At 35.0% G+C, this 55,170-nt stretch overlaps 3 protein-coding genes and 1 long non-coding RNA gene across 5 annotated transcripts; 2 read left to right on the top strand and 2 right to left on the bottom strand.

Annotated features, from left to right (window-relative positions):
• Positions 1–2,100: 2,100 nt before the first annotated feature.
• On the bottom strand, positions 2,101–15,100 carry LOC149419259 (tetratricopeptide repeat protein 39C-like). The gene is made up of 10 exons (XM_089637757.1): positions 14,707–15,100; positions 14,245–14,566; positions 12,268–12,841; positions 10,184–10,390; positions 9,562–9,727; positions 8,996–9,071; positions 7,293–7,501; positions 6,340–6,517; positions 4,082–4,365; positions 2,101–2,571 (listed from the first exon to the last, which is right to left on the bottom strand). The coding sequence occupies exons 1-10, from the start codon at positions 14,851–14,853 to the stop codon at positions 2,437–2,439; spliced, it is 2,298 nt and encodes a 765-aa protein (XP_089493883.1). The 5' UTR covers positions 14,854–15,100; the 3' UTR covers positions 2,101–2,436.
• Positions 15,101–15,515: 415 nt separating this feature from the next.
• On the top strand, positions 15,516–19,673 carry PIG-Q (phosphatidylinositol glycan anchor biosynthesis class Q). The gene is made up of 7 exons (XM_089637756.1): positions 15,516–16,352; positions 16,437–16,562; positions 17,791–17,926; positions 18,499–18,643; positions 18,806–18,998; positions 19,089–19,203; positions 19,436–19,673. Exons 1-7 carry the CDS (start codon positions 15,555–15,557, stop codon positions 19,630–19,632), a joined length of 1,710 nt encoding a protein of 569 aa, XP_089493882.1. The 5' UTR covers positions 15,516–15,554; the 3' UTR covers positions 19,633–19,673.
• Positions 19,674–21,578: 1,905 nt separating this feature from the next.
• Positions 21,579–44,989, top strand: LOC149419257 (thioredoxin domain-containing protein 11). Of its 2 annotated transcripts, none has more exons than XM_089638176.1 (12): positions 21,579–21,994; positions 22,627–22,837; positions 24,744–24,867; positions 25,741–25,847; positions 28,901–29,098; positions 32,435–32,632; positions 33,430–33,911; positions 34,574–34,895; positions 35,736–36,032; positions 38,204–38,400; positions 40,062–40,191; positions 42,001–44,989. In XM_089638176.1, the coding sequence occupies exons 1-12, from the start codon at positions 21,759–21,761 to the stop codon at positions 42,319–42,321; spliced, it is 2,823 nt and encodes a 940-aa protein (XP_089494302.1). In that variant the 5' UTR covers positions 21,579–21,758; the 3' UTR covers positions 42,322–44,989. The 2 variants fall into 2 exon arrangements, with proteins under 2 accessions (XP_089494302.1, XP_089494301.1); XM_089638175.1 differs by having other exon boundaries at positions 22,618–22,837.
• Positions 44,990–50,121: 5,132 nt separating this feature from the next.
• On the bottom strand, positions 50,122–53,137 carry LOC149419256 (uncharacterized). Its single transcript, XR_016302871.1, has 3 exons — positions 52,734–53,137; positions 52,018–52,246; positions 50,122–50,734 (listed from the first exon to the last, which is right to left on the bottom strand). It is a non-coding gene; the product is annotated as an uncharacterized LOC149419256 (long non-coding RNA).
• Positions 53,138–55,170: the final 2,033 nt, after the last annotated feature.

The following is a 55,170-nucleotide window of genomic DNA, read 5'->3' as shown; positions in this document are numbered from 1 at the left end:
GCGCCCGTATATACGCAATATGAATATGAATCAATAGTTTTGTTCGTTTAAAGACTTAATTCTTTCGAGAAAGGTACACAAATACAATATTCTACCGATGATTCAATCCAATATTGTATTTGTATGCCTTTCTCGATAGAATTGAGTTTTTATATGGACAAAACTATTTATTCATATTCATATTGCGTATATGAGGGCGCAAACAAATAATTTGTCTTAATACTGTAAAGCAATACCTTGCAAAAGCGTATTTAAACAAAATTAATTAATTAACGCCATCTGTGAACACGTAGAATACAACGAGCGTTGCGTTTAACCTTAATTAAAAATCATGAAGTTTATGACGTATACAAACGTAGTTATTTGTTTTTCATAATTTTGATGTAAAATAATACGAATCTATGTATATCAGTTTTGAGGGTTCAATAATTTCTTTTAAGGTTTTCTTGAAATAATAAAATTGAATGCATAAATTTAATTTTTAGCACTTATTAAAAATGCCTTATTCTGCAAAAATTACTTTACCATGTTGTAGTTTTAAGAGTATTCTATATGAATCCACTGAAAAGTAACATTTCCAAAAATGTGGCTTGAAGGGTTTTGAAAACACAGTCGATAGTACATCAATTATTTTATAAGCAATATTTATTAGCCTGAAACACTCATCCAAATTGAAAAATCTCCTAATAAAAGATACATGACGCCAACGGGACTTGAACCCGTGTCCTTTCGATTTCCGGTCGACAGCTCTAACCACTGAGCTATGGCGGCTTATCTCTTATCCGCGAAATAATTCAATATATACTAGTGTTTCATTCAACAATTACTGCTTGTTACATTTTTTCACCTGAAACAACCAACTTTTATATGAGAAAGGCATTGTAAGTGCTAACTCTCTCACTAGATGGCGTCGAGACAAATTGTCTACATTTTTTGGTGAAAGTACTAGAACTTGTCAAATATTAATTTTTTTTTTTTTTGGTAAACTAATGTTTAAGACAAGATTTTTTATGCATAGCACAAAGGGTAACAATTTTTTTATAAGCAATAATTATTAGCCTGAAACACTCATCCACATTGAAAAATAGATAGATATATAGTCCCATTGGCGTCATGTATCTTTTATCAGGAGATTTTTCAATGTGGATGAGTGTTTCAGGCTAATAATTATTGCTTATAAAATAATTGTTACCCTTTGTGCTATGCATAAAAAATCTTGTCACATTAGTTTACCAAAAAAACAATAGATAGTACATCAATTTTTATATACATTTACAATAAAAACATTGTATAAATAATGTAAGTTATGAGTATTTATATAATTATGTAAAAACTATAATATGTTATTCTATAAAGGCTAAAATTCAAAGAAAAAATATTGCTTTATCTTTTTTAAATGCTGGCATAAAATATCTAAAGCCAATACCTGAGGAAATTGTCTAGAAAATAAATCACAGATCAATAGATCCATAATAAGTTAAATTAATCTATCATCCCTTCTAAAGGGTGACCTTGGACCTGTACATAAGGCGATCTTCATTTCTCAATAAGTTGTCTTAGGCTGGGTTGTTTTGCAAAAATTCAAATGTAGATAGCATTATCATCAAATGGCTCCCCGTTAAACAACGATTCTAGGACTGTTTCATTCTTTTATTAATTACAATTTTTTATTAACAGAAAAGCACAACTGTCATGTAATGCTTGTCAGCTGACGCACTGAATTGCCATTGATGACAATGTTATACTTGATTTTCTGCAATGCACCCAAACTATGTGTACAATTCTTGTATATTTTTACTCTTCTATAAATATACCAGTTCTAAGCTCGAAAGAATTACGGCATACATTTTTAACTAAAAACATTTGCTAATGGGCAGAAGTATTACTGATTAATATATCATTTTTAATGTTACACATTACAAGAGCGTCCCTGTCTGTACTGTATAAAGTCAAGAGAACTATATCGTCACCCGGTTGGGCAGTGTTGTGATGGGCTGAAGGAAGGGATTTATTAATATGGTATATCTTGAGGAGGCCCGGATTACATGAAGGGAGAAAAACAGTTTCCGGTAACTTGTTCCACAAAAAACGAGTTGGAGAAACAACCCATTCTCATGAAGCTAACATCAACTGTGAACGGATGTTCTACTCACGTCTGTAGAGTTTTGCTTACATGAACGGGAGCATGGGGAACACTGTTGCTAGCTCCTTTGAGCAGGCTCCATTGAAATACTCCTACATTGCATCTGTGCATTAAAGATGGCAATTAGTCTGCAAAGGATTATCAATCAGATGGATTGCCTGTCTTTACACAGAATCCTGTAGGTTTATCAGGTATTTTGAGGCTCTAGCCCAGAGGTGGCTACCAAATAATATGAAATTATTTAATATAAATAAATTAGTCTTTGTAATGAAGACCTTTCCTTATTGGTAAATTCATTTAATGTCCGATTCGAATTTTTCCAACTTTTTCAGTGTTGAGTTGATCCGGACATTGAGGCGATGTTCAAAGTCAAAATCTTTATATTGCGATTGAGATCTGATGAGTAGAAGCTTTCCTTCTGGTCTGGTCTGTAGAAAATATCATCACATGTCAGTACAATAAATAATTTAAGAAAATTACACATAATTATGACTACAGACAAAAACACATAAAATAGCCAACAACTCTCAAGCAGAAAAGGTCCTAAACTCTCAATAGAAAACATGATACAAAAATAAATGCTAATTTCAATAGAATTTTGTTCATTTTGGAGGTAAAACAATTTGTGGGATATTTGAAAATCTATTCATCTCTTGTGAGCATTTTAAAACATATGCATTGGCAACACTGATCCACATTAGCATTAGAACAGATGAAAATGTTCTAATGCAGGTTTTTAATTACTGGTGAATTGTTTATCAGGTGCAACCAGAGATGTATTTTTGCACTTTGGTTCAATACAATAAAATTAGTGATGAGATGCTAACATTTTACCTTGTGTTTTTCAATGTTAAAAGCGGGTAATCTTAAGAACAAAAAATGTCTTGACTCCCATACAAAATGCAGTGCCGCACACGAGGACGGCCAAAGGAAATTACGGAACCTAAAATGGATAAAGGCATTATCTTCAAGCTAATTAATTATAAATGCCTTTGAATCGTTCTCTGTAAACCAGTTCAATAGGAACTGTAAGAATTTATTTTGTGAACGTAACCCAAATAATCTGTACACTGCAAATGCATTCAAAATTGAGTTATTTTTCACGAGGCAAATATTGCTTAGCCGATTCGTTGACGGGGTAACTACGCTCATTCTATTTTAAAATCAGAAAGTTTTCAAAATGGATATTGAAGCGTCAGGTATGTGCTTTAATTTACAATTATTTTTAACGTTAGATGGATATAATATATGTTTTATGAAATCGTATTTTTGTAAAAAAAAAAAAAATTAGATATTATTTTAACTAGTTTTAAAAAAAGTTCCACGACATTTTCCTACTAGTTTGAAAACACATCTTATAATTAATATAATAATTTTAAATGTATATCTCCCCTTTTAAATGGAGCGCTTTCTTTTCAGGTAGTCTTTGCGACCCCGCTTGAAAGGAAATGAAAATTAAGAGAAAGAACCACATATTTATAATGTAAAAAAAACAGTTTTACAAGTGATCTTCATTTTACAGTTTAATCACAATTATACGCCATATTTACCCATCTCATCAATTCAAAATACAGAAATAATTTAATATGAAATATGAAAAGAAATAATTTTGGAATACTACAGTATCCAACCCCTACTAATCCTAAGTAGGTATTGTTCTGAAAGATTTTCTTAGGTCATTATCTATATTTTTAAAATGGACTGCAGTTCCTTATTGTGGAAAAAGCTATAGTTGGACCAAAACAAAAAACCATTCGCTGGGGTCGTCCGGAATGATGCAAAGTGTGGGAGGCGAATATGGCATGGCAAGACACACACTAGCGAACTATTAATAAATCACGCCCTTTCTGTGCATACCAAGAGACCTGCGTCTGCGTACCTTCTTTTGGTTGCGGTCTAGCTACATCAATTAAACAAATGTAGATTTGTTCAACTTACGTCTTCTTCTCTTAACAGCAGCAGAGCCAACTCGTATTGAGCGAAAGCAGAAATATGAACATCTTCGGTGCAAGTTGATCTAAGGTTTAGGCACGTTCTGAAGGCTTCAACCGCATTTGTAAGGAACACGGTTGAGTTTTCAGCATTAATATCCGTATCGTCCACAATGGACAACTTGTTCAGCCGATTGGCTACCACTAGAGATGCAGCCCCTTTAATCAGCCAACTGATCCCCAACATTGGTTCGTGGGCTAGAGATTCCTCACCGTTTATTGGACTGCATGCTGAAAAATATAATCCAATAATTAATCAATTATGTATTGCTGAAAAAAACAAAAATTTCTTGATACATTCCAATAATATATTATTGTGGTAAAAATGAGTAGTTATTTTTTAATGATTAACTAATGTTTATAAGACGAGATTTTTACGCATAGCACAAAGGATAACAAATTATTATAAGCATTAATTACTCGCCTGAATATCCATACAAATTGAAAATATCTCTAGAGCAGAGATGTGCAAAATGGGTACCCAAAACCATTTGAAATGCAAAATGGAAATGGGTCAAAACTTTTCCATTTGAAAATGCAAAATGGGTTTTAGAAAAGCATTTCAAATGCAAAATGCAAATTACCTATTTTCAAAATGCATTGAAAATGCAAAATGGTTTCTCAGGTCAAACAATTAAAATAATTACAGAATTTTTAAACAATTTTTAAACATTTGTCATTTAATAATGGACATAAATGTAGAACAAACATATTACATGATGGTAAATCCAAAAACACCATGACTACAGATTATGAAACCACAAAAAATTTGCGCGGGACTAATGTTGCCAACGTAAAAACATAGAAACTGCTATCTAACATTTAATATTACAGCGTCATGGCCCTATGTTCAGGACCTATTTGAATCAGTATTTTTTTATAATGGTATCACTCAATTGCCAGGGCTCCTACCAGGGAGCAACTTGACAAATGTAAATTATCTCTCATAGCGAGGTTGAGGACCGACTGATATTTGGGGCTTATGAAAAAAAGATGAGTGGAGATGGTAGGAAGAATGTTGCAAAAAAGCATTAAAAATGCAAAATGGTTTTTAGAAAAGCATTTTGCATTTCCATTTGAAATGGATTTATTTGAAATAAAGCACATCTCTGGCCTGCGATTCTGGAGTTAAACGATCAATCGTTTTCGTATGCGCCGTCTTCGAGTGAAAAACTACTAGTCGCCGCGACTAACTTTTTCGAATGTTTCAATTTTACGTATTCTTGAGCGTCGAACGGTCGAAGTTGGTAGAAGAGATGATTATATTGGCACTCCTGTGAATATTGTCTATGTTCCTGATGTTTTTGGGATTTCTATGGTGTGACTGTCAAACAGACAACAGTTATTCGTTATTCAAAACAGAAATGGCTGCGGAACATATTACAAATTGCCAAAAGCAACTCTTAATTAAGCTTGTAAGCTCCGATAAAGACTTAGTAAGTGGGAAATTTTCACCCACTTTTACATTTGCGGAATCCGCGCGGTAAAACAAAAATTGACAGATAGACTAGATTTTGACAGCCAATTCCATAGAAACGCCAACAACTTACCACTCGCTGCCCTGTTTCTACTGGTTGCACCCAGTAGATGTTGTGTGGAATGACTTTTGACGTTTGGCGTCAAAGTATGTACCTTCGACCAATTTCGGGAATAGCAACGACGACCAACGTACGTACTTTCGACGGCGATTACGAGCGCCCTCGATTCAGGAATAGAGCCTCTGCTCCCGAGTAAAGGTGAAAAAAATGTAATAAGCAGTAATTGTCGATTGAGGTACTTTTAAAAAAAAATTTAATCAGAAGGTGCGGGTTCAATTACCATCGGCGGCATTTATGTTTACTCGGGAGATATTTAAAATTTGTATGGATATTTTAGGCGAGTAATTAATGCTTATAATAAATATTATTGTTTTTGATATGGATATGGCCTGCCTTGTGCTTGTAAACAATCAGGCCATAGGCCCATTGTGCTATCCCCCTTGTTTCACCTTATTACTTTAACACTAGCCCAGTCTCTTTTATAAAGTTCAGCAGAGTTGTTGTTGAGTGTTTGGCCATATCTCCTGGTTCTATAACTTGGCTCTCCATATAATCAAAACCTTTTTCCCATTAGTACGGGACATTGACACCATAGAATTACAATGACAGTGTTGAAAAAATAAAAATATAGTAGATTTAAACACATTACGTAGTGTTGGATGGGTACCTTGGATTATGATCAGCAAATCTTCAGAATCACAGCTAGGAAAAGTATTCCATAGAAAAAGCATCTCGTAACAGTACAGCTGCCAATGTACGGCATCCTTAACCCAATCTGCATCCATATCTTCCTTCTCCGGAAGCTTTTCCATTCGACGTTTGATGTATTTTTCTATCTGAGCACCCTGAAAATCAAAAAAATCCATTTACAAAAACATTCATAATTTGATCTAAGGCTGGCTGTACTTAGGATGCATTTTTGTACAAAATTGAGTAGTTTGTATATGTATGAATGGGCATGTGTATTCCCAACCCTTGAAGTAGTATTGAAGCTGGTACACTGCGTATGATTAAGTCATGCGTGTGCACATGTATAGATGTGAAATCCGATACAATCCAGATTTGTTTAGAAAATGTTGTAGTTTCGTACAATGGATATCGAAAAATTGATTAATTAGGTACATGACCACAAATTTTTATGGGATTAAAGTGATTCTAATTATCACCTGCTCGACCATCAAATACCAAAAACCTACGGTATAATATCTTGTCATTATTTAAGTCTGCCATAACATGATAGAATTCACCAATTTCATCTCTTCTAGTGTATATTTCGTTCACCCAATTGGTTCTATAACGGCAAGGACGCCGTAGAAGCCTATGAGTCAGAAAAGATTTTTCCATATGATGCAGATTATTCATTTGACACAAACGTTATCGGAAAAATTTGAAAAGTTACTAGTTTCAATCAAAACAAATGCAATCAATATGCATGCCCGATAAGAAATTAAATCCCGAAAAGAATCGTATGAATATGTGCGATAACAATTTGTATCCAAAGTGCGGCCGGCCTATTGCTTTTCAACCACACAACAGATACCGTTGCATCACCTTGTACCTTACGACCATGGTCAAAACTTTATATATTTTCAGTAATGTAATTATTTAAGTGTGTCTTACCTTATTGTGTGATTTTTCCAGCAAGTTCCTAATATCATTTTTCCCCGTCGACACGGATTTAAGATTGCCATAAGCTCCAGCATTGATGGTAGTTAGGTAGGCATAGAAACTCCTAGACCATTTGCTTTGGTGTCTGAGCTGGAGGAAGCAATTGAACGCTTTCTGGTGATTGAGCGTCAATAAGTGACACCAACCAACTTCATGCAATCCTGGAAACAAATACATATTAGCAGGAGATTTCAAAGTTCAAATACAAGTTAATACACTTAAAAGCCAAACAAAAGTTTTGTGCCATATCTAATGTTGTGTATCCACTTGCGAGCCGAAGCTCGAGCCGAACCATGAATCATGGGAAAGGAACGAACCAACTGCAAACGGAGCAAATCACCACTTGCAGTTGGTTCGTTCGTTTGCCATGATTCGTGGTTCAGCTTGCGCTTCGGCTCGCAAGTGTGTAAATATTTATTTATTTATCTATTCACTTTTACATACAGTTTATAGGTATACATATTGACATTGGGTGCAAGTAATACAGATAGATAGATGTTCCATATATAAAACGGGGTAGTAGAATGAAATGTGATATGCAACTATATACATATACATGATTGAAGCTTAGGTAGTAATGTTCTGTGAACACCTCATTAGGAGAACCTGTGCCGAGGTGTTCGCATGGGTGTTATTCTGCCCTCATAGGTGGAAATACAATATCCTCCTTGGGAGTCTCCACCGTAGTTCCACCCATGGTGGCAGTATTTTACATTATTAGGTTAGAAGTTGTGTTGACATGTTTATCATAATATTATATAGACACAATGTAGTAATTTGAGGTAAGTTACGTATCAAAATGTTCTGTAGACACACTGTAGTACAAGAGTACAGATACATTGTACAAATGTAGAATATGATTTAAACTTCATAATATTATATATGAGTAATGAAAAGGAAAGGCACTTAATGAGCAGTTAAGCTGAGAGGAAAAAAAGCAAAACAGAAGTTATATTACGGTTAATTGTATACCTTAATAGCACTAGTTGTTTTTTCTATTTATTTATTTAAAAACATACATGTACATATATATAAAGTTAACAAGTTATTAGTACAAAAATAAATTTTTACATCACATAGATACTCTATACAGTTTAGGTAATTCTAAAAAAAGTTTTCGGAAATGGATCCACATTTAAAAAAACATATTCCGTTACTATTGTTAAGACATTAAATAACATTATCAAATTCTGACGAAGTGGTCGTAAAAGGTGCGTTTTACTGAACCGTACGTACTATCTTTATTTAATGATTGACTGCTGGCGGAAGATGGGCGATGTCCAGTTAAAACGGTTGAACTGATATCTGAGTGTTATTGGAAAGGGCGATAAGAATAGAGTCACGGTCGCTTTTATTGGGATACCCTAGTGAACCCCTTCGTATCGTATGTAAAATTTTTACCTTCAAGTATAGTGGATATGTTTGGATATATTTATGCACACCAATCACAAAATCACAAAAGTTTTTCAAACAAGTTTGGAACACACACAGCCACTGTCTCCCGTTAACCTGCAAATGCCCAAAGATACTGGGTGTGTGGCGATGTTTATCAATACTGTTTAAATTTAGACTCGCAGTTCAATTTGACAATGTTCTTTCTACGATTTACCTGTACATTAAGGTATAACCTGTACATAATATACTTAAGAACTTACCTAATAGTTTAACATCTGGCAGGGTTGCATTTGAAACTGACAGTTGATAGGCTTCTATGGCACCGGAGATGTTGGGCTGTTAATTATTATACATGCAAAATTTATATCTGAGTACAGAAATAATAATGTTTCATAAATGAAAAAAGTTCTTTATTTTAGTTAATTTCCCTCAAACCACCGTAGTACAAGTGCTACATAAATATGTTTTATTTTCAACTTAATATTATATAATTTATTTATTTATTTAGATGTACGCTTTCAGCTGAAATAAACAAATATTATTATTTGGCCTGTAGCTGATGCTCTCTCCCTCTCTTCTATGCTTTCTTTTTGTTTACCTTACAATCTTCGTCTGTACTGTAATTTAGTTTATATGTTTATTGTCCTGATGAAGGTTGAGATTAACCGAAACCGGTCGACGTGTATAAATCAAATAAAGTGGTTTTAAACAAAGAACTTTTTTCATTTGTATGTATTGCTTTCTTCGATAATAATGTTATAATTTTTTTTCTGAATATGTATTATAACTATGTAATTGATTATTGGAATTCTAGGTAGGTCCTTACCTTAATTCTTTCGACCCTTCCCTTAAAGAACAAAAATAATGCAGAATTCTGAAATTCTACTTCTTCTTCGAGAATTTTGGTGGCCGCTTCGACTCCTGATGCCACAATAACCCCGTCCAAGTTGAAAAAAGGACGAACTATTGTATGGTACCACAAAAGCGCTAACCTGAAAACAACCAAAACGTTAGTAACACAATCAAACTAACAAAGTATGCCTTTTAAATAAAGATTGCTTCATTGATGCCAAATACGTCGATATTCAAATTGATTCTGTTTGATAGCAAGACCGCCCTCCCCACCGGCATGACTATTGGTAAGTTGGTCCTGCTGGGAGACAAAACAGTTTGTGCTGTCGGTGATGGATATAATATAATAGAAATGAATGCTCTCCATGTAAGCTGAGTTTTCAAATCATTCACGAATCAGTCTGAAGTAATATGAAACGATGCGCACCTTCCTTCTGACCGCAGATAATCCATTCCGGTTCATTTAACGTGATCACACTTGGTTTTACGAGACATAGGCCTCAGGGACTTCATTTCTATAGAATTCATTCTACTTTAATCCTTTGTCTTCTATTTTCATGGCTCACTGCCACATATTATTAAATAAAATCACTTACGAAGCCAGAGGAGCCCGCATGTCGGTTCCCCTCCTGGAATAGTTCAGGCTCTCAATGGCCGAGGCCTGGTCCCCCTCGAAGCCTAGCATGTTGGCCCATCGCAGGATGCTGGGCGGGGCGAGGGAAACGCACAATTTGAACACCCCATAGCCAAAACACACGGCAGACATCAGACGGAGGACCGCGTCTGGCTCTATGTTGTTCCAGCTGGAAAGAAACAACCATTTTTAATTTGCTTTCACAAAAATATAATAGATAAACCATGATAAAACAGAACATTGAAGAAAAGGGAAAAAACATAATAAACAAACAACAAACCTAACCTAACCAAATATCATTTAAATTAACCTAACCTATTATTTTATCATGTTCTGTTTTGTTCTGTTTTATCCGGTTACCCATTGATCACATAATCATCTTTAAACGATGTACGATTTGATAATGTATAAATGTGAATGAAGCTAAGAGTCTGTGCCAAGAGCGAGTTGTTTGGCAGGATGGTTAGTTAGTTAATTACATGTATTATAAATGAACGACTAGATATAGCTGAGGACATTGACTGAAGAGAAATTTATTTATTTTTTGTTGGTAATGAGAAAAAACTAGAAATAAAAAAAGGATAGTACATAAGCATGAATAATCCATTATAAACGGCTTCATACGAGCGTGAGTTTGCATTTGAAAATCTGTTTATAGGAACGGAACCGGGTCGATGAAACGTTCGGGAGCTGCTTATGAAGGGTACTTTCACGCGCACGTGTTTCGACCAGTAAGTTTCGCAGCCCAACGGGATCACAACTAAGAGCTTAACTAGTGTGGCCCATCACAGTTAGGAAATTTTTTGCCGGTTGCAAGCGGATAAAGTAATAACAATAGGACAAGAAAATATGTTAGGAAGATAATGCCAGGTCAAAGACTGAACAAGGTATTTATGAAGTCCACGATTTAAGTCACGTCAATGTCAATAGAAAACATCACTTAGGACGGGTTGTTTCGGAGAATTTGAACAATTCATCAAATTTCAACGTTCATTTTCAGGTTCTGTGAAAGTCCTATTCAAGTTCTGTTATTATATCATTGTAGGCTAGTTGCTTGACAAAACTGAAATAAAAACAGAACTTGAAAAAATCTTTCAAAGAACTTGAAAATGAACGTTGAAATTTGATGAATTGTTCAAATTCTCCGAAACAACCCGTCCTTAGACAGGTTGTTTTACAGAAATTCATCAATTCTTCAAATTTCAACGTTAAAATTCAAGTTCTGTTATTATTTCATCATGGGCCGGGTGTTTCACAGTACTTGAATATTATCTTAAATTTGATGAAATTTTCAAATTTCAAAGTTGATTTTCAAGTTCTGTGAAGGTTCTATTCAAGTTCTGCCATTATTTCAGTTTTGTAAAAACAACGTAAGTAACGATATAATAACAGAACTTGAATAGAACCTTCACAGAACTTAAAAATAAACTCTGAAATTTGATGAATTGTTCAAATTCTGTGAAACAACCCGTCCAATCTGACAAAAATCACCAAAAAATTCAAGAACTTGACAATCCATTGACAAGGACGGGTTTTTTAGGAGAACATTAATTTTCATTATCTTATTCAAGTTCTGTTATTGTATCATTATAAGCCAGTTGCTTGACAGAACTGAAATAAATACAGAACTCTAAAAAATCTTTCATAGAACTTGAAAATGAACGTTGAAATTTGATGAATTGTTCAAATTCTCCGAAACAACACGTCCTTAGTAGAGTGGTACGAGCTCGAACTTTAAAAAATTGGAACATTGGATGTGTTGAGGAAAATATCAAATTAAAACAAAATCTTTTCAAATCCACACAAACAATTGAGTAAGTACAGTAGAATCACTTAGTACAGTAGAATCGGTACTCTGTCTATTGTGTGGGAACAAATATATTCAAAAGTGCGGTCTTCAAAATGATTTGCCTGTACCTACCTATAATATATTTTAGTGTTGCTTACTTTGCAAGTCATTTTTAAAAGTGGAACTTATGCAACTCAATTTACATCCCGTCGTTTTTCACAGGTGACAAGTATAAAATATGAAAAAAATCAACTTACTCTTCATCGTTTTCTTTTTTAAGGCCAATAAGAGATGTTGCACTCTCATAAATTGCAGAACTAAAATTGTTGATGGAAGAAAATAGAGAAACTGACTTTCTCATTGAGCTGCGGCAACTTCTACTCAGCATATCACTACTGCCGTTACGTGAAGTACGTAAAGAATTTGGACGGACACCGTTTGGTGTTTGGATGGACAAACTGTACGTTGAACAGCTCATGTTTCTCGGACGATCCATATCGCTTCCTTCATCATCATTTTCTAAATATCTTGCTTCATAACTCTCCATTTTGAATCCATCTTGTTCTTTGCAGTCCGTATTAGAAAAATCCGAAAATGTTTTACTAGAGCAAGTGTATAAGTTATGGTACAGATTCTTGTTGTCGGGTATTTTCGGTAAATTTGATGCTTTGACAAGATTGTCTGGCTTTTGATTGTTCAGTGTTTGATTGTTGACGGTCGTGTAATTGTTGTTTTGAAGAGGGGGATCGCTCTCTGATATGCTCCAAGATGAACATGAAATGGTCGTAGGAGAACTGGCAGAACTGGTTTTTACCCCATTATTAAGCGAACCTGAAAAAAAAAAATCATTACAATTCTACTAACTTTTATAGATCTGACTAAAATCCAAATTTATGACTCCCCTCCGCTCGGGTGTGATTTTTGTCCCAACTGCCCACTGGCTTTGAGACTATGGCTTCCCTAATTTCATTATCTTGTGAGGCTGAAAGGAGTGTAAATAAGGTTGGGAAGTACCGTCAGGCCCTGTGCAGGCGCAATTGGAGCAGTCCGCTCCAACTTGGCGTCAACTTGCCAAGGCACCAAGGCACTGATAATACATAACACCTAACACAGCGCTTGTGATTTTACTAGTGCAAGGCGCTGTTTGGCTCCGGGCCGGGCTTGAGCACCTGGCAACAGTTAAAAGCCATTTCAAGCAATGGTGGTTTTTCAAGAGGGTGATGCCGACAATATCCACCACTCAGGAACGTGCTGCAATATGCTATATAATTATTTTATATGAAATAAAAAACATAATTTAAATGGGTAAATTTTATTTCATTCCTGTATTTGAACCCAAGAACTTTGAACTCTAGGTCGTCAAAATAAAAGTGAAACAAATGAAAGTATGAATAATAATTTTATCTTGTGTTCAGAAGTCTACACACCTGTGCAATATACCAGTTTATCAGAATTCATACAACAATGAGAGATAAAAAGACTTCAAAGTGCATTATCCCAGTTTGACTTATGACAGTGTTGTTGTGAGTCATAAGTCATAATCCCGCAAATTTTCTGGGTCGTAAGTCATAATCACACTAATTTTCTAAGAGTCCATTTGATTGAAACCGGAGGAGGAACTAACAAAGAATTAGGGCCGGCCCTGACCCAAACGGCACCTGGCACAAGTAACAACCTCAAACGCCCTGTATTAGGTTTTAGGTATTGTCAGCAGCTTGGCAAGGCACCCGGAGCGGACTGTTCCAATTGTGCCTGCACAGGGCCGGCCCTGTGGAGAATGGTTAAAGTTGGCAATTATCCTACCTTGTTGAGTATTAAAAGGCACAAAACTTAATTAAATAATAACACAATATCAGTTCCAGGGTCAAATCTGCCAAAATTAGATTATTAAGAGTAGTGGTAGGAGTTACAAAATAGGATCAAATGAGAAGTTCGAGGAGCCGAGATGGGATTAGTATGGAACGTCGCAATTGAAGTGGCTAAGGCACTTATTAAGAAAGCCAGAAAAATTCTGGCGGCAGTTCCAAGGGGAAGACGCCCAGAGGGCCCCCCCAGGCAAAGTTGGGGAAAGTTACTACAGATGCTGTGCGAGGAGAGGCTATACCTGTAATGGATGGAGGCCGCTGAAATAGCCCTCGACAGGGACACCCGGAGGCGCCTTGTCGGCAAATTGGGTTTTCAACCTCAATAGGACAATGGAAAGAAGATGAGATAATAAGACAAAGTAAACTTACCATTATACTTCTTATTCAATGATAGCAACTGATCGTAAGTGTGTTGGTAGATCTTCCAAGCTCTTCTTAGGGTCCACCCACCTTTCATATAGGAAGTAAAATCATTTCGCAGGAACGTAAGGAAGGATTGGCAGACCAAAGAGTCAGCCAGTACTATTCTCTCTTCTAAGGATTGCTCTAAGCTCTTGTCATCAGATTGGGAGATAAACTTATTCTTTATTGACTTCATCCACCCGATCTGTGTAATGCACTGTTCCTCAATTTTTTTAATATCAGCAATAGCATCGGTTACTTTACAATCATCGAAACACATAAGGGCATTCTGAAAAAAATAAAAAACTGGTTGGTTAGTTAAAAAATGCAATTACTTAGAAAAACAATGCCTTTGTATTAATGTTGGATGAAATGATTTTTATTGAAAATGGATGAAATGATTTTTATTACACCGTATTGAAGACTTACCATAAACGTAACATAACATATCCCGGCTGTCATGTGAATATTCGGAGGACTGTTGTTGAAGAGATGTTCAGCTTCCTTGTTTTTATCATTTAGTAATAATATTATTCCACGTCTCGCTTCCATCCATTCCGGCTCATTTGAACTCATGATTATCTCAAAGGAATTTTCGTTTATAAAATATTTGTAGGAACAAGGCACGAAATACGGAATATTTTCAAAATTAACCCAAAGCAAGGAGTAGAAGACGTTTTAGCACGAAATGGAAAGCGAAGGAACACAATAATTTAACAGCGCAATACTACATGCTAAGAAAAAGTCCGTTTATTTTTCATTGTGATATTTTAATATTTTATAACCACTAATAGCGTATAAATGCATTACGGCGTGAAGCAGACCTTTTCCGTACACTTATCGATTTATATGCGGCAAACATTGCGTTAGGGGTTGAAGAGTCGGCATTTCAAAACATGTGACGTCAATCGATAATATCAGTGATATCAGACGTCATCGAGAAGGGAGTGTGAGGGGGTGAGAAATAAAAAAAAGATACGGAACACGCGTACCTACGACTACCTACGACGCACACTCAACGCTTTATTTATAAACAATAATCGATTAATCTTAATGAAATTGAAACCAGTTTAATCTACCTACATAATAATTAAATTATATTTAAAATTCTGTTTATTTGAATAGACGCCATAAATTTAAAAATATTTTTATCATTATTTGTGGGTAAGAACTCGGTTTTTGACGTTCGCCATATTTTAATATTCAACGCCCTCTTCACAAAACATAAACAAGTTAACTGTCAGTTTGACGTTTATGGTTTGACGGATGAAAGATAGATGAAAGTAAATAGTGGTACAGACAACAGAGTCGATAATAAAAAAAGACCATCTAGAAATCCTACTTATCAATTGTTATCATTTGTGCATATTCTTTTGGCCATGGTGACAAAAATGCATCCACTGGATGTTAACATTTTCATCCCAGAATTCTGGAACCTAGACAAGCATACCCGAATCAAAGGTTTTGTTTCGAAAAGTTTTGACAATATTTTGGGTTTGTATATTTACGATAAATATAACGAAAATATCAATGCAAAATTACCACGAGGTTGTTGCAGCGAATGGACGGAACTGAACCAGGGTGGTATCTTAGATGGCGATATTTGCAAGAAAAATAACCTTTCTCGTGAATCGATGAGTTCCAACTATGTCTTATTGGAGATGGAAAATGAGAAAGTCACTTTGAAGAATCTAAAATTAAATGGTCAAATTGTAGATCTACCTATGATGGTAAGGAGTAGTGTTGTCATGTTTTACGATTACGCTTCAATATTAAAATCAGAAGCGTTTTTTAATAATCAACCCGAGCAATCTACGACCATCAAGAATGAATCAACGAACAGCAACCAGTTTGCCCTGCTAAAAAATATCATCAAACATGATAACTGCATTTGTCCTGAACAGAACAAAATAAATGATAGTGACTCTCTGAATTATGTGAAGAAATTCAAAGCATTCCATATTGTTTCAAATATTTTTGAATCCTTCTGTTCTTACTCAAATTTGTGCGTTCAGTTTAGCAGTTTTACAAACTCTATCAATTGGATTTGGTACTGCATATGGAAAGAAAGAAAGGTAGCATTCTAAATTATGATTTTAATTTGTTGCCATAAAAATTATGATGAAACTTTCATAATTGTAACAACCTTTTTGTTTCAGATATCCGTTAAGACCGGAAACTTGTTGACGTCCATGCTGCTTGACCTTTTAGGAGGGCTGATTGTACTACACTGCATAAATCAATGGACTCTTAACCCTGTGAATGAGCTTTTTGATATTATAGAGGTATACATTCTATTGTAAATTATACAGGGTGTATCGGCACGTACCCGACAAACTTTAACCAGCTATTCCTTAGCATATTTGGAGTAAAAAATCTTATGTGCACTTTGCTGTCCGGTAACGTTTTTTTTTAATAAAAAATTTATTATTCATATTTTCACCACATGTCACCACTGTTTTATCCTTTGACAAAGTTTGAAAACCCATCTGGCAAATATTTTATTCGAATTCCGTTGAATAATGCACGTGTGTACCTATATTGGCGCACGTTTACAGTCACAACGAAATAGCACGGCACCATTCGTCTCATTTTTAACTATTATTATTTAGTGTGTGCGAAAGAGCGAAGACGCTTTTTGACATACTTGCTTATAACAGCTGTTGAACACGAAACGCATGCCAATGACAGTGATGTAGTGTGGAAATTTAAAAAAATTTTGTTTTTAATTGAAAAAAAAATGCTACCGGACAGCAAAGTGCCCATAACATTTTTTACTCCAAATGTGCTAAGGAATAGCTGGTTAAAGTTTGTCGGGTTAGTGCCGATACACCCTGTATAGTACATAAAAGTAATACATAATTGCAATTCCCCCCTATATACCCTTATTTCAAGAAAGACATTATTTATTAAAGCGGAGACAGTATACAGATAGTTCTCGTGAGCAATTGTGCCATCTCCCATTTCACTTCACTCCTTTCAGTATATTTCCAGGTCCAGTGAGTGTCACTTTTTTCCCTCGCATTGATCCCCTGGAGGATTCTGTAGCGGTAAAGGTATTCCCATCGGAAGTCCCCCTTTGTTTGGGTTCCCTGAAGGTCCCACGAAGGAAGAGTCCACCGAGGTGGCCTAAGCTCTCCTCTCAACTCCCATTAGCTCCCCCAAAGGCCCCTATTTTTTTTGTTTGAACTGTCGATTTTTTGGTCCCAGGAGAGAAGAATCTAGGGAAATATAAGATCCACCCCAACAGAGAGTACTGGGGTAGAGTCTAAATACGCCGAGATGCGACCCTATATCTCGGAGGCACCATTCATGACACTGTTCCCCAGTATCATTCAGCCTGGGCATAGTAGCTAACACCTTGGCTCGGCTTGCAGGCCGAGTTTCCACACGCTGAGCGATGGGTTCGCCTCGCTCCCTAAGCTTAGGAAGTCATAATATTGTTTGAATTTCTATTTTGTAGTGCAATATTGATGTTTATTTTAATAATTAGTTGCTTACTTATATTTTCAGTTGATTGTGGACAATTTACGCGCTTTGCTAAAATGGTTGATGGGCTCCCCAGCCGGTCTAAAATTGAATCATGCCTTCAATAACATGTTGGGGAAGTTCTTCTTGTATCACATTGAGCTCTGGTGGATGTTTTTAGGTAATACAACATGTTTATAAATGCACCTTTATTAAGTTTTGCTATAGAAATGAGATCCTTTAGGCGAATGTGTGGTAAAACCATGTATGACCCTATGAAAAATGTCTATATAATCAAAGAGTGCAAGGCTGATATAAGCATAAGTAAGCTGAGTAAGATTAAGAAAGGGATGCTTAGTTGCTTTAGGCATGTAGAGGGGAGGAAACGAAGAAAGGAGTGTAAGGAGAATGTACAATGCGAATGTGCAAGGTAGAAGAAGTGGCACGATCAAATCAACCAAATACTTGAGTGCGGCAATTTCTTGCTGGCAAGAGATTTTACAGTACAGCTAGAGCGTAAGTGAGGATTACCCAAATGGGAGAATATGAAAAATATTAAGAGCGCTCTTGGTTTAGATTAGGTTTAGAAGGGCAAGCACAATGCAGTTGGGAACATATCGATAGAGCTACGCAAAAACTTGCAGTCTTATTTTAGAATGTATTTTGCATCTATATAACAGTCATGTACCCATGATTTAAATTTACTATCCTAAGAAATACTTAACTATGTATCTGTATTTTATGTTTTTGCAGTAATAACGAAGAATATTGTTGAAATGGTGCTCCAGATATTTCAGTACGTAGGAATGTTGGGAATATCTTTTCAAGCGGCCATTTTAGCAGATATGCTATCATTAGCGAGTTTCCATATTTACTGTATCTACACATACGCAGCCAGGTATAATTTTAAAACTTAATAATGTGATTTTATTTTATAGAAGAGCATTTCTTTTATATTTAAGCATATTAAAGAAGTAAGTACCTAGAAAGTAGGTACTTTTTTCAGAACATTTATCCATGGTAAAAATTATTTTAAGTGATATATTTATTTTATTTTTAGGCTATATAGTATACAGATAAGTGGACTGATAGCATTGTGGAGACTGTTTCTGGGTAGGAAACACAATCCCTTACGTGGAGGGGTGGATTCTTGTCAGTATGACCATCATCAGCTGTTTATTGGAACTCTAGCCTTCACGATTTTACTGTTTCTGTTGCCTACCACGGCCCTCTATTATGTGGTTTTTACAACAGTGAGTCTACTTTAACCCCAGTGCATATTGAAATATAAACTATGTATATTTTTATAATATTGAGTTTTTATGACAATACTGTTTTTTCAGTTCAGAGTCATTTTGGTTATGATGGGAGGATTTCTTACATGGCTCCGTTACATTATACAATCATTTCCATTGTATTTAATTGTACTATGGCTGTTTAAATCTAAAAGAATAGCGGGTAAATTATATTCTTTACTTTTCACTACATATTTATAATAATGATATCAAATTACTCTCCGTTGTTTTTCTTTTATTTCTTCCCCTTCTTATAATTAAACATCCCTGGTCTAGGGTGGGACAAATTCCTACCTTTGGAGATGTAAAATGATTTTAAACAGGTCACCTTCGAAGTTTTCACACTTTTTACCATATTATACTTAATAAATAATATTATGTTGTTAATCTTTCAGGTGAAATAAAAATATCCTTAATCCCCTCAAGGGAAGCACAGAATAAGCCGACATTACTGCGGGTTCATCTTCAGACTGCTTCTATATTCCGACTTATTGGAAAATACCGCCCTCCTCCATTTTCTAAACCTGTAGCAGTTGAATGGGGAGAAATAATATCCAGCCTGATAAGAGGGAAACTGCTCTACCCAGTGTAGTTTATTTGTCTTTTATTAAATAATTTATTAATAAACAACTTTGACATGGCTATTTTTTTATCACAAAAATACCTTTTTCTATTAATAAAATAATAAATTATGGATCAGTAAGTTACTATAGGGTGTTAAGGGGCGTACTTGATTTACTTTAACCAGTGATTCCTGATATTATTTGGAGTAAAAAAAAAATAAGGAAATTTTAGTCTACTGCGACATTTTTGATTTTTTTGTTTTGTTTTTCAACAAAAAACATAGAAAATAGGGTCGATGTAAGGGTTGGGCAGTTACCTGGCTGAGTGACCAGTGACGACATTTGGAAGATTTAAAAAAAATTGTTTTTGAAAATAAAAATTGAAAAAAAAAATCACCGGAGACCAAAATTTCATTTACATTTTTTACTCCAAATAATGTCAGGAATCACTGGTTAACACCCTGTATACATTATACTATAGTGTACATGGTGTCTCAGAAGTCAACGTCTCCCTTGAAGGGCTGACAGGCCAACTCGCAGCGGATCAAAATATCATAATATGACTTTAGTAAAATGTGCTTAGTCCTTTGTCCCTTTCAAGATATTGGCACTTTTATGAATTTCGTAAAAACCACACCTTTGATCAGTTTTTTCGAGTGCCACAGTTACAAAATTCCATATTCTAAATTCCGTAATTTTTATTACGCAACCATGAATCGTCCTGTTATTTATTGAAGTCCAAAATAAAACTAACAGTGCCTATAATCTTTGGAGAAAATACATTTTATGAGTTACCTATTAACAGAGATGTGCTTTATTTCAAATAAATCCATTTCAAATGGAAATGCAAAATGGGTATTTTCCATTTTGCATGTTAAATGCTTTTCTAAAAACCATTTTGCATTTTGCATTTTAAATGCTTTTCTCAATGCATTTTCCCTTTTAAATGCTTTTTTGCAACATTCTTCCTACTATCTCCACTCATCTTTTTTTCATAAGCCCCAAATATCAGTCGGTCCTCAACCTCGCTATGAAAGATAATTTACATTTGTCAAGTTGCTCCCTGGTAGGAGCCCTGGCAATTGAGTGATACCATTACAAAAAATACTGATTCAAATACTGAACATGGGGTCATGACGCTGTAATATTAAATGTTAGATAGCAGTTTCTATGTTTTTACGTTGGCAACATTAGTCCTGCGCAAATTTTTTGTAGTTTCATAATCTGTAGTCGTGGTGTTTTTGGATTTACCATCATGTAATATGTTTGTTCTACATCGATGTCCATTATTAAATGACAAAATTGTTTAAAAACTCTATAATCATTTTGATTGTTTGACCTCAGAAACCATTTTGCATTTTCAATGCATTTTGAAAATAGGTATTTTGCATTTGAAATGCTTTTCTAAAAACCATTTTGCATTTTGCATTTTCAAATGGAAATGTTGTGACCCATTTCCATTTTGCATTTCAAATGGTTTTGGATACCCATTTTGCACATCTCTGGTTATTAATTAGTTAACTTTGACTCATACATCTAAAAACAATGTTTCATACTAATCTGGCAAGTTATTCAAAAATAAATATTAGCGTAGTTTTTGAAATGGTATAATATTTCCTAAGTTTTACTTTAGAAAAAGAAGATATTACTATTTTACTGCAAAAGAGCTCGAATTTTGCCTAGGATTGCTGCGGAAACATGGTGACCACCTTTGATTTTTATTTGTGTTTTGTTTAGTTCGAAATAAATATCTGTTACTTTAATTCAACAAGTGTTTTCATTCGAATTCTTAATTATTGAAATAATTGCTCAATAAGCTATAAAAATTTACGACCAAGCGTCGTGTGTAATAAACCAAGCAGAATCTTTTCAAAGATTTTCAAATTTCCCTCCTTTTTGGTTATAAAAAAATAATTGCATTGCGCTATCATTTCTATGGCTAGATTACGCTTTATTTTCGTCTATGTGTCTATGATAACATTTGACATGTGTCAAATCATACATTTCGGAAAATACTGTAGTGGTTGTAAAGTCCCATACTTTAATTAGATTATAGATATTCACGGCCTACCGGATTAGAGAGCTCATTAAAATTGACTTTACTTCGCTGGAATACAACAACAAAAATCAAACTTCACTAATTATGTGACGTGGGATGAATCAAGCTGAGAGTGACGATTCTGTTCGGAGTTTGTTTGATAACGAGGCACCAAATGCCAATATTTTGGACCAAAGCGATGATAAAGAGAATATACACGAGACGGAAAAACCACCCGAAGAAGCAACCACCACTCCAGCGGCAGATAAACGCTTAACTCTAAATATGGTTCTGAGAGAAGCCCTGTTTTTTCTTGCCTTGGCATTGACGACATACGATGCATTACAAAATTCGTGAGTTTTCCCTCGATTAACTTATCTCACCGGCCTGGCCGCCGATATTCTATAACTTTAATGTTAAGATCGATTAAGGTTCTGATTACTGTCTGTATAAATCAGGTACAATATTTGACCTCTTAAGTAAAAATGGATAAATTTGTTGTTATATTCAATGGATGTTTTTTTTTGCAATAGCCTAGTAAACCAACGAATTAACGCAACCAACAACATTTTGATAGTTTTATAGGTTATAATGTCATGCCCTTGTATATCAAGTTTTCTTTCAATCAAAAGGCACAATAACCCAGATTTAAACAAGTTCTAGATGTTATAGGTACTCTTATTTGTTCGAACCTTCTACCTGGCATAATTAGCAATAATTTATTCACTAAGGAAAAACAAGCTGATATTGAATTATTAATTTAATTAACAATCCTACAACATTTTTATGACTTCTTTGCTAACCTTGTGAATGCCATTTTTGCAGGTTTATATCTATATAAGTCACTTAAGTGGTGAACCACCTAACAAATTAAATCAAATTACACAATTTTGAAGACACTCTTTACCTAAAATATAAAACAAATGTTGCCATTGTTCAAGACAATATAAAAATTAACAGTATAATTCAATGGCAGTGTTTTCAGTCCCCCCAAGATCTCTCGGACCCCGACAGCGGTGCCCTTCTTTGAGAAGGGTTCCCTGGTCACCGACTGGTACAAGGGCCAAGTCTCCACTGCCCTCTCCTTCATCTCCATGTCTGAGGTTTCGTTTGTGATGTACTACGCCCCCTGGGATGCTGAGAGTCAACATGTGCGCCACGAGTTTGATCTAGCGGCTCAGACAATGTTTAAACAAGTGAGGATTATTGGAATATTAATTAGTCTACGTAAATAAACAAAAAACCTTCAATCAAACTAAATAGGTACCTGCTCTCATATCGACGGTCCCGAAAAACAATGTTGGATGTGCGAATTTGTAATTTTGCAGTAGAGCTGTTTAAAGTTTCGTTTCTGCATTATTACTGTCATCATATATTTTTCCAATTAAATAAATAGGGGTTAATACAAAATATCAACTAATGCTATCTTCGGGACCATCAATATGGTATCTTGAATTTTTTTATCATGAACAGGTACCTGTTCTTAACTTTCATCTAAAATATTAGTGATGATTCCTAAAATATTCTATTTTTTTACTAAACACTGCAGGGAATGTGGGGGAAAATGATTATTTGTAGCATTATATTTTTCCTAGCGATATTCTTACAGTTCTTACTGAGTGAATGCTGTTTTATTGATAAACTTATTAACATTGCAAAATTTCCATGACAGTCTAGTAATATAGAGTAAAACACTAAATCCAAAAGTATTATGAGATTGATTTTTATTATTGGACAATTTTATATGGCATCACTTCTTTTATCACCTTGAAAGTGCTTTACATTGTCGTAGCTATAATTATTATTTAAATTTTAAATGTGTTTTTATAATATTATTTATGCATTCAGATAAGTGATAACAAGTGTGTTTTTTTGTGAACTACATTTATTGTTTTATAGATTTCAGGTAGTGTTAGCATGTATAATAATTTATGTGGTACAAAGCTTTGCGAAGCAGAAAATTATTATTGATTAAAAATACCTGTAGCATAAAATCTGGCATATTGCTTAATCAATCATTTTCAGGTACATTCTGGATGAAGTAGTACCCCAACCTTCTTCTATTTTACTTTGGACCTCTTTGACCGTGGAGCCTATATTATAATAGATTTTAGATTATACCCAAAAATACCCCAAGTGAATTATTGTGAGCTTTTCAAAATGTCCATTTATTACCAAATTTTAAACATGTTTCTAAAAAAAATCTATAAAATGTTAATGTAAAATGTCTAAATTATTAATTAATTTTAGAAAAAAATACTTACATAAAAACATTAATTTCTTGGGATGGGTAACATAGTAAAAAATTTAAAAGAACTAAGATTAACATTTAGGACGGATTTTTTCACAGAATTTGAACAATTCATCAAATTTAAAAGTTAGAATTCAATTCTGTGAAAGTTCTGTTATTATTTCAATTGTGTGAAATAATTGGCCAACAATGATATAATCAGAGATGTGCTTTATTTCAAATAAATCCATTTCAAATGGAAATGCAAAATACAAAATGGGTATAATGGCAAGTTGCTCCCTGGTAGGAGCCCTGGCAAATGAGTAATACCATTACAAAAAATACTGATTCGCATACTGAACATGGGGTCACGACGCTGTAATATTAAATGTTAGATAGCAGTTTCTATGTTTTTACGTTGGCAACATTAGTCCCGCGCAAATTTTTTGTGGTTTCATAATCTGTAGTCGTGGTGTTTTTGGATTTACCATCATGTAATATGTTTGTTCTACATTGATGTCCATTATTAAATGACAAAATTGTTTAAAAATTCTATAATTATTTTAATTGTTTGACCTGAGAAACCATTTTGCATTTTTAATGCATTTTGAAAATAGGTATTTTGCATTTGTGTACCCATTTTGCACATCTCTGGATATAATAACATAATTTTAATAGAAAAAAGATTAACTTTTCAATTTGATGAATTGTCCAAAATCTCTGACACAACTGGCCCTTAGACTAGACTATGTTAAACTGCAACACAAACAACAGACTCTTGCCTTTGTAACTGCACGTCATGCTAGGATTTAAACATGTTCAAGAAGCTCGTTTTATGATTACCATTTATGTGTTGGTAATTTGTTTTCCAGGTTCACTTCTCTGCCATCAATTGCTGGCATCCCGGCGGAGAGTGCAGATTGCACCACAACAAGATCTCTACTTGGCCCATCATCATGGTGTACACCACTCATCTCAAAAGCATCATGTATACAGGTATTTAATCAATATTAAAATGATTAATTTTATTATAAGCAATAATTATTAGCCTGAAACACAAATATAAATTGAAAAAATCTTCCGAAAAAAAATTAATGCTGCCGACGGGATTTAAACCCGCACCTTCTGATTTTCAGGCTAATAGTAATAAAAAAATAAAATTATTATAAGCAACAGCTTATAATAATTTTTTATCCGTTGTGCTTTGAATAAAAATCTCGTCTCGTAAAAACATAATTTTACCATTAATAAAAAAAAAAAAATAATAATTTTAATTATCTCTCAACATTTATCTGTTATGCTGCATATACGTCGCGAAATGCCGCTTGCGTTTGCTTCGTTCCTTTTCCATAACTCGTGGTTCGACTAGCGCTTCTGTTCGCAAATATATATGTGGCATTATATTTTTAAAAAAGTCCTTTTCTTCCTTTTTAATTATAAAATTTTCAACAAAAATTTGTATTTTGAACAAACAGCCTGTCACAAAAATATGTATAAATGTTTGCTTTATCATAAATTTTCTTTGAATTAAAAAAAAAAGATTTTTGATATCCAATACAACTTGTAAACATATAACTTGTAAACATTTATTAAATAATAAAAAAAAAAAAAAAAAAAAATATATATATGTAATATGTCACCTTATACTTGTTATTTTGTGGCAACTTCCATTTTTACTTTTCACTACAGTAAATAACACACTCAGAATATGTAATACTCATTTGTTAATGAATATATAATAATAACATTGGGATCTTTATCAAACCACAATTATATGAAATTGCTGATAACAGATATAATTAAAACAAAGCTGATTATATGTAGATGCAATTTTCGTTTTATAAAATTATTACCTATTATTTTTTACAGGGCCTAAGGATTTTGCAAGTATGGTCAGATTTCTTCGCCAGGTGACCAAACCCATACGGAGGCTAACTAGCACTGATAATCTTATTAAATTAGCTGCTAAATGTGATGTAAGTAAAAAAAAAAATAACATGTCGAAAAATTTACTGATACCTACATATAGTCCAGTCAGTGGGGAGTTTTACCTTGCAAAAGGTTAGGTAGTAGCGATTTTGATATATGTTGTTAAGATTGGGACTCTAAAGAAAAAAAAAAGTTTTCGACCTTGGGAGGGTCGAGCTCGATCCGCCATCTTGGATTGAAGGTGCCAAAATTTGTTTTTTTTTAAATAATTGTGAAGTGGTCGTTTTTACAACCAAATTGTTGAACGCAAACTTAAAGACAACTAAATTACCTACATTTTTTGTAGAAAGTTTTTTTTTGTAAGTCTAATAGGTAACGAGTTACAGTGGCGGAAATGTAAATATTTTTCAAAAAAGTGATGAAATTCCCAACTCTGTAATTTTTGCGGGTTATTCATTACATAATTATAATAATTTTGTTAACTCATTTCCACACCACCATGAGGTAGAGAACATTGCGCATTTTTTTTATTGTGGTATCCCCAGTAGGTCAACTCCACAGATATACCAGCGTTATGCTACAGTAAATTATGTTACATTACTGTGAATTATGTTACTATAAATTATGTTACTTAATAACAGTCTTCGTCATCAATGTCATCATCTAACTCATTGCCTGTGATATTTGGGCTTCCATTGACAAAATCTCTTCTTCTTCGTCCTCGACATCGATGTGAACCTCTGGCGAATTTCGGCATGTTTGACCATTACAGCACCCACATACAATAGAACACTTAAATCCAGCTTTCCTGCAGCCACATGCAACGCCGCATCCTTTTTTACTATTGCATGAAATAAATTTTAAGTCTCGGGTGCTGGTTTCTTTGTCATTCTTACTGGAACAAGCCCGTTGATGTCACGTTTCCAGGCCCAGTTTTCTGGATTTTTTTGGATTCCATACCATTTTTGGACTTGATGGTACGTTCTAAATGCATGGTACCGTGTAGTCGTTCGTTAGTGGCAAAGAGGCAAGATTGAATTTGCTTTTTGTTGTCGACAACGACAACAATGGCGAAACGTTTGTAGAGGACTTCTTCCAAGGTTTCCTTATCCATGTCACCCCCGTATAAAGCAACAAGAAAGCGTGTTCCTGCAACTGCTATGTCTTCTGGTGTTGCATCATGTTGTTTGAAGATTCTTATCATGGCATTGAGTCTTGTGTCGTTTTGCACAAGCGAACTAAATTTATTTTTTCCTTGGTTGAAGAAGGACGATGTTGTATCGCAGCCGCTAAAGGCATGAAGAAACAGAATATTCTCAGCCGCCTCTTTGTATTTCACACTTTTCGCGAAATACAATCTTTCAAAAGTTTTGCCTCTACCGGGTTTGCGAAGATATATACTATTTTTTTGTGGTGCTAATGCTGTCATGCTGTCAGCAGAACTAGGAGATCAACGTCTTCGCCAATAATGAAAACAGCGTCATATGATGAACACAAGGAAATCGCAGTATTGACAATCAACTCATCAGCATCTTCTTCAGCCTGCTTAACTGTAAAATCATCCTGTATAAATTGCTTTGTAAGCATCGAAATCAGACGGACTTTGTTATTTTCATTGGCTAAAAATCGTTCTTGTGAAACTTGAACTGGCATTGTTTAATCGAAAAGAACATCTGCAGACATGTGCTTCTTCGATCGGCGAAGTCTTTCTGCGGTTTTCGTATTTTTTTCACCATCATCAAGCGGATATCCATCGAAAACAATGACTGCATATGATCCATAGTGATTTCTTACATAGTGAACGTACTTCTCGCAAATTGACCCAAAATAATCATTCCGATTCCATACAACTTTATGTAAAAGATATCCTCCATCTACAACATTAATTTTGCTACCTTCAAGTTGCACGCCTTCTGGAAGTTGTTCGAAAACACCATAAAATGATGATTTCGTACCTTTGCGCACGAGCACACTGTGTGACCGAGCATCCAGGCAACGTCCTGTAACCACCCCGACTCAATCAGTGTTGCCAAGTCAGCTGTAGACTAGGATCCCACTATAACAAATCAACGTCATCGAGCACACGGATGATGCTATATAAGTATATTGTAACGTAGAAATTTGTTAAAATGATATTGTGTAATATGTTCGTACAAAATTTATCAAGAAAACTGGAGTTTTACAATTTTTTGTCAAAATTTTCTTCTTTAAACCACTGTAACTCGTTACCTATTAGACTTACAAAAAAAAACTTTCTACAAAAAATGTAGGTAATTTAGTTGTCTTTAAGTTTGCTTTCAACAATTTGGTTGTAAAAACGACCACTTCACAATTATTTTGAAAAAAACAAATTTTGGCACCTTCAATCCAAGATGGCGGATCGAGCTCGACCCTCCCAAGGTCGAAAACTTTTTTTTTTCTTTAGAGTCCCAATCTTAACAACATATGTGAAAATCGCTACTACCTAACCTTTTGCAAGGTGGAGCCCTTTTTTATCCCCCACTGACTGGACTAATATATATCTAGGTACTTTTAGTACATACCTACTTACCCTTTTCAGTGATATATGGTTTCACCTAATGGTAATACCGTGGTTCATGTTTTAAATAAAGAATGCTTCATTTTAACAATTCAGTAGGAACCGTCAAAACTTAAAAGTCTACTACTTTTTAGAATAATACTGTTTATTATAAAATAAAATATAGTCGATAACCCTTAGCAAATTATATTCATAAGTCTCTGCTAGTTGCAGTCAGGAACTATAGTTAAATAATATTAATTTCATCTAGGTAGGATTTAACAGACTCATATTTTAATTCACCAACTAAACTGTCAATGTTTTTTGGCATACTGAAAAACGACTTGGAGTGCTTTTGTTGTTTTTAAATATAACATCCGTAAACTGCACATACGGAACCTACTCTGTGGGACATTTATATATTTTTATGAATATTGATCAAAATACAAATTAGAAAGTGCAAAACACTGCCTCTAGCGGCCAGCATTGTTTATCCTGCCAGTATTTTATCGAAGTTGGACGCATTATAAATATTATAGGGTATTTTATTGTATTCATTTCTAACATAGTTGTTATTTTCAGGCTGTTGTGATTGGCTTCATGCCCATAACAGTGAAAGCCACGGACTATCATACGCTGTACAGTGTGGCCTTGAAGTCACTGGAGTTGGACCCCTTTGGGGATGTGTGCTTCTGCGTGGTGACCTCGGAGGCATTGGCGCAGGAGATGGGAGTGGATGTCCTGCCGACTATCAGACTCATGGTGTGGAATGAGACCTTGGTAAGATAATATTAATAAGGAATGTACGAGACAATTTACTGTCCGTACAATAACTGTAAATACGAAGGTAGCTGGGTACACTTGTCAGCGTTTCAGTCTTGGTGGATGTTGCAGAGGTTTGTGGGGAAGTTTAAAGCCAGGATCAGAGAGGAATTTATTTCCAAATCTGAGCTGACGAAAAGGAATTTATTACTGGCAAAACTGAATTTAATACTGAATAAAAACACTTGAAAATATTTCTTGGAGACTTGGAGATAGTTTTTCAGGAGAGAGGATTCCCTCTCAGAGGTAGTCGTTGAACTGACTTTGTATGGAATTTGATTCTCTATTTATAGAACGTTTTCAAATCGGACCCTCTCGGAGGAGGTTTTACCTCTTTAGTGAGGGGTGAGTTGGTTGGGTATTTTTCCTCTTCGCAATTAGCTTGTTGAGAGGAAAGTTATATTTTAATATGATACCTTTCACCAAGTCAGTTCAATCTACCAAAACCATCTCCCGCAGTCCCGTTTATTTATTTTATAAATAATTATACAAGTTTTCATATTGGGTTTGAAGTTAAATATCTTTGGTTTGAACATTTCCCAAAGAGTAACAAATATATTTAGGTATAATTTTTCACGTTATCATGTTAGCATATAATCATTTCTTGATGTTGATATTTATTCCGTGGTTGTATTTTCTATTATTTTCCCGTAAATTGAGTCTGATGTTATCACAAATAGTCGCATTGAATTTTGTAATCATTGTTTGATTAGAATCTCAATGGGATATGCTGTGCTGTGATTGGTTGAAGTCGGCGGCCATCGTGGAATTCCATCCGGGTAGTAGTGGAGGGAGGTCAACGTAAATACTGAGTCGCTTCCTTAGCGGGGGTCATTTCGTGGGTTGGTGGCTCCGAGTGAGGTGGTGGATGGCTACCAGGGGGGTATAACTCCGAGAAAAAAGTGGGTCAGAAAAAAAGACACGGTAAATCTCTATGGCTGTGTATCTGTGACGTATATTTTCCACAAACCAGTGCGAACTTCATGCATGTTTATAGGCCGCTGTCAAAACATGAAAATGTCAAAAAATGTGAAGTGCGATGTGAAAGGATGTACGGACAATACATCGATTCGACACCGGTTTCCGAGTTTTAAGGAGTACCCTAGTCTTTTTCGCAAATGGTCAATACGGATTGATAGATTAGAATTTATTACGAAATACAAAAATCTTCTGTGTTTTTCATTTTTCTGTTAAAAGCAGAGAAAAATCAAAATTCGTTACTGTCGTAAAAAAACATTTCATATTTGATAATCTTATAAATCTTCTTCCTTTATTTAAAGGATTTTAAGTCATTTTAGTTTATTTTTACGACAGGTTGATTGTTCATCTCAGAACAAAATTTTAGGCTAGTGAATGGGATTGGCTCCGAATGAGAATTATATTGTCTATGGTTACGCCTTTTTTATAGTTTCTATCCTAGTCGATGGTGAGTATGTGTTGTAGTGACGTATATTTTTCAATTACAGACTTTTATCTATGGCAAACATTAGGACCCATGGGCTCAGTACTAAAAACCCGAAGATATTGATCTAGTGAGTGGTTCATTTATGATGGCTACTTTCAGATGTGTTTCAGGTTCCGCTGTTACATCGCTATGTAATTATCTTGATTAATCACATATAGCACATTATTTGATTGAGTAATTAGGATGTAAAGATTTACAATTGTGTCGGCGACACGGTATCAAGCGGTTTCGGGGTTTGAGTGTTCTTGCGATTTTTGCGTAAATATGAATTTTCTTGAAAAATTCTGGATGTCTGGATACGTATGATACAAGGAATAATATTTATAATAAATCTAATCGACAAATTGATTGTGTTACGTGAAAGAACCATAAGTAAATAGTTTTTTTCTAAATGAAATGCAGAAATATCTGCTTTCTGTCTCACCTATACTGTGCGGAAAAGTAATCTAAAAATCTTTTTTTTAATGCAGAGCTTTTTCTGTTTAAATTTCTAGGTCAATTCAAATATTTCAGCATGCAATGTCATTTCTATCATGAGCTATAGAGTTTTGAAAATAATTTTGTTCAAATTTGAGAATCAATGGACACACTAATACAAATTTTTTTAACATTTCAATCTAACTTAATTACTACAAAACCTAACTATTTACGTCAGGGGATATGGAAAAACATTTTCAAAACAGGTTATTAGGTTCTTAGTTTTGGTTATTTAAATCATTTGTGCATATTTAGTTTGAAACGGAGGCTGTCATTTCACGCGGCGCAAGATCTTTTGTAAGAGAAATTTTTAACTTTGAATAAAAATGGACCCTTAATGCATCTTTTACCCTAGAAACTCCAGTCCTTTTTAATTTTTTTTTAATCAGTTCAGTGATCTTCTAATTTAAACACATCCAAACTCGCTTAACAAGTTTTCACTTAAAAAGTTTTCCCGCTTAAGAAGTTTTGTTTTTCAGTCACCTATAAAATTCCATACAAAAAACTGCTAAAAGACTCGATTTTTTCCCAGATAAGAAGTTTTGCAGCTGAAACTGCTTCCCACTTAAGAAGTTTTTAAAGTTCGGCGGTAAATCCACCACAAACTTAAAGGAGTAGTGTTTTTGTTTTTCTTTTTAATTTTCTAGATTCTTATTTTCCATGAAGTGGCGAATCATTTGGTGACCGGATAAATCATCACAATGATAATTCATCACATCTTTAAAAAGTTATATAAAGTCATAGAAAGTGATGAAACAAAAACTTTATTAACTTGGTAAAGTAGGTTAGGTTAAGTTAAAAAAAAATTTTTCATCGTTTCTAATGACTTTATATCACTTTTTAAAGGTGTGTTGAATTGTCACTGTGTTGAGTTGTCATGGAACCGAATAATTTAAATTTACTGTATTTAAACTCAATGTTCTTTATACAAATAGAACGGCGTCATTGCGCCTCACAATTTTTACCTCATATGGGTGTTCTATCCCGCAGCCAAGTGGGGGAGTAGGTAGTACCCAAAATTACTAAAAAGTTACCCAAAGTTAGCTTAAATACTTGACATGTCATTTAAGTATTTTTTACGTATTCCTGCGCAAATACATAAGTTACCATTAATAATTGGGATTTATATAGTTTAAAAACCCATAAGAGAGAAAAATCACAGTGTCATCGGAAGACCCACTTGGTTACAGACGTTTTTGGCATCTTGGCCTGTCAAGAGTTAAAATGTTACCTGGCTATTATAGACTTAGAGGCCTTGTATTTTCTCAGTAGGGAAAAAATTGTTTCCTTAAAAGCCAGGTAGTAACTACAAGTACTTAAATAAAACAGCAAATCTGTGTTTCTCATTCTAGGAATACCCAGAGTCGTCGACATTCAAGGTGGACGGCATAATGCAGTGGATCTGGAGCCACATGGCCAAGAAGGTGACCTGGTACACTCCGCAGTGGCAGAAGTCCTTCAATATGCAGAAGATATTCGCCATGGGACCCGTGCTGATCATGTTCACTCCTCGGAACCACTTCTTCGAGGAGATTCCCAATTATAACTTGGTAGGTCCTATCAAAGTGTGCTTATATTACAACGCTGGCCTTTTCAATGCAATTTATCCCATCACGCAGTACATTTTTACACAATTAATGTGTTTTAGTGAAACTTCGTGCATAAGGTTAATATGAGTTTTAGCCAATGTCATAAGTGTTTTGTCGTAAGTCTAGGTGCTTTATAAAAATTGATAGTTCTTTGTTTTTAAGTATGAGAACTATTGATATATGTACATGTTTACATAGTTTTATTTACAAATTATTAACTGCAAATATCATGATATTATACGGAGAATTTCACTGTTTAAATCAGTTTCATGATAACTCAACACAGTGACAATTCAAGACACTTTTAAAAAGTGATATAAAGTCATTAGAAACGATGAAAAAAAAATTTAAACCTAACCTAACCTACTTAACCCAGTTAATAAAGTTTTTGTTTCATCACTTTCCATGACTTTATAAAACTTTTTAAAAATGTGATGAATTATCATTTTGATGAGTAATCCGGTCACCGTTTAAATCATATATGTCATTTTCAAAGCACATTATACATTAGGTTGTGAAGACTTGCATTGTGAGGTTTTTCTGTAGAAAAAGAAAGAACTTTTCTTTCTGTTGCATAAATTGTTTATGAGAAAGAGGGAGAGGTTACACTAGATTTACATTTTGAATGAGATTGTAATTTAATTTCATATCTTGATTCATATTGGTGTTGAAAACCGGGGAGTAAAAGTGATGCATTTTATTATTTGTTAAAATAATTAGTTTAACTTTGTTAACACCTAATATTTTTCTTCCAACAGTTACAAGAAGTATCATTAGAATACAACAACTGCCCACAGCTGTCAACATGGATTACGGAGATGACGCAGGTCACTAAATCCCAGCGAATCCGTTACCTCGAATACGAGCGCAACATGACTCTGATGTGTGCTGACCCTTTCCTGGGGAGCAATCTCTCACCGCATGAATACATCCCAAAGACCAAACCGACCCATCCACCGGTCAACAAGGTCACTAAGAAAACCTGGCTCAATCGCACCGTGTGCAAGAGTGAATACAACACCAAGAATCTTCAGTCTTTCTTGTTCCGAGATCGGAGTCAGTCGACTATCTCAGAGGTTGGGTCAGGCTCTGTGGAAGCAGTCGGCTGGCCGGGATGCTGCTCGAATGGTGACGAGAGTTCCTGCCCCTCTGATGATAAGCCCATTGCTATGGCTGATGATGATGGCGAGAGTTTCGAAGAGTTGATTAAGAAGCTTGCTATGGGTTCCGGAACCAAAACGTATGTTATTTAAAAAAAGGTTTTTGTGTGTTTCGTATCCTGTTTTAATGATGAAATTCATACTACATTATAGTGATGTGTTTTTGGGGTATTACGCCATGTTGCGCTACCTCCTTCTTTAGCCAACGTTTCGGACACCATTGCAGTGTTTGACAGCATTTGACTCTAAATTACACATTTGCCCTGATGATGGACACTGCAGTGCTGTCCGAAACACTGTCTGAACAACTTTCTTACAATATTTTTATGTAAGGTTCATCAGACTAAGCAATTGTTAGACAGGCAGCGCCCATACATGTACAATAAATCCATAGTAACATATTTTTGCACTGAGACGGGAATCAAACTCGGTGTCGATTGTATGGACCATTATGCTGGTAATTCTATAAAATACTGATTTATTTTTGTAATTTATATGAGAGCTAAATGTCTATTGATTTCCCACATAAATTTTCTCAATCGGCGCTGTCTCTCAAATCTTCCCACTCTTCTATAATCTTCTTCCTCGCAGTCAGTCCACCTCTTCCTTGGTCTGTTTCTGGGGCACCCACTTAATCACTCTTTTCAGTGTCGCGTCATTCGATGGTTTCATTCCCAGTTTATTTGATTTATGTACTGTCCCTTTTCTATTATAGCTGCAAATTAACATTTTATTTTTATAGCTACAAAACGTCAATGCTCCAATCAGCCAATGACCCTCGCGCGCCCATGAACCTTCTGAAGCGCCGCATGCGCGAGATCTGCATCCTGATGGCCCTGGGCCGCAAGCATCATCCGCAAGTGTACCCCATCAGGGACCAGACGGGGGCCCGCCAGCCCCAGCGGGAGCCCGGGGCCGTGGTGGAGGGACTGGCCTGCAAGACCAACCGATCCCTGCTTATGTTCGCCATCGATAGTCTGTACAATCACCACTTTGCAGAGTCTTTGGGGATTGATATCATGAATGCCAAAGATCATACTGCTCTGGTTATTTTGGATAGTGAGGTAAGAATAATAATAATAATAATATTTGGATGATTTTTTTAGTGCCGTTTTTGTGCAAAATCACCTCAAGGGCGCTAAGCAATGTATTTACTTTGTTACTTTTTAAAGAAGCTTGTCGTTGGTCTTGAATTCGCATCATAAATGCATGAATCATCGTCTATAGAGAAACATAATTCTTTTTCTTTTTTAAAACATTATATAATAAATTGTTTCTTTATTATAAATAATATAAACACTTAAAAAAATAACAGCCTAAACCTCTTTTTAAATTATAAATTAAGTACATGGATAGGTACTTTTTTTGCAATATTTCACTTCATATTTAAATGTGTTCCATTTTGAATATGTTTAAAACAAAAGGAAATAAGCTAGTTCTGACATGTTGATTATTAGCGGGATAGTAGAGCATAAATAAACCACTCACTAGATCGATAACTTCGGGCTTTTTGTATGTAACAAATTGGACCTAAAAAAACGATAGATATGGCAATATATAGACAGTAAAATTCTCATTCGGAGCCTACTTATTATACAATATTTATAACGTTTATTGCATAGACTTTCAGAGTGTTTCATTGGGGATATAGTTATAGCAATTTTATGACATCACCATATTTCGGTTCTAATTTTCGATCGGAGTTATACCACCCTGAAAAAGAAGTGAAATGAGGTTATAGCTTACCCATTATGGAAATGATTAATTAATACAATTTGAGGATAATAAACATGACAGAATTTTTTTTTTTAATCTGACTTATCACTTGTCTAAAACACAAAATAACATATTTTGTGCATTCTTGTTTCAAAATAAACATAAAAAAAAATGTTTTTTTTTTTTAGTCTGAATCTCAATATGTTCTCAACGAGCCTTTCGGCGAGACCTCCCTCCGCGAGTTCATATTCAACTACACTATGAACATTCTTCCCCGGGACCTGAGGACTGTGGCGGTGAACGCAGAGTACACGCACTACTACGGATCCGATCAGGCCAAGGAGCAAGCGGCAGTCGGAGACACCAAGAACTTCCGGAGGAGCGCCAACCCGTGGTGCCAGACGGATAAAACCAACGGGGAAATTGTGTGCATCAGTGAATTAAATACATCCAATTTTAAAGACTTTATAATGCAGCGAAATAAGGTATGTATTGGATGTAATTTTGATATACGATTTTTTTATTTATTTATTTATTTATTTATCCATAAATTCACGCCCGGCAGGGCTTTTACATGTTATTTTCTTATTTTTTTTACAAAGAACACAACAAAATCAAAAAGAAAACAAAGTCAAAGTAAAATCAAAAAACAAAATAAAAAAAATAATAGAAGACATAATAAAAACAACCTCTTAAACAAAAACAATGTCAAAACGAAATAAAGTGGAGCTACTTAGTTTCTATAGTTAAATTATATTATATTTGATATTCTTTTTTCTGAAATAAATTGGGTAATGACTTGTTTATATTTGGTGAATGATGTGTTGAATATATCAACAATATTACCCAAATTTTGTATACGGCGAACGGGGTTAAAATAGATGTGATGACCAGCGATTACTTCAAACTATCTAAATCTGCCATCAGCATCTCCCGTAAATTTTGTCGTCTGGAGCAGTTGCCCGAATCCTTCCTGTTGGCGCGACCTGGCTCCAAGGCTGTCCGATTGGTACTGGCGCTCTGGATATCGTCAGCTGCGTTCCTTCTCGACCAACCATAGACCAAGAGTGCCATAGATGAAGGAGGTCTTTGGATAGAGTTTCGTGAAGTATTCTTGAACCGTGGCGGGGCAAAAGTGAACTGCTACAATTTGTTAAATTGATTTTATTCTTATTTTGATTTTAACTGGATAGTATCGAATGAAACCTCGCTCCTTTTACTAAATGTTCTTCATTATTTTCCTCTCTTTATTATTTTTATTGCAGAAACAAACAGTACATAATTACATAGAGGACAATAGTTACAAAGTTAATACAAAAATTGGTACCAATGACATGTCGCTGACATATGTGGTATATTATACATTTTACTTAAGTTAAGTTAATTAGTATGTTAGGGAAGGAGAGAGGTGTGTGTGAGTGTTTGTATTCTGGCTAATAATTGATATTTTTTGTGTAAGAACAGTAACTTAGTAAAGTGATACAATTATTTACTCCGTCTGAATTGTGTATGGATATGCAATGTACAAAGATTGTGTTAGCAAACACCCTAAAATATTAATAATATGTCCAACTCCAGCAACATATTTGGAGTATGTATTTACTTGTATTGGCTGACAACTCTGCCCGCTAGAAGTACAAGTATAGCATGGCATAATCGTGCATAAAATTTATTAAAATGTATGAAAGCAAACCAAGCCTCACAACTTGTGCCGCTAGGAGGCGTTAATGTACCATGCTGCCATTGGAATGTATGGGAAATATCAGAAGTTGGAGGCATTATAACTATTCTACAGTATTTGATATTAGTCTGATGTTATTTTATATTGCAAGTCACTGCATTAGAAAAAACAGGATTTTTTAGCAATTCACTACATTATACAGGGTTTTCCAATAAGAGGTGTTATTTTGATATTCAAAGAAAAATGTCATTTTTTAATATAAATGATCGAATGTTTATTTCATTATAAAGAGGAAGGTATGCCGTTAATAGTTAAAAATAACATCAGTCAAATGACCACCACGACCACGCCTACAGGACCATATCCTTTTCATAAAATTTTCCATAACCAAATCGCAAAGTGGCTGCCTTATGTCCTCGATAGCCTCACGAATTCCATCTTTGAGGTCTTGAATCGTCGCTGGGCTGTTGGCGTAGACCTTCTCTTTCACATGGCCCCAAAGGAAGAAGTCGCAAGGTGTTAAATCACAAGATCTCGGTGGCCAATTGTGATCACCTCTTCGAGAGATAACACAGTCCGGAAACTTTTCCCGTAAAAGATCAATGGTTTCGTTGGTTGTGTGGCACGTAGCGCCGTCTTGTTGAAAGTAAACGCTGTCTAGATCAATACCATCCAATTCCGGCCATAAAACATCATTAATTATCTCTCGATAGCTCTTTGAATATCAAAATAACACCTCTTATTGGAAATTATTATCTCGTTAAAGTATGCTTATTTACACACACCGTCCATTTCGTTTTCTCAATTCATTTATTGATGATTGCGATTTTTTGCCATTCATAGAATAATGTTTTTTGAACAGGAAATATTTTTCTAACTTCTTTAGACCTGCTACATATTGAGTTCCTATCTCTTTTTGAAGGTTATTCATTAGGTATACTAATGAATTCACTTGTTTGTATTGATAAATTGTAGGCTGTCCTGGTGGCTCTATGCGGCGCGGGTTCTGGAGCCTGCGGAGGCCTGCTGTCCCTGGCCCTCCTGGCCGTGGCGCGCATCTTGCAGACAACCGGGCTGCTCCGGGTGGGCCGCATCGACCCCAACAAGCACGACCTGCCCTGGCAGTACACAGTCTCCAAGTACCCCACACTAGTGTTCTTCCCAATGCGCCAGTATGTTGCTAACTGCTAACTTCGCTTTTTAGAACTTATATTATGGTATCTACGAATTTGATAATAAGGGCTATTTTAATTCAGAAAATTATCACGGATTCTGTGATCGAGGGGACAGATCGTCGACTACGAATCGTGAGGTCGCGGGTTAACCACTCAGAACATTAGAACGTCAAAAGACGTAAATATGATAATAGCGGTCAAGACATTAGAACGTCTTTTCACGTAAACGCGCGAGATTTTACAAAAATCGATTTATTTCCATCACTAGTATACGGATTGCCATGATTTAAAAAACAGAGTATCGATAATGAATAACACTACGCGTCTGTATTCAAGAATATCCATGGAACGTAGAGTTGCATTATCTAAGCCGATTGAATCTGTCATCTTGTTCGTTCATAATTTATTGCGTTTCTAAATAATTTATAAAAAATATTTTAGTTTGGACGGTTAATATTTTGAGGTGACTAATAGTTTTTAATTATATTTCTTCAATATATAAAGTGTTATTTCTTTATGATACTCAGAAAAAAGTACATTTTTCAAGGCTTTGAAATAATTGTAAGCGATTTTTACATATTTTTGACGTTTTCATAAAATGTATATTTAGAAACGCAAATATTTACGTATAACAACACAATACGATAGTGGATTTCATAATCTTTCCAAAACATTTTTTAGAATGAGGCTACGTTTCCCAAAACGTGAGTTATGAAGCTTTTAGCGAAACTTGTAAATAACACAAAAATTATCACGTTTTGACAGTTCTCAAAGGAACACATAGTAGATAAAAGTCTTTGTCTGAGAGGTTAAAATTCCATTGTGTGCAAGTAAATTTAATTTAATTAATGTTTGTCATAATGTATCAATGACATTATAAAAATACAAGACACATTATATTCATACTTATAGAACAAAAATGTAGCACTGCTTATAAAAAGGATAGCCATTCAAAGAATATGTGTGTACAAATGAAATAGCTATATGAACGGCCTGCTAAAGTATGTCCACTGGACCTAGTTCAGTGAAACCACGCGCACTGTCTCAGTGACATGTCTTCACTCTATTAATTCATCTAATATATTATCATACATGCCCTGGTGAAAGGTCACCCACCATTCAGAAACTTTGCTTTAAATGACTAGCCGTATTTGATAACCATATCTGAATAGCCAGATTCTACCCAACGTCCTCTTTTCTTTCCAATCCCCACCACTCCTCAGCCTACCTATTGAGGATGCCATAGTCCTGCTGGCTGCAGACGGTTGGGAGCAGTTGGGCAGCTAAAGTTCCGCATCTTCGATACAATATGTGCAAGGATACCTGATACAATATTCTTCCACACAAAAGACAAGAATTTAAAGATGGGAAAGACTTGGTTCACATTTTTAAATACATATACATATAGTTGGGACCTTTACAAAGAGATTGATATAAAATTTTTGGACAGCAATGCCTTTTCCACTGTTCAAGTAGGACCGGCGTAAAATGTATAACCACCCTTCCCGCCGTAAATGTGTTAGGAACAAGATATTGGATAAATAATATACGAGTAAGCAAACAAGGTGAAGAGATGTGGCCCGTTCAAGTGGAGAGTCGCTAATGCCATTGTTTTTACTCTGCGGTCATAATCACTAAGTTTTTCTTTGTTTTTGCAGGAAAGAAGAAAGTAGATCCTATCCTGACAATCAGCCCATCACCATTGAAGGCGTGTTGGCTTTCATACTGTCTGGAATTGAGCCTCCACTAAAACTACACGCTAAGGTTCTGCTTTGTAACCAAACACAGGTACATAATTAAAATTCTCCTTGCAAATAAAGCCTATTTCAAAAATGCGTGTTGTGGTTTGTTGACTTGCCTGAACGGCGACGATATACTAACCATAATATAGTTAACCCTAGATAACTAAACTGTTTTCATTGTTTCATTGTAACTACACTTTCGTTGAGTAGACTACGCAATAAAACACTAGAAATAAATCAAAAATATTTAATTAAGATAGGAACTTGTTACATGGCGCAAAAGTAAGGTTTATAATGAATAAATTAAGTGCAAATTAATATCAAAATATCAATCTACACAGTGACCACACATGTCAACATTATGTGGACCACAAATAGCCTTTCTACATTATTTATTGTTATTAAGTTTAATTTGTAGAACTCCATTTAAATTTTTATTTTTTATATATTCAATAATATTGTTATTGGGTTTATAAAAACAGTTTATTTTTAAACAAGTTCTGCTGCGTAATTATTATTACGCGTGACAGCTGTTTCGCCCTCTGAAGGTTGATAGTTGACAGTTTGATATTGCCTTCAGAGGGTGAAACAGCTGTCACGCGTAATAATAATTACACAGCAGAACTTGTTTAAAAATAAACTGTTTTTATAAACCCAATAACAAAATTATTGAATATATAAAAAAAAAAAAAAATAAAACCCTTTCTACATCTGGTGGTTTCTAAATCTTGGATGGACACAGGTAGAAAATTTTACGCACGTCTGACGGAGATGGAACCGGAGCTTCTATTGTAGAAGATTCGCCAACATTAACAATAAATATATGAATGTACGTACCTTAACAATAAAATTTTTGTTATAACTAAACTTTCGTCCGGCGGATGACGAGATGGTCATAGGGCACTTCCTAGTATGCGTGTGGCTGCAATCGCGTCACGTGCTGCACTGTTTACTCAAATTAGGAAGGTAATGAATTAGGTCGGGGAGCGGGGAGAAGTAGGTGATTTCGAATTTCGACGAGCGATTAGTTATCTAGGGTTAAATAAATATTTCAAGTGTTCCACACCTCATGATGAAAATGACATGCGAGCAGAAAATAGTTTCATTGTCGTAGAAATTCCAGACAGAAACAGATGTCCAATTTTCATTATTTAGTAACAATGGAGGACTGAACGCAGTAGGCGCTAAGTAGGCTAGTAGGTTCTTTGGACAAAAAATTGTCCAAAGAAGCGAAGCTAGCAGTCCACTGGAGTGCTGGTACCTACCCTGATGTACGGAAGTGAGGCATGGAACTGGCAGAGAAAGGATGAAAGTATACTGAATGCTGTAGAAATGAGATCCCTGAGGCGTATGTGTGGTAAAACCATGTATGATTGTGTGAGATATGTGGAGATCCGCAAAGAGTGCAAGGCTGATGCTTACATCAATATGATGTAATGAGTAATGAGTAAGATCAAGAAAGGGACGCTTAGATGGTTTGGGCACGTAGAGCGAATGAGCGAAGAAAGGAGTGTAAGGAGAATATACAATGCAAATGTGAATGGTAGCAGAATTCGGGGACGCCCGACGAAGACATGGCATGACCAAGTGAATCAGATACTTGAGTCGGGCCATGTCAAGAGTCAGAGAGTGTGTATGAGACGATGTATGAATGTGAATGAGGCAAGGAGTTTAGGCCAAGACCGAGTTGTTTGGCAGTCCGTCCTCTCTGCCTACCCCTTCGGAGACGGCGTGATGATTGGTTAGTTAGTTATTAGCAGAGCTCGCCCTCTGAGAGTTTTGCTACTATGGTACGGAACACAGATTTTTACCTTTATTGTTAAGGTAATTAATAGATTTAATTTTCTTATTTTAGGATGACGACAGTATGAAAGCGTGCCTCACCAATGTGCGTCTGGACACCGTCTCGCTAATTGGAAAAACACTGAAACAATGGCGTAGATTCCACGACACGTCCATCAAGAGCCTACTCCTCAAGCGGCTGCAGTGTTTACGAACTCTGGCCATCACGCTCGGCTCCTTGAACACCACCAAGCTGCCGTCAACTCACCCGATCCTGACATCATTCACCGAGGCCATCAAGACCCTCACGCAGACGTGGAATGCCAACATCCAAACTTCGAACCTGAAGAAATTTAGACTGTCCAATAAATCTGTGAACTTCACTCTGTTATGATATATATATTATCTTTGATATGGAGTCGATGCGCTCTGTTATTTCTCAACGTGTTTTATACGTTGCAATTGTCGGAAAACGGTGGCCGACTGTGATGAAGCTGTAATATATTATTTCAAGGTTATGTCAGGGAGCTGATATTAGATAAAGTGATAGGAAAAGAGTACAGTTATTAAATTAGATGGATATTGAAACACGTAGAATACACAAAATGGTCCGTTGTGGTTGATACCGATACCGAAAGGTTCTATTCTCGTAGAAGTGCAAAAATGTATTAACCTACTATGCTGTTGCATGCATACGTTATCCATCGGTGTCTGACGCTTGTGCGAACCATCTGCGGCTATTCCTGTATGTGAATATCAACACATGGAAACGTGCCGCGAGATAGAATAATTGCTTTGTAACAGTCAGCTTGGTAAAGGTTTAAAGTGCCGTTCACAATAAAATTGATTTAGTGCAATGCAAAAATTTCCATTCTAATTTCATATGGATATGTAATTTTGGACGAATACACTAACTTTGGACGAATTTGTATTATGTGCCACAATATAATTTCATTTCATTTGCCGGCAAGCTGGGCGTTTATTGACATTTAATATAAGTACAAATGCAAGTACATTACCCTCCACACTATACAATGTCTGTTCGGAGACGGGTAAATTGGTTAAATGTTACATACAATACAATTTTTTTTATCTATCTAATACTGAACCCGTTTTCTTTTCACCATTTTGGTGTATTCTGCGTCAGTATTCGTCAGTGGGTTAATTTAAGATTGGGATTGATTATATTATTAATTTACGTAATGATAAGTTTCGAGTTATAAAACGAGGATTTTCAAGACAAGATGCTTAAATCCAAATGGCCGATGCGCCACTGAATATTATAAACTTTTATAGTAAATTTAAGTAGTTTGTATAATATAGCATTTTATATTACTACGTTAAAAGTGAAACTGTTATACTTAAACATGAATAGTTCCTCTTCAAAACCTTTATATGACATATATGTGTAAGTGTATTTATTTAATAAAATTAATATTTATTTTCACATTTTTGAATTTAATGTATTTTGTTCAATGTAAAATATGATACATATCAAATGAAGATACTAATTTTTATGATCAATGTAATTTGTGAACAAAAATGTTGAGTGAAAGAAGCTTTTGAAATAAATAATATATTACATAAATACAAAAATCTATATATTATCCTAATAATATAACTTGCTAGTCTTGTCTTGATATTAAAACATTCTATTCGAGGTGATATCATTAGCCAGATGTCTCTGGCACTATATCCTATCTGCCTACCCTCTCAGATGTGGTATGGTAGTATTTAAGTATGAAACTATTAGTCAACTCATATGTTCTGTTATTTCTCGTTTACAAACTCTTGTAACTTGTTGGCTTATTATTGATACATATAAGCTCTGCACATAAGTCTCATAAACACTCGTCCATAAAGGCCTTCATGCCATCTGTGTTTACAATATTTTTGGACATTAGCCTTCAATGTTGACCAGGATTATCATTGTATGTTTGGCGTTGTTCCCACAACATGACTACACATATCTGAGCTTTCTTCCTATCAATGCACTTTCAATTCAGAGTTTCACGTGGGATTTTTTGATTATACATTTACAATGAATCTGACTCACGCAATAGTTGCAAGAGTTTTCCTCTTCTGATGCTCTCATAGACTAGAAAAAGCTTTTACTTTCAGTATGGACAGAGCATTACATTATAAGTTATATATTAAAATCTATCTTCACAAGGTGTCAGTCAATCCTAAATATTACACCTATTAAAAATTCTTGACATTAATTTAGTTTAAAAAATTTTGAATAAAAAAAATCAAAGTATAATCTAGAAAAGAAGACATTATTTTAATGTTAAAAATCAGGTTACAATTAAACAGAGCTAGACTGTAAGAAGGAATTTCTGCATTTTGAATAATATATTTTTTCATGTTATCACTACACGGGCTACTTAGGCATCCCACAGATGAGAGACTTTACTTGCGGCGACAGGTGCGGGCGTAAAAATCCATTACGATATACAGAGGTGTGCAAAAGAACGACGTGAAACTAGGGAGACTTTTTTTGAATTTGTATGAAATTTGAAATAGTTTCCAACTGTCGCCGCAACTAAAGTCTCTCATCTCTGGTGCCCTTCTTTAATGTAATTTTTATTTAACCACATGTGTGTACCAATGAGGTATGTATTAAGTTTTTCTAAATAATATGTACATGCCATGTTGTATAATTAAACATTTTTCTTTTTATTACATTACACTTAAATATTATCATCTACTTTGAACTGTAGAAAATTTGAGTGTACATAAATTTATGTTTTCTTCATAAATTTTTTACTGACATTATAAAGAAGAATTGCCATTTTCGATACAAAATTAATATGCTATTGAAGACCCAATAATGTATTCCATATTAAAATTCAATGCGTTAAAATAAAGCAAAACCCTTTCGGTTAATCACTAAATTATTGTTTATTTATTTCATAAATATTATGTATAAACAGAGAAAATATTAAACAGTGATTGTATAGAAATATTACTTTCTCGAATTTTATGATTATCTTGTTCAATATAGAGCATGTCCGGGGGTAAAGTGCGCTAACTTCGGGAGGTGATTCTACATGATTGTACGAAACAATATACTGTCCGTACAATAACTGTAGATACGAAGGTAGCTGGGTACACTTGTCAGCGTTTTCAGTCTTGGTAGATGTTGTAGATGTTGTAGAAGTTCGTGGTAGAGTTTAAAGCCACCATCAGAGAGGAATTTATTTCCAGATCTGAACTGACGAAAAGAATTTAATACTTGGCAAAAACTGAATTTACTACTGAATAAAACACTTGAAAATATTTCTTGAGACTTTTGGAGACTTGGAGATGGTTCTTTAGGGGAGAGGATTCTCTTTCAGAGGTAGTTGTTGAACTGACTCTGTATGGAATTCGGTTCTCTATTTATAGAACGTTTTCAAATCGAACCCTCTCGGAGGTGTTCTATCCTCTTTCGTGAGGAGTAAAGTGGTTAGGTATTTTTCCTCTCTGCAATTATCTTGTTGAGAGGAAAGTTATATTTTAATATGATACCTTTCACCAAGTCAGTTCAATCTACCAAAACCATCTCCCGCAGTCCCGTTTATTTATTTTATAAATAATTATACAAGTTTTCATATTGGGTTTGAAGTTAAATATCTTTGGTTTGAACATTTCCCAAAGGGTAACAAATATAGTTAGATATAATTATTTATGCAAATATATTAGTATATAATCATTTCTTGATGTTGATATTTATTTCGTAGTTATATCTTGCATCTTTTTCCCGTAAATCCAGTCTGATGATATCACAATTAATCACATTTGAATCTGTTATCAGTGTTTGATAAGAAAGTCAAGGTGATATGCCGGGCTGTGATTGGTTGGAGACGGCGGCCATCATGGAATTCCATCCGGGGAGTAGTGGAGGGGGTCCTACGTAAATACTGAGTAGCCTTCCTAGCCGTGGTCACTTCGTGGGTTGGTGTGTCCGAGGGAGGTGATGGATGATTATTTTCAGATGTTTTTCAGGTTCTGCTATTATATTCCTATGTAATTATCTTGATTAATCACATATAATACATCATTTGATTGAGTTATTTTGATGTAAAGTTTTCCAAATGTGTCGGCGACACGGTATCGAGCGGTTTCGGGGTTGAAGTGTTTTTGTGATTTTGGCGTAAATATGAATTCTCTTGAAATATTCTGGAGGTCTGAATACGTATGATACAATGATGGTAGAAGTAAAAAAGAAAAATATATTTTCGAAATTCCAATGTTTATTTTCCCATACAAACAATTCAATTTTTTAACATAAAAACTACCTTAGAAATTTCCGAAAAAGTTATTTATCTTTTTTACTTGTACTATAATATAGAATCACCCCCTGAAGTTATCGCACTTTATCCCTGGACACCCTGTACATAGTATCAAAACAATCTGTTTATATAACATAAAACTCATACAAATTTAATGTTTTCTTTGTACTGAATACAAATTTAAAAAAATTTCCTTTCACAAAGACGTTCATCTATAGATAATAGAAACAATCTGAGATGTGGCATGGTAGCGTGCCGACTGTCACCGAGATACGACCAAAATGCACCGACTATCAAAGCGATGAAGTCAACAAAAGTTATGTGTTTGGATTGTTGGTGAAACAAAGGCGGGGCGCCGAAGTGCATAGATGCGATTGGCAGTAGTATTGGTGGAACGATACTGTTGTGTGCCCGGTATCATACTAATAATGGGTCATGGTCCATCGCCCATATTTCTATTATCTATGGGTTTAACTCATCAAAGAAAGAAGGGAGAGGAGATGTCACTAGGGCAACTGGGCACATCACATCAAACAAACTCTGGGTGTGCCAGCCAGTATGATTTTGCCGCTCGGCATGAGCAGGCTTTGTCTAGCAGATTCCTTGTACAAAAATGTTATGCGATAATGAGCTTTGTATAAAGTTACTTTCGAGGTTACAATCGCATAGCTTTGGCTTGTCAGATGGAACATGTTTTTCCAAAGGGTCGGTACGCAATGTTGATTTCATTGTTTCTTTTAATTTCGTTAGATGCCTCTCGCTATAACTACATAAATAAATCAAATAAACATTAAAACGCATTATATTACCTAGTGTGTGTCGCCTGGCTTGTAAAATATTAATAGATATGTCTTATTCAATGTTTAAAGTATTTTCATGTTTTGATTAGCGTCATCTATTGCTAATTTGAATAACACTTGGCAAATGTACCGCGATGAATTGGCGTGTCATTCAAACCCCAGGCTTCTGTCCCCGAAAACAGCGACAAAAGTCTCGTAGGAAATTATCGCATAACCACCTCCTCTGCCTTGTTTCCTCCGTGGGTGTAACTACATGTATCGATCTTATTTCTGTTACATTTGGGGATAATATTAAATTTATTACTGCTATTCCACATTTTTGCATTTTCAACTTCTTGTAGACAGTGCCTACATAATATTTATGTATTTAAAAAATTCAACATGACGAACATACCTTCAATTTATGTTTTTTATTGTTTATTCTCAAATTAATATTATTTTATTAAGTACAGAATGCTCTTGTCAACTGTGATGGTTAAATAAGTGCTTAATATTTAGGTTATTTGATATAACTGCTATGTTTGAGAAAGAGAAAGGGCCATCTTACATCGATCTTATTTTATAACTTTAACACAAGTAACTGCAATAATGAACATAATATTTATATTTGGTAGGCCAGAGTTTTCTGTACAGATAAATAATATTATTATGTACTTTGTAAATAGTTTGTAATGTGCAATTTTGTACATAAAATCTTGAATTATGTAATAAAGGGTGATAATATAAATATTATTGCTGTTTTATTTTATTATATTATTAATTTAGGAATGAAAATAACACTGTGTATGCAAAAGGTTTTATTTACTTAGAAATTCCAGACAGAGATTGGTGACCAATTTTCATGATGCCAGAGCTCACCTATTTAGATTTTTGGCTGCTTCACACAATCAGATTTATGTTTATTGGTAAGGTTGTTTAGGTAATCGTGTTATGGAGTAAGAAATTAATAGGGTGGGGTATATAACCTCTCGAGCAATGGAGATTTTCGGTTGTTCCGTTTTCGGTTTGGCCATTCGATTTAATTAACATCATACCTCCGAATATTAATACTGTTTACTGCGGTTTAAAGCCAATGAATCCACCTAAATTTCAACACCTATCGCATATTTTTAGGTTATATAGAAAAATTTAAAAAAATAATTAACTTTTTAAACATTTTAATTCATAAAAATCACATACCGAAATTTGTGTAGCTATTGCTCGAGAGTAAAATAAAATACTGAAGAGATAAACTGGAATATGTATGTAATGAGTCCATTTTTCCTTATTTTGGGTAAAATTTATCAAATACCCAAATTCATCTACATTATTTATTCGCCTGTCTGGTAGTCGGAATCAAAAGGTATTATGTAAATTGGTGCCATCAGTTTGTATTAATCATACTTGGAAATTATCTGTACAGTTTTAATTAACCATACACCTAATTGGTGTATGGTTGATTTTTGCACTATAATTTATATATGCATAAATTATTTAGGGTTAAAAAAAAATGTCAATACCGCACAAGAAATGAACTGCTCCCAATCGCCTAGAGCACAGGTTCTTAAACATATTTCCACCACCACTACCCACTTCGATATAAAAAAAAGTCAAATGACCCCCATATTTTTTAAGATATCTTTTTCATTACCATCTTTCGCTTATCTTAAAAACAGTTATTGCAAATATAATTTTTAAACATTCATTATTATATGGATAAGTTAGATAGGGTGTGACCCTTAACCTATTTGTGAGTTAAATGAGAGGAAATAAAACTCATACGTAATCGCATTTGGAAGCATTTTTATTAACGCCAATGAATTTAAAACTGAAGAATGAAACTGATGCATTTCGATGAGATTGTAGCAGGCTCAAATTTACTTACTAAAACAGCTGTAAGTCACCAAGTTCCGCAACTTGCAGCAGATTTCTCTATTTAGTCAGCAACGTTGCTACAGCAAATTGTTAGTAAAAAACTTGTTTGAACTTGATTGCCACAAACACGGCACTGTATAGTTCAATACAGTTCTCCATACAAACATTGAGGAACCAACACTGAGTAAACCACCGTAACAATAATAATTGACTCCAGTGTTCAGTGTAATATGCCGGACTTGAAACATGAATTCTAACTTTGATTCATTTGTAAAAAATTGCTGCAAAATAATGTACCTACCAATGTAATCAAGCACATATAGATTTCCATAATAAAAATAATCATTTCTTATTTTATTCTCTCACATTCTTTATGTTAACGTATAGAAAATCGACCACCATAACACGGGCATGTGCCTAGCATGGGTGGTCGAAAAATCTTCAATGCATGTAACAGATAATTTCAATGAATAAAGAAACTTAAAAAAAAAAAAAAAACAACAGTGACAGAATAGATATAATTCAATTATTAATATATTATATTAAAACAAATATGAAACTTTTTTCCACTTTAATTTTATTGACCGTAACCGGTTTCAGCTCGTTAAAGCCATCTTCAGACTGGTACTAATTATTCTTAGTCTACAGTTTATATACATAACTTATGGGGGAGGGAGAGAGGTGGTCTACAAGGGTTTTTAATCAATTATATTTGTTACTAAGTCGTTTTAGACTGTCGAATTTCTAATTATTTTGGTATTTACAGTAGGCTAATTACCTTGGGTTTGTAGTTCAGTTCAATATTGTTCAGGGAAAAACTTTTCTTTTTTGGCTCTTTGTTTTGGCAATGTTTCGATTCTGAATGTTGGACTTTCACCAGGGCGATACTGAGAGCATCTTCCATTCTGGAATGTGCCTCAAATATAGCATGTTGTAATATTTGAAATGAATTGATTGTGAAGCTGCACAAATTATGCCAGGATATCCGGAATCATAGTAGAGAGTCTTACCTCTCGACCGCGGAAGCCGTCATTTAAAATAAATCGTGCTAAGAACTAAATTTTATTTTTTTTATTCTCCCATTGGAATTTATAAGGAAACTGTATTTTATAGCACTTATTTATAGCTAAATAATCAATAGATATTGTGGAAAGGCCATTATAAAATTATCTTCATTTTTACACCTAAATTTGAATGACACTACTTCTTGTGGCTACAGGATAGGGTAGAGTGAAAGACAAAATAATAAACTCTTTGCATAAACAAACTTTTGTTTTTATTCCTGTAAATAGACTCCATCTTTAGGTGTTTATGGTACTTATACTAGTCCCAGGCAGATATCGTAAGCACATCATCAAAGATCATACAATCAAGCAGCCCCGTGATTCATCAAGCATGGGGCTGCTTTTATTTGATTTTATTTATTTTAAAAATGTAATTATGTACACAAAATATAACATATTTTTTAAACATAAAAAAATAAATTAGACACTTTTTACTATTTACTTATGAACTAAGTAAAAAAAGATTTTTGTTTGATTCGGAGCCGAGATATAGATATAGATATTAGGTATATGCACCATCTACAGGATCAGCTGTCTCTCGAGATTTGATTAGATTGTATCTCCAGTTAGAAGGCTATAAGCACGTCTCTTTTGCCACCTTTCCTAATCAGAACGTATTTTATACCCAATTGTGAGGCACGTCTCTATCGCTGTGTCCAGTGATGCAATGATTGTAATAGTATTTTGTGTTAAGGGCGGTGAAGCCCAGAGAGGACTAGTTCCAGGAATGCAATGATTGTTCTTGTATTTTACTATGGATGGCAAGGAGAGATGGCCGAGAGAGGAGCCAGAGAGGACTTCCAGCGATTTTTCTGAAAAAAAAAACATGAATGCGTGATTATTCAAAGAAAAATATGTGTAATTTCAACCGTCGTATCGGACCATTAGCTTTTTTGTGTTTAGGGGTGGTCAATGGTCATAGCCGTCTGGATAAATATGGCTTAAGTTTGGCTATGAGGTTATATGTAATGCATTTCTTAGGACGGGTTGTTTCGGAGAATTTGAACAATTCATCAAATTTCAACGTTCATTTTCAAGTTCTGTGAAAGATTTTTTCTAGTTCTGTTTTTATTTCAGTTTTGTCAAACAACTAGCCTACAATGATATAACAAAACTTGAATAGAACTTTCACAGAACCCGAAAATGAATGTTGAAATTTGATGAATTGTTCGAATTCTCCGAAACAACCCGTCCTTAATAAATGAGGCAGTGAGAGGTAAAGTGGAGCAACCCACAAAAACGAACTGTCTTTATGATATGTTCTTATTATAGTAGAATGTAATTAAGTTGTTCTTGATTTGAGTTATCACGTCGGAAGTAGGAAAACTCCTGGCATCTTTATTAAGCCACACACACTTCCTATGTATAATCTCCAGCAACAATGGGTAAACTTCAGCTAGTAACATATAAAACATTTATAATATTTTTACAAAAATACATAGTGAATGGCACCACTAGAGCAAAATGTTGAAAAATGTGTTTTTTAGTATTTCTACACATGCTAAAGAAATAAGAAATTATCTTCAAGAAATAAACTCAATATACAAATCCCCGATAAGACCTAAATTAACCTACGCAAGCCCAATCTGGGCCCACGCTTCAAAAACCCAAATAAAAAGACTACAAACACTTCAAAACAAAGCCATTTGCACAGTCCTGGGATCCCCAAGTGGCTGAGGGTTTCCCAGCTCCACGAAGACTCAGAAGTCCCTCTCCTTAAAGACCACTTCTTAAGTCTCCCGGAATATTTTTATTCGGGCATAAACCAACCCATGAAAACGCGTCCATCAATTGTCTCGCACAGTACGATGTAAATATTAAAACTAAATTTAAAAAACCGAAACAAAACCTACGTAAAGTTTAAACATCCCCCTAACTGCAAAAATGAACTGTTAATTTTTTTCACAAAAAATAAATCAAAATTTTCCAACAACCATAATTTAAACTCATGATGAAAAAGAAAGTGGCCTTTTTGACCCGGGGCTCTGTATGCCACTATATCAATAAGTAAAAAAAAAAAGTATTTCTACACCAATGAAGAGAACTAGCGGTTGAGTTTGGTGTGGGAGTAAATTCGCAATCAAAATGTACTTACTTCTCAACTGTATGAATTCTTCAAAAGTTAGCCATTCCTCCTTTCGCAAGATGGTGGCGTGGCGTAGTTGACACACACAATCTGAAGGATCAGCTGTATTACGGCCATCTTTAGAACAGCTATAGGTGAGTGGTTTATGAGTATGGCTGTCTCCACATGAATATGAAGATATCGCCAGTTTACCAGCTGAAAGTGGCTCTTTGTTCTTTCTTACATATACGAAAAAACCCTGTAAAGATGGTGATTAGTGATTACAAATAATAATTGACGTTTTCATAATAAATGACGCGGGGAGAGGAAAAGTGAAGGAACCCACAAAAACTTTTAGTATTTAAATATTTTTATAAGTAAATAAGCTGTTATCGAACTGAATTATCATAATTTAATATAATGTGTCGATAGTGACAAACTCCCAGCGTTTTTTCGTAGCCGTAGCAACAAAGGCGGCTATTTGCGATGCTTTTTTAGGGGAAATCGAAAAAACATGAGGGGAATTTTTGACTTTCAGTACCCTTATATTTATGTAAATGTTTCAATATCAACATGCGTCTATCGACAATAGCTATGGCAGTATCACACTTTATATTAAAATTTCACTAGCTTCCATAATATATTAAATTCAAATTTTAGATATGTATTTTTCCACGTAGGCATTCGCCATTGCAATATAAAATGAAAATTTTGTGGGAACGTAAATTAATTTTCTCGAAACTTACATTGAACAACACCAGAACAAATTCTCAGCTCATTTACTTCCTCGGGTTTCTATCAGGTTTATCGGCATTATCTGCAGGATTAGTTGTCTCCATGATGTACTTATTATGAAGACATCGCCAGTTTGCCGGCTGAAAGCACTCCCTTTCCATCGCGTCGCGGACCGTCATTCCCGATTGTTACATTGTAGGGAATGGTCTCCACAAGTTCACAAGAAGTAACGTCAAATTGAGTCATTTTACAAAAAAAAATATATTTAACCAATGCCAAGCCCAATCGCGTTAATACAACAGCACCAAGCCCAGAGGTAGTCTGGCCTTTGACCTCGGTATCTTGCGCCTTGCGCTTTATGTACCAAGTGCCTACTACCTACCCACATGCCCTCTGTGCATTTATCATATTTATATTGCAATATTGACAATCGATTGCGCACAGCCTGCGCAAAGAGACTGCGCGGCGCCTTCGCAAGTGATGCCAGATTAGAGGTGAGGCGTATTTATCGAACCCAGTAAAAGTACCGGGTATTTTCATGCGATACTTTGTACTTGTGATAAATCTCCAAAATTTGAATAGGTACTTGTACCAGGTATTTTTAATAGGTATTTTTGATGGGTATTTTTGATTGGTATTTTTAGTAGGGAATTTCGTAGCTACCCCCCCATGGTTTTGGAAAAAATATTGTGGGGAAGTTTACCAGAAATTCTGTAACAACCCCCCCCCATGGATTTCAAATATTTTGTGGGGAATTACGTTTCTACTAACTACTTTTCTCTAACAACCCACCCCTCTCCCCCCATGGATTTCGAATAATTAATGGGGGGATCAAGCTTACGTCGAAAAATTTGTGTAGAAATGTGGCCAGAATTCAGGACTTCAGGAATCAATCGTCAGGTCGGTACTAAATACTTTTGAGTATTTTGTAACCGGTATTTTTACCAGGTATTTCTCTGTACCTGTACTCATTGTACCCAGTAACGAAAAGTACTCATAGGGCCCACCTCTATGCCAGATGCCAAACTTCAAAAGTGAAAATCGGTACCTAGTCAGATACCTACGCCCAGTGGCGGCGTAGGGTAGATTGGCACCCGGGGCGGTTTTGTATTGAGCACCCCTACTTAAAATAAAACACCGAATACTAAACATGCTTACGAGACTTTATTTTACTGAAATATTCGATGACATTATAAAAAATTATTTTCCTGTCTCTTTCAATTGATAAAATCGAAAGATTGGTTAGTCGCGCTTGGCTCATTGTGGATCTTAAATAAGATTTTATTAATTTTAACTTTGAAAAGCTTCTTTCACATGAAGCCACCGAAACACAGATTGTCAAAAAATATCTTAGACACAGCGCTAAACTTGGAACTGACTCAGAATAGCCCCATTTACAGTTAATCTGATGAGGAGCTCCAATGTAGTCCATTGAACTGTTTCGTGGGCAGAAATGTTGGCGGCTTCTAAATGGCGCCTCAATCGTAATATCTCCAACACGATATCCTCTGCTGAAAATTCATCGTAAATTTTTAATAAATTTGGAACCATTCCACGAAGATCTCCTTCTGGTGATGTTACCAACGTTTTTGTCTGAACAACACTAAATGTAACCAGAATAAAATCCATTGCCCTGAAACGATGGTCTAGTTCTTTGTAAAATCTATCGTGACATTCTAACATTGCTCTCTGCAGCTCGTCTGGCAATGTAAGACCAGCATCTCGGGTCATTTCTCCGGGCATACGTTTACGAAATCTCCTCCTTCCTCTTTTTCCTTCAATCGTAATGTCAAAGTCCTCACATATTTTTGTTGCGTAGCAAATAGCCTTTTCCACTATTTGATTGCGTTGACTTTGAAGAAAAATTTTAAGGGCCTTAATCTTTATTACACACTTTTCTAATAATAGCCCAGATGTTTGAATATACTTTTGCATCTGATTAACTTCTTCTAGTACTTCACACCAAAAGGAAAGATAGCATAGAAAACTGAAGTCACACAAAGCTGGTATGAGTGTTGATGCTACTTCCCTTGTCTCAGCGTTTTCTTTACTGGTGTTGGGATCACACATATCTTCGAGTGTTGATACAAGCTTCTCAAAATTATTCTTCTGATGTCGTGATGAGCACTCCATCTCGTCTCTGATAGCCGTTTAACGGACACGCCTACATTTTTCATTAATATTTCCCACCGATGTGTGGATGATGAAAAGAACATGTAAACTCTTTCTACAGTTCCGAAAAAAGTTAAACTTGAAGAAACGCTGCCAAACGAGTGCACTCCACATAGATTAAGCGAATGATTTGCACAAGGCGAAAACAACGCTTTCGGATTGCGTTCTTTGATTTTTGCTTGTACACCACCATGAATTCCTGCCATGGTTGCAGCATTATCATATCCTTGGGCTCGACATAGATGTATGTCTAAATTATCACTCCCCAGCTGTGTA

The sequence above is a fragment of the Hesperophylax consimilis genome, chromosome 12 (assembly GCF_061612785.1).
Source record: "Hesperophylax consimilis isolate HC1 chromosome 12, BYU_Hcon_1.0, whole genome shotgun sequence".
Lineage (NCBI taxonomy): Eukaryota > Metazoa > Arthropoda > Insecta > Trichoptera > Limnephilidae > Hesperophylax > Hesperophylax consimilis.
Note: the sequence above shows the minus strand (reverse complement) of the source record. Positions and strands in the feature narration are given on the sequence as shown.

Bases quoted from the DNA above. Each gene is read 5' to 3' on its own strand.
- PIG-Q (XM_089637756.1), top strand. From the start codon at position 15,555: ATGAAAGTAAATAGTGGTACAGACAACAGAGTCGATAATAAAAAAAGA. The intron at 16,563-17,790 runs GTATACATTCTA...TTATATTTTCAG, and splicing joins AGCTTTTTGATATTATAGAG to TTGATTGTGGACAATTTACG. The intron at 17,927-18,498 runs GTAATACAACAT...ATGTTTTTGCAG, and splicing joins GCTCTGGTGGATGTTTTTAG to TAATAACGAAGAATATTGTT.
- LOC149419257 (XM_089638175.1), top strand. From the start codon at position 21,759: ATGAATCAAGCTGAGAGTGACGATTCTGTTCGGAGTTTGTTTGATAAC. The intron at 21,995-22,617 runs GTGAGTTTTCCC...ATTCAATGGCAG, and splicing joins TACGATGCATTACAAAATTC to TGTTTTCAGTCCCCCCAAGA. The intron at 29,099-32,434 runs GTAAGATAATAT...TTCTCATTCTAG, and splicing joins TGGTGTGGAATGAGACCTTG to GAATACCCAGAGTCGTCGAC.
- LOC149419259 (XM_089637757.1), bottom strand. From the start codon at position 14,853: ATGAGTTCAAATGAGCCGGAATGGATGGAAGCGAGACGTGGAATAATA. The intron at 6,518-7,292 runs GTAAGACACACT...TTTGATTTTCAG, and splicing joins TGGAAAAATCACACAATAAG to GGTGCTCAGATAGAAAAATA. The intron at 4,366-6,339 runs GTACCCATCCAA...TATATTTTTCAG, and splicing joins TTTGCTGATCATAATCCAAG to CATGCAGTCCAATAAACGGT.